The sequence below is a fragment of the Anastrepha ludens genome, chromosome 2, assembly GCF_028408465.1.
Source record: "Anastrepha ludens isolate Willacy chromosome 2, idAnaLude1.1, whole genome shotgun sequence".
NCBI classification, from domain to species: Eukaryota; Metazoa; Arthropoda; class Insecta; order Diptera; family Tephritidae; genus Anastrepha; species Anastrepha ludens.
Genome location: NC_071498.1, coordinates 113,720,196 through 113,781,143, shown reverse-complemented (window position 1 = coordinate 113,781,143; position 60,948 = coordinate 113,720,196). Strand labels below are relative to the sequence as shown.

Here is a 60,948-nt window from a genome sequence, read left to right as displayed (position 1 = left end):
TTTTTCATAAGCAATAGCAATAAATTCACACTCTTTTACTAATGCATTCACAATTCTCTCATACCATATGTCACATTTTTTTTTTATTTTGACAGTTCATACGTATTTGTCATTGCCTTTAGAGCATTGTGTCAACTCAAGGTTAATGCGCTTTTGGTAGAATGCTATCTTTTCTAAATTTTGTTGCTTTGCGAAATTCAAAAGTGGCAGCATTGTTGTCAGCTGTTATACTTTTGTCCTTTGACATTTCAGTGGTGATTGTGTAAACGCCTTTCTTGTAAATTTCAACTTGTGTTCTTGATTTTTTTTTAAAAGATCCCAGAATTAGCCACTTTATCTGTAATAATTGAATATGTACACAGTTTTACATAGATGTCGGCTAATAAGCGCAGCAAAGCAAAGCCAATATATCACTCATCGAAATGCCGGTTACATAGTCTTGTGAGCTAACTTTTGTTTAGATTTTAGGATCTCTTTTCACGTGTTTGTTCTAATTTAATGCAGAGTACCTGAAATCGGAGAGGATACGCACTCATCTGATGAGATATTGAAGCCAGATGGACTGCCAGCATTTAATGATATTACAATTGAAAACTGTCTGGGCGCTATTGGGCAACAGGCAGGCTTGATGGAGAAAACTGTGAAGAATATTGAAAATGAAATCGTAGCTCAGAACGCTCCTGTATGTGCTCTACAAAACATTTTCACAGAATTGGATAAAGTGGCTGGACCTCTTGATACGACGTGGGGCATTGCTAAAGCTCTCTATCTGGGCAATAGTACCCTTATACCCACTAAGTCGTATTTGAATATCCACGAGCGCGCACGAATTGCACGAGCTTCCAAATATAACAGCAAAATATTATATGATGAACTTGCGCAACAAATGGAAAATGCTAGAAGTGACGAGGCTCCTTTGTTGCACCGTTTTGTATTGGAAGGCAAATTGAATGGCCTAACACAGTCGCCAGATAAACGCGAGAACCTCAAAACCGTTCTCGTGCAGTTGGGCAAAGAACGTGCCAGTTTCAAAAACAAAGTAAACATGGCTGTGCACACGTTTAGACATGCCATTAAAGATTATAATCTAGTTCGCGATTTTCCTGCCAGTCTTTTGGAGGCAATGGCTACTGATTCAACTTCACCAACTCAGGGGCCATGGAAAATAACATTGCAGCCACAAATTGTTGAGGGATTCCTAAAATACTGCCCAGACCGAGTACAGCGCTGGAATGTGTGGCAAGCAAATGTTCGTAAAGCGTCTGGACAACAGGAGCGCAGTCTAGAGAACAGTACACATTTGGAGGGTATCAGATCTCTGCGAAAACGTCAAGCTAATATATTGGGTACGTAACATTTTCAAATATACCTTTCGAAACATACCAAAATAAATTACTATAAGATAAAAGATATTTAGATTTAGAAGTTTTATCTAACATTTATTTTTTTGTAGGTTTCCCTAACTATGCGACAATGTCGATGCAAACCAAGATGGTTAAAAGTGTCGACAACCTAAAACAGATCTTTGCGAGTATTTTGAAGTTTGCAGGACCTGCACAGTCAAGTGAAATAGATCAGTTGCAAAATTTTGCAACCAATAGTGGATTCCAGCACAACTTGGATTTGTACGATGTCGCTTATTGGCAACGAAAACAATTACATGCCATACATCAGTTACACGAAGAAAAGCTGCGCGAGTATTTTCCTTTGCCAAACGTATTTGCAGGTCTCATAAAACTGAGCGAAAATCTGTTTAATATCCGTATAGTAGAACGATTAAATGTAGAGGTTTGGCAACCGGGTGTAAAGTATTATGACGTATTCGATAATGATGCCGGTGTAGCACCAGTTGGTGGCTTTTATATTGATTGCTACTCTAAGGAGAATAAGTTTGGCAAAAACAATGGGTGGATGGTGAGCATACGAAATCGCAACCCAGCTGCCCAGCTAACACCCTTATGCGCTCTAATTTTTAATTTTACGGAACCGACCCAAGGTGTACCATATCTACTGAATTTTGATGATTTAAACATGGTCTTCAAAACCTTTGGCTCAGCTTTACAACATTTACTTACTAAAGCTCCGTACACTGACTTGGCGGGCCTTTCTAATATCGAATGGGATGCTTCACAAGTGGCGGGTAATGTGATGAGCAATTTTCTTGATAATACAGTGATACTAAAGAAACTGTCCAAGCACTACGCAAGCAATGAGGTCTTATCTGAAGATACATTGCAAAAAGTACATCTGTTAAAAACGAGTTTGGCAGGGCATAATTTGTGTAAAGAGCTTTACTTGGCAGATTTAGACATTGAATTGCATCAATCCGATGCATTTTGGCTTGATGTAGTTAAAAAGTTGTGGCCTGTGTATCATTGTATGCCGCTGGATAAAAAGGATGCACACCCTTGTTCGATGACTGAAATTTTCTCCGGCGACTGGGCTGCAGCGCAATTTAGTTATCTCTATTCGAAAGTGTTGGCCGCTGATATTAGTGCCGAATTTGAAGGGAAAACCGGAGATGAATTGACAACGACGGGAAAACGCTTTAAGGAAACTTTCCTAGCTTTGGGTGGTTCCGTACCAACGGCTGAGGTATTTCGCCGTTTTCGAGGACGAGATCCTTCAGTGGAGGCGCTACTTAAGTCTTTAAACATACTAATTAAAACACAGACAACTGGCGAATTGTAGATGACCTTTTATGCAGAATGATACATTTATTTTGTTCGCTGTCGCTTTTTTATTTATATTTTTGTGAATCTAGCGTTGTCTGAACAATAATAATGATTCTCTTTATTTATAGTTACATACATACATATGTACAAGTCATCGTAAAAAATATGTTACTTATAATGCGACTAGTTGTAGGGTACACGAATACAAGGGATTTGATGTGTGTTGCGTGAAAGCATCTACATATTTGCTTGATTGCAAAACAAAAAAAACCACCTGCTGCATTCAGCAACTGATGGCACTTTATCATACTAACAAAACAAATGAAGAATAATAAAATCGAAAACAAATTTGTGTTTGAGTACACTGTGATGCGAAGATAATAAAATTACTTCTAGTAAGCCACTTTTTTATTATTTGATTTTTTTAAGGAGAAAATAAAATCTGAGTAGATGAGGAATTATATGCAACCTATATATTATATGATTATTATAGTTGAAACTGATTATTAAAAAAAGATTTCATGGTTTAAAATCTGCAACAAAAGCTGTTATCCAACAAGGCAGTAGAGGGTGACCAATTCAGAGGTATCGGATTTTTTTTTGGAATTTGAGATGTGTTTGGCGGGATTTTACATCCACAAAAAGCCAGGGTGTTCAACGTTTGGTATTGAAAAATACCTATTTTCGGTATGCAAAACTAAGTGCTCTGGCGCATCAAAGTTTTGAGAGTGACATTTAAAAGGAAAGGTTGGCAGCACTAAGAAATGAAATAAAAGACTTCATTGTTTTTAAATATGGAAACGAGGTCCGTGTATGAATCAAAAAAGCTGTAATTTGTTCTGATGTGATTAAGGAGTGGACAGTTAAAGATTCTGTGAACGTAAGAGTTAATTTCACCGCACTTACAAAGATCAGTGTTATTTCCCCCTATTTTGTGCAAATATACGCTGTCATAAGTACATCCTACTAGTATTCTATTTACCATTTTGATAATTTTGACATCAAAGGAAGCTTTATGAAACCAAGGTTTTGTCGGCAAGCAATCATGCAGTTTGGCAAAAAGGTTTGGTTTTTCTTCTGAGAAAGAACGAAAGCCGTCATACCAATCCTTGAATATTAAATTTCTTATAATTCTGAGTGCCTCTTCAAAAGTGAATTCTACGCTCAATATTGAGCCGTAGCAAACAGCTTTTTTTGCAATAGCATCGGCTCTTTCATTTATTGGAATACCAACATGTCCAGGCGTCCAAATCACCCGAACACTGTCAAAACCGTATTCATTTACGTTTTGTTTAAAAAGAGTAACACAGCAGTTGTTGGAGCTTGCTTTCTTGAGCAGCAGACATGAACTCAGACTATCAGTAAAAATACAGATCTTGCTCATTTTGCATTCTTTCGCAATATCTAAGGCTTTAAGCAAGGCCCACAACTCACCAAAAGTGGAGGAGGTTCGCATTTCTATTTTAAACAAATGCTCCGTGTTGTTCGTAACATTAAAAATGCCACACCCAACGGCATTAAGCTCAACAGACGCATCAGTTGCCAGGAGATCGACACCATTACGCTTGAGTTCATCGATTTTTTCAGAAAAAATAGCTTTAATTTCATGATTAGAAAATTTGCTTTTCGCTCTAGACAAGGAGTCATCTATCACCACCAAGTTTTCACAGTTTACGGTCATTAATTTTACATTGGTATTCACAAAAATCTCTTCAAATTTTTTGAAAACAAAGCTATAACTGGATTTAACCTCTGCAGAGTTTTCAATCATTTTGTAAATGCTAGAGTTTGTTTGTTTTAATTTCACGATTTCTTTGGCCGTAAGCCAAAGAGATCTTTCAGTGGGTGGTAACTCATAGGCGACAGCATACAACAAGGGAACTGGTGTAGCTGGAGGAACCCCTAAACTTCTCCTAAGGAAGCAATTCTGAAAGGTAGTAATCTTTCTGATCACAGTCTTATTTGCATGACCGGTGGTGGTGCTACAATACTCAATTTTTGATCTTATAAAGCTTCTATAGAACTTCATAGCAGTCTGAGGGTGTAACCCAGCCCTGACAGAAGTCAACATCTTGAAAAAATTTAAATTGAAGGTCGAGTCCTTGATTATCTGATCATAGTGCGTTCCTAGGGTTAGTGATGAGCTTATTACTCGACCAAGGAACTTGATACTTTTTGTCTGTTTAATCATCACACTGCCAAAATTATTGTTCAGAGTTTTACGGTTTCCCTTTGCAACATACATCAGGTTGCATTTCTCAAGGTTGAATGACAGATTTAACGTATTTGCCACAAGATTAAACTCTCGAACTTTACTGTGGAGATTGGCCTCAGCCAAATCAAAATCTCTATGATATGAGGCAATAATAAAATCATCCGCAAATTGATAGATAGCGGTACAATTATCGTGCAACTTAGCCGTATAGACATTAAAAAGTATAGGCGATAAACAGCTACCTTGGGGTAAGCCGTCACTTACAACAACCGAATCCGTACCAATTTTTAGGACTCTATTGGATAGGAAATTCGCAATCCAGGACGTATAATGACCCTCTATGCCTTTTTTTCTGAGTATATCAACTAACAGATTACCCCTTACACAGTTATAGGCATTTTCTATATCCAAAGTAAGGAGTATAACCTTAAGACCTCTATTTTTCCATATAGCAATTTCATGTTGTAATTGATTGATGCACATAGCAGCCGATCTATCCTTCCTGTACGCAAAAGAGTTCCTGGGGAGGGCGCGACTCCCATCAAAGGCATCGGTTATTCTTAGCTTGAGCATTTGGTTAATTAACTTTAACATGACTGAAATCAAGGAAATAGGTCTAAAATTTTTGAAGTCTGTGAGGTCTTTATCTTTTTTTGGAATGGGAACAATCTTAATACATCTCCACGATTCTCTAATGTTATTTGCAAGAAAAGCATCATTTAGAGCTGTTAGAAGGTTGCATAAGCTTTTGTCAGAGAGAGCGCGAATCATGTCGTAGGTTATTCCATCACAGCCTCCTGCTGAGCGCCATTTTTTGGCATTAAGCACCGTGACCACTTCATCATACTGAAAGGCTAGCCTGGATACAGGAGTTGTATTGGGTAATTCCTGCCAGACAGCAGAGTTGGGTGGTACCTGTGATTTTAAATGCTTAAGGTACACATCATTATTGTCTGAGTTCCACTTAGAGTCTGCAGAATATCCATTTACTCCTCTAAGGCATTTAACAAAATTCCACGCCTCTCTCGAATTTGAATTACAATTCAGCTCCGCTATTTTTTCCTCAAAATTTTCTTTTTTGGCCTCTTTTACTTCAGCTTGCCACACCTTCTTGCGTTGCAAAGCTACTTCCAAATTTTCCGGAGATGGGTAGTGTTTAGCTTTTTTGTAAGCAGCAACAAGTAGACGATAGGACTTGGCTAGTCCCTCATTCCACCAAGCCTTTGGTTTGCATTTCTCAGACTAACGGAAGGTGGCAGCAGATATTTCTTCTTGAAGTTTATTTTCAATCATTTCGAAACATGGATCAAAGGAAATATCCCCTAAGGCATTTAGAAGCTTCTTTTTGGCCAGAAATTTGGGATTGTTAATACTAACTTTGGAGAACTCTACTAGAATTGGGAAATGGTGGCTACCACCAAGCTGAAAAGGCAGAAGATTCCAAGTACAGTTGGTAGGAGCATTTGTGAAGGTTAGATCCAAAACCGACCCATCGGTCCTGTTTAGATCTCTTTTAAAAGTAAAACAAGAATTGTTCAGACACCAGAAATCGGATGAATTTACAAGTTCAACCAATTTCTTACCTCTGGGTGAATTTAAACTGTCACCCCATACAGTCGATCTGGCATTGAAATCCCCACAAATTAACACATTTCTAAAACCGTTTAGAAACTGAAACAACCTTTTGACTTCGGTCGCAAATTCATTTAAGTGTAGACTTGGAGGGAAGTAGACCGCACAAATTACAAAGTTTGGGTTTAAATTAACCGTCTTTGCAACAATTATATCCAGATTAGAAGCAAAAGTTATGCTCCTGAATTGAATCTGTTTTTTCAGGGCTATGGCAACACCCCCATAGCCATCTGGTCTGTTTTTTCTAATGATATTAAAATTGATAAATTTTCTACATTTATTTTCATTATACTCAAATATTTCACTAAGACAAACCACATCAACACGATTATTATTAATATAATAATCAATATTGTCTATATTTGTCTTTAAGGATTGGCAATTATATTGCAGACATTTCATCTAATGAATCTACTGATGCCGAACCGCACTTAAAAAGTGCTACGTCTCGATTAGCCAAAATCTGATCCCTCATACCGCTCAGTTTGGTGACCTGGGCAAGGGTCTCAGTATCATTAAGTCTTACACAAGTAGCTTTAGCTATCTTCACTAGCTCCCATAACACCTTTTCTAGCTGGGAAGTAATTTGATAGTCTTGTCTTTCAAAGACTGGAACCACACGAGGCTTGGTATTTTTGTTCAAGACCTTATCAGGCTTGACAGAAGACTGTTTGGGAATTGCACCCTTCTTGACAACTGAGCTATATTTCTTTTTTGTCAAGGAACGATTTATGACTTCATTAGAGTCGATCATGTTGTCGTTCTCAACCAGTACCGGAAAATCCGTATCTTCAACATCTAAGACATCGAAGCGGTTGTTGCTTCTCGGAAAGAAAGTATTTAGCACTTCTTTACGCGATAACTTTTTTACTGTTTTCAATTTATTAATTTCATTCTCCTTCTTCCATACTGGACACTTCTCCCTATCTGAATATTTATGGTCGTTACCTTTGCATAGAATGCATTGAGTTATTTTGCAGGGCGGTATACAAACTTCCGTACTTCCACAGAGCAAGCAGCGTTTACTACTTTTACAGCCTTTTTGTGTGTGTCCTAATCTTCCACAGTTGTAGCATTGTCTAACAGATGGATAGTAATGTTCTACTTGAAAATTTGTATACTCAAGCTTCACATCCTTAGGTAGGCTGTTGCCCAAAAATCCCAGCTTAACTGAGAAGGTTGGGAGAAATTTGCTTGAATCCTCCGGATCACGTCTCAGAAAACGTTGCACGAAGTTTACTTTGCTAGCAGACTTTATATCTCTCATGATTTCTTCATTTGAAAGGTAAAGAGCAACTCCTCGAATTACGCCATATGTTTCAAAAGCCGTTCTGGGAATGAAAGGCTTTAGCTTCATTTTTAAAATGTCACTATTGGTGACGAAATTGTTTGCCGATTTGGGATTGCAGAAGAATACCTTATATAAGGTGACACCAACTGCTTCAATTATATCAATATCCTGTATTTTTAAGTGACGGATATGCTGATATAGACTCATGCCATTTCTAATTTTGATATTTTTGAATAGGTCACACTCTGAGGTGTCTACCAAAACAAAAGGTTTGCCTATAAAATTGGATGGATAGTAAACGGAGCTATCAGAATTATTTGTATTCTGGATTTTTTTGGCAGTTGCATTTTTTTCAACTGTACCAGTTTCAGCATTACAAATATTTTGCATTTTTTCGGAGTCTTTCGAAGATTTTACAACCTCACACTCCATCATCTCCTCACTCTCATTTCCATCTGACTGAAATCCACTCTTCTCAACCGAAGCATGTGGCTTGGTCGGATCAAGAATATGTCTTACTCTTTTTTTCTTAAATATATCGCTTTGACCTTTATTTTTGGTCTTTCGCAGATTTGTATCCACTTTTTCACTAGCAGGTTTATGGATCAGAGATTCATTGCTAGCGCAAAATTCCTCAAAATCCTCTGCTGAGCATGATGCCGAAGGCGTTGAGGACGCCATCGCATCACCTTTTTTGCGGCTTACCGCAGGCACTTTGCAGTAAGAAAACTCTATACGTTAGCCTTTCAGGTAGAAATTCCAGGAAGTAATAAAAAAAAAACACGTGGTTTTCACAAACAGAACTATTACAGCGCTATACACCGAATTCCGCGAAAAAAATGTCACTATCTATTGTATTTTCTATTTCACTACGCCTTTTCTTTTTTGCTAAATGAAACCAGAGCACTGAGAAAAAACACACCGATCACAGCTGTGTCACGAATGCGACTGGTATCGGATTTTAAATTAAAATAAAACAACGAAAACTCAAATTGATTGGACAATCTTGATTATTTCTATGTAGAACCATTCATGGTATTCTTTTTTTAAAGATAATCCCTTTCAAATGTTGGCCGCAACTGCACTGAAATTCGACCATCCGTTAATACTAATTTCGAATGACTCGCTGAAGGACTTCGGCCTGCACCTGAATAACTTTACTCATCTAGGCTTCCAACGCCTCAATCGAAGCTGGTTCCTCCACAAAGCATTTAGACTTTACATTCCCTCACTAATAAAAGTCCAAATGAGTGATATGACACGATCTTGATGGGCAATCCACTGGTCCGAGACGAGAGGTAAATCGCTCACCAAAACAACGACGCAGTAAATCCATTGTTTTACAGGCTGTTCTTGAATGCTTTGCACGGTACGGTACACTAGACGGAGCTAGTTTACTGAGGCGGCAGCCCTTTGTCGGGGAAAAAGCCGAGTCATTCCGGTAACGTAGAACTGGCTGCTATGGGGAGGGCAGGAATGGCGAATCAGCCCAAATACGGCAATCACAGAGCATCGATTTTCGTTATACCCTTTGTAATCCGTCATGGTAACCCGGGACCATGCGCCTTTCGTGGGGAAAAAATTTCAACGGTATAGTAATTTCCAAGATATTTTTTCCTCTACAAAGATACTCATAAGAAAAAAATATACAATAGTATATGCGTTTTGAATATATAAAAAACCTTCCGAAAATTAGCAGTTGCCTTTTTCGACATCAACGCCATAAAAAGAAGTATTAGTGACGAGAATCGGAAAAATTGTGCATTTAAGCAAATTGAAAGTTAGACGAACTCTTCTCAGGGCTATGACTTTTGAAAATGATTTCAACGATACTTATACATTTAGATGCGTGCAATTATTTTGAATTAAAACATTTGGCTTCCCCCGTATGGGGAATGCTTATGCGGGTATAACAACAATAACTGCTGCCGCCAATATTCTCATTGCTTGTGAGTTTGTTTGATTTCGAAAAATAACAGTCAGCCCGAATCAAATTTTTCCACAATTTTGCTTTAAAAACTAAATATTTGAATGAGATAAGGCTAAGGACATTAACCCAATGCCAGTGGCTACCTTGACTGGATCAAAGTTAAATAATAATGTCGGTAGTGGCATTCACTCAGAAGTGCTGCAGTTGAACCTGAGCTTACGAAAGTCATTAAATCTTTCTCCAAAGTAGAGCTATTCTGAATGGCCTGCCTAAGCGATATGGCACGACTGTTGCCGGGGTCACAGAGACATTCCTGGATCGCGGATGAGCTAGCTGGGAGAGGTACTAATCTTAATACAAGTAACTCCCGATGAATCTCGTTTAGTGTTTGTCTGTATACTGTCGGGCCCAGTAGTTGTAATTATGTTTTGTGATGGATCTCGTCAGAGTAGTTGAAGAGATGCCTCCTGACGTGCCTAGGAGGTGGCTCAGGTTCTAGTAAGTGTCTGCAGGGGTGATAACTTCGGTAGCACCCAAGGAGAAACTGCTTGCTGAGAATTAAAATGTGCTCCTTGTCAAGGAGCATTGATGCCACATTGTGTAGGTCTTGCAGGGGGATATCCGGAGGCATCCCGTAGCTGTCCTGATTGCAGTATTTTGACATGTCTGTAGCTTGACCCACATCATTTGCGCCAGGCGACTAGAGAAGCGCAGCATAAATAGCGGGCTTAACCAAAACCGCCCCTGCGAGAGGACTGTCCTAGTAGCGTTGGACCTAAAGAAGGCTTTCGATACAGTCAGCCATTCCACGCTACTAGATGATATTTATCAGTCGACGCTCTCGCCAGGGCTAAAGAGATGGTCCGCGAACTACCTGAGCGGTCGGCACTCGTCAGTGATTTTTCGAGATCAAATATCAAAGCAGAGGAAGATTAAGCAAGGCGTACCGCAGGGTGGTGTCCTTTCTCCCTTGCTTTTTAACTTCTACATCTCGAAGCTCCCCCAACCACCAGCGGGAGTTTCCCTGACCTCATACGCTGACGACTGCACGATAATGGCGTCGGGCAATGACATCGATGGCCTGTGTTCCAAAGTGAACAACTATCTCACCGACCTTTCTCGCTTTTTCACTGCGAGGAATCTCCAACTCTCCCCCACCAAGTCCACGGCGACCCTTTTCACCACCTGGACAAAGGAGGTCAAGCTGTCCCTTAAGGTAAAAGTCGACGACACACCAATTCCGACGGTAAATAACCCCAAAATTTTGGGTGTAACCTTTGACAGCTTGCTCTCCTTCTCTGCGCATACAACCGCAATTGCCACAAAAGTCCAAAATCGCAACAAGGTCCTCAAATCGCTGGCCGGCAGCACTTGGGGCAAACACAAAGAACTGTTGCTTTCGACATTTAAGGCAATTGGCCGGCCGGTTCTAAACTATGCTGCGCCTGTCTGGTCGCCTGGAACTAGTGATTCGCAGTGGACAAAGCTACAGACATGTCAAAATACCGCCATTCGGACAGCGACCGGGTGCCTCCTGATGTCTCCCATCCAACATCTTCACAACGAGGCACAAATGCTCCCAGTAGCGGAGCACAACAAACTGCTCAGCAAGCAGTTCGTGCTGGGATGTTACCGCAGGTTTCACCCCTGTAGACACTTGCTTGAGGCTGAGCCGCCTCCCAGGCACGTCAGGAGACACCTCTTAGACTACGCTGACGAAATCCAGGACAAAACTGACCGAAACCTACTGGACCGGACAGTATTTAGACAGTCAATAAACGACATTCACCGGGAGACCGTTACCACCTTCATGAACTCCCGTCCTGTGAATGCCGTAATCGGAATCCAACCACCACCTATCGCAGATGAAGAGCTCCAGCTTCCCAGTGAGACTCGTGTAACACTGGCACAATTGCGTTCTGGATACTGTAGCAGGTTAAACTCCTACATATCCAGAATCGACCCCGACATACCAAACACATGTCCGGCATGTGAAGGCACCCCGCACGACACTAACCACCTCTTCACATGCCCCCTCAAACCGACTCATCTAACCCCCCTCTCCCTCTGGACCCAACCTGTCGAAACAGTATGTTTCCTGGGCCTACCCCTAGATGAGCTAGACGAAGACGACCGATGATATGCCTACACTGACAGGGCTACCTATGCTGTTAAAACAACAACAAGAAGCGCAGCATAATAATTCAGATCCGGTCGGCCAATTGCTTTAAATGTCGCCAGCAACGTTTCTTTGTTCTGCCGGTAAGCGATTTGAGGACTTTGTTGCGATTTTGGACATTAGTAGCAAATGCGTTAGTGGTCGCAAACTATGAAAGGTGACGCCCAAAATTTTGAGATTGTGATCACATGTTTGCTATTGGCTTATTATTCCCAAACGTCTTCATATACAATATTTTTGATGTTCAACGCTGTCAGAAAACATACTATATTTGCTGGCTATTGCAAATGTTTAGGTTATGTTCTGTTTAGTGTGTTTCCATGTAATTTTAGATAGTTCTCTGTAATCGCAAAGACCCCTTTCTAATTTCCACTTTACGAGCGTGTCGCTGCGAAACCAACAAATTTTTCTACATGGTACATACGCACTCACATACATATGTATGTGCCTACATATATGTATACAGCCTTCGATAAATGAGAGCAAAATATTTCGACCAGTTTTGAATATTTTTCTTTGTTTTGGATTTTGGAAATTTTATACAAAAATTGAAAAAAATTGAGTTGTTTCAATGGTTTTTAATTATAGTTTATAGGAACATTTTTGGTGTACAATTATAGCTAATTGAATTTTATAATATACAAAAATAATAAACATTTAAAAAACAAAAAATAGTCAAAACTAGACAATGAACAACAATTTTATACAAAAACAATAAAGAGTCACAAAAAACAAGGAAAATAGTCCAAAGTGGTCATGTGTTGTTGTGCTACCATTTTGTCGCGAGGTGTATACATATACATACATATGTATGCATGATTTATTACGGATTAGCATTGAACTTTGTTATCGGATTACTAATAGTAGCGAACTAGAAGTGTTCAAATGATCAGTCATAAAAAGTAATAGCAGTAATAAGTCCGCAGCTGAAAATTAATCACAAGGCGTGGAGTGGCCTGTGGTTACACATGAGAAATTGTACTTTAGTAAGTTCTTCGCAACGCTTGGCAACATTTGTAATAAACATAGTATCAGAACAGATGTGTTTCTCCACTTGCAAATACGTTCTAAATATTTGTAGGTGTACGTTTATTTAACCATGAATTTTTATTTTTATATATTTTTTTATTTCAATAATACTATAATATAATAATTTTAGTAATAATAAATGTTTCTGATTTAACATGTAACATATGCATTTCCAAGCTTGTATTTGCATTTATTTACATTAAAAGAAGGAAAAGGAAAACATTTACAATACAAACTAGGCAATATGTAATAATACGAGTGGGAAGTAAAGTAGAGTAGTGTTTACGGAGAGTTGGCATTTTTATCAAGAAAAATACATACAATATATACATTCATATATTGCTGCGCATACATAGATACATATATATGTACATACTAAGTATGCAAGTTTGGACTTGTATTTATGACGGCGTATTGTTCGCTGCCGTCGTCATATCGCATTTTTTCTACAGCAATATATTGCAAAACGCCAGCAGCTATTCGCAGATATTCGCTAAAACTAACAAACAGCGAGATTATTGTTTATTGTAGGGAATTGTGTAATTTTTCACTTTCGAATTGCAGACGTGCATACATACACACACACATAATATCTTTGTGTTTCTTTACAATTTTGTGTCCTCTTTGCCAATATTTTTAGGCGCATTGTTAATAATAACCCATACGAAAATGCTTAAAGTTCTTTGTAAGAAATTTAATATTTTTGTTTTAATTAAGTAGTTTTTATATTTTCATATTTTTTTCACAAATTTATTTCATGTGAAAGGACAATAATTTCACTGTTTTAGGATTATTGGTAGTATAATTCCGCTTTTCTATTTTATCTTTGTTATTCATGTAAAAGTGTTCGTGTGAGTGCATTTTCGTATTTTCATATTGTTCTACGTGTTTTTGAGGAAATATTTTGTTTCGTTTCGCTATACTTTTGTTGTAACTATATTTTAACTTAACTTTCGCAATTAAACTTTTAGTTTTTGAATTATTTGATAGTTGGTTTGTTTTTTCTGTTTTGCTTTTGGGAAAAACATCAATTACGTTTAGAATATGTCAGGACATTTAGACCAGTCTTGGTCTCGCTTGTGCTGCCAATAGGTTTCGTTGAAAACATGCACCAAATTATCGCTGCCTTCTTCCTTTTCGCGTCTAAACCAAATCGGTTCATAAGGCGGATATGGACGACCTCCAATCGCTGCGGTTTCGGCTTCAGCCTCACGCTCTCGTCGCTTTCTGCGTTGTTTCTCCTCTAGACGCAGTTTCTCACGATTACTCTCATCCCAACGCCCCTCTTCCATCAAACGCTGATCGGGCCGCAGACGAGAGTCCGTAGGTGCTACACCTTCTTCTGGTTCATTTAATTGAGCTGCCAATGTAGTAAAATTATAGTATTTTTCACTATCTGATGGCAGCTCTCGGCGCGTCCAGACTGTTTTGTAGCCATTGGTTTGGTAGACTGGACTGTCAACTGAACCTGAAGTGGAAAGCACCGGCGCAATTTCGATGGAAGAATCCCAAGTGCCGCGAAGCACCCATTTCACTTCTTTATTACGGTTCATGATCACACCCTTAACGCGACGCTGCTGTTCGCGTGAAAAGTATGAATAGGCGATGTACTTGAGGTGGCATACAAGCCCCGAAGCCGTATTGAGTCCTCTGATCTCCATGTCACCATGTTGGTCGACCCACAACTTCCCCACGATAATATTATTTACAGTCGTCGTCACTTTACGCCATGTGTACTTATGACCAGTTGCGGGGAAATTTACGAATGCGCTCCCCAGGGGAATAACCTGAAAATGGCGGAAAGTTCATTTCAATTTAGCGGATTTTTATTAATAATTAATTAAACTTTCGACCAAAGGTCACAAATAAATATGCGGACGCAAGTTACATATGTATGTATGTAAGTCAATAGATTGAGTTTACCCTGCAGTAAATCGAACCATAGCAATTTACCTCGGAACTAGCCATTTTAGAATGGAACCTGTTCGCGCTTAAATAAATCCATTAGAACTCTACTTCTAGGAACGATGTTGTTGTTCTAACATGATAAAATCTATTTTAAAAAATTTTACGAAATTTTTCAGGCTGGAATTCTGACATCCTTGGCCGTAGCAGTATATTTTAAATTTTTAATTGTTTATTTAAGATTTCCTGCGGGATTCACCGGATACAACACATAATATTGGTTGTAAGAAGTTCATTGATTTTTCCGATCAAGTCATACATGAAACGAAACTAGCAAAAAGCGATGAATTTCCCTGCAGGGACACTATTGACCGTATATGTGCACATAAAATCAGACCAGAGAACGGTTAAATCAACAAATATTGAGAAGAATTTCAAATGAATTGAAAAAAGCATGAACACGCCGAAAGTCAATTGCGTGTTATAAGTTACAACGATATTTAATTGAGGCAATTTTGCAATCTATATATACATAAAATATGCATTTATGCACGAGTATATGTACATGTATTACGGTTTGTTTTACTACAGGTGGGCGATGCAAGATTCTATAGTAGTGAAAAATGTTATTTTATTATGCACGATATAGTATATATGTATTTATCTTACCTGCAAATATTTGCCACGAAATTTGCTTGTCATGGTGAATTCCTGCCAGCAGGTCCACTCGTGGCCCTCACAATGTAAAGCAGCCATGGGCGGATGATGCGAAACTTGTTCGGCCAACACACGCCATCCAAGATCATCCATTCGATCGCACTCATACGTCTCACCCAAAAGTGGATTAAAAGGTTTGCCAGTGCGATTTGCTGTTGTTGCATAGCTGGTAATAGTGAATGCTGCTACGTATGCTAACTGTTCACATTCGTCAGTGCAGCGTGCAGCTATATCCAACAAGTTTGCATATTCGTAATCTTCTGTAAGTCGTTGCAACATTGATAATGGTTCATTGAAATTAACTGGCATTGGAATTTTTGACAATTCTTTGCCTATGCAATTTTTCATTATGGACCATAGATTGAGCGGATAGTTTGGTTTATCTGGCACACGTGTACGCCGTTGCCTAGTTTTTTTAGAAACTTCTATGCTCTTTTGAATTTGTTGATTTTCATTTTGGCGGCTTGAACTACTTAGCTCAAAAGATGTGTTATTGTTTTTGCTAATTACAACCACTTGCTGAGGCTCGGTTTCTGTAAGTTTTTGCTCTTCATTTTCTGATGAACTGCTATGGTGGGCTTGTTCTTCTGAGTTAGAGCGCGTTTTTTGCAGTTTCATAATAAACGAACCATCCTCGACATCATCTTTATGATTGCTAATATTCGAAGCCAATGTCATTACAAATTCGCAAGCTTCTTTCGGCGAGTTTTCTCCAAATATTCCGTTGTTCTCTTCTGCGTCAAAAAATTCGTTTTCATCATCTGATGTAACTGCATTCAGCGATGCAGAACCTTCGTTCGCTATTGTCAACGGTTTGTTTTGTTGCGCGGCTGTGTGTGCGGCTTGCTCGAGCCGTGTTTGCTGTTTGGCTAACATCTCTACCATTTCTTCCAGCCGTTGTCGTTGCTCTCGTTCGTGTTCAACCATTTTTGACCATTTGTGGCCTTGCGACTCAGCACTGCGCAGGTAATCGTTGCATGCATTAATCATTGCATTGCATGTAATGCGAAAAAGCGTAGCACGCTCATTCACAATTTTTGTGCGACTGGCCAGTGATTCTTCGTCGTTCGCTTCTAGCTCGCTGAGCGCTCTCTGCAAGGCAACTCCATGTTTAGTGATTAAATCATAACAGGTGCGCAAGCTTTCCAAACGACCAGTGAGTTCGGCCATCACTGTGTTGATTTCTTGGCTGGGTACAACATGGGCTGTCTGAACTTCCTCCTCCTCTTCGGTTTCCATAGTGCGTATGGCCTTAGCCTTGGCCAGCTCCAGTGCCGTCACCCAAGACTGTCGCTCTACCTCATTGGCTGCTTTTATGTGAAAGGTTTGTGTACCGCCATTCGAGATAACAAATGTGCACGAATCAACTGTGTGTATGAGAGCACCATGAAGCGATATAGTTCCACGACATGTATGATTCATTTCGGCTTGACTTCGATAATAGCTCAAAACACCTCTAGACAGAACAAACCATCGACGTTGATAACCTTTAATATAATTTGTCCACTTCATAAGCCAACCCTTAATTTCGGGGTCCTTACTGACCGTGGTACTCCGTTCGGGAGTAGGTTTATTCAGAACTATGTCCGACATTGTTAAGGTTGTCGTTTCCCTTGCCCCTTCGACCGATCCGGCTACACCTTGCACCTTTCGCTTCCTGTTGCTCCCGCAAATTTTTAATTGAACAAATACCGTTGACACCGTCGCCACCACCACCACCACCATCGACACCGCCAGCAACAAAACACAAATCACACAAATCAATGTGTAAAGTTCGCCACACAATCAAACATACACGCAGTGCAATATATGAAAATCAAGAAAAGTAGAAAGATAGGAACAAGAAATTAGCACAGTATTACAGCCACGTACTATAGAACTTTATCGCTCTTTTTACACAATGAATTCAAATTTACCCCGTTTCCCTTGTTATTTTGATAACTTGATTATTGCATTGGAACTTCACGGCACACGTTTTTACGCTTCAAAATTGCAAAAAATGTCCAATTTTTCAACGCGAAAACTGAAAAATCCCACTACAGTCACAGATGAAAACGAGAATTTGACACAAGGTGACGTCGTTTGGTGGGGGGCCAGTGATGCCAATAACATAGTGCACATCTGTGTTGCCAGCGCTATATTTACGGGACGAATTTGCATATGAATCAAAATAAGTTTTTTTCTTAGATTTTATCTGTTAAAAATATATTTTAATATAGACTTGTAATTAATTCACGAGGTATAAAAAGTTGGAAAACAAATTAAATATTAAAAGACGGTTAAATAATTTAAATTAACTAAGATTAACAAAAGTTATGTATATTGTCAGGAAAAACTGAGTAATTTCGGTACATAAAAAAATTGTTATTAATATACAAAAGTATAATCTTAAAATGTATATTAAAGTTTGTCATTGAGTGATTTGGCTATTTAATGCTGAACATCCACTTCAAGTATTATTCAAATCGAGTAACGGAACAATTTCATTTCAGAAATGCTTTTGGAAATATTTTTCTATTTGATATGTTAAATTTTGATATCCAATAAGATGTGATGGAGCAGTCACTATGTAACTTAATATTTTCCAATTATTAATCCTTAGCGTAATAGAGCAGTTGCAATCAAGTATGTATCATATTTCTTACCTCAATGAATTGGAACAGGATCAATAGGTGTTTCGAGACCTGTACCCACTTCAGTTTTAGCGCGTAAGCTCCGAAATTAGACTTTCTCCTCTATATTTAGATTAGATTTATAAATATAAACTCTCAAGAACTTCAAACAGTTAACACTGTTTACTTAACTGCTTATTAATTTCTTCAAACCCATTGTTTTCCGATTATGTAATCCTTAGCGTTATGGAGCAGCTGCCTCAAGTATGTATTTATTACCTCAATGAATTTTCTGATCAGGATATTGGGTGTTTCGAGATCTGTATCCACTTCAGTTTTAGCGTGTAAGCTGTTTCTGTAGCAGTTAGCTCCAAAATTTGACTTGCAGCTCCCTATTTAGCGCTGATTTGTAAATATAAACTCTCGAGAATTCCCATACCCATTTACTTGAAGTATTCCATAACTTCTTCAAAATAAATCTACATTCAAATATATTTCGTATTCAATATGAGCTTTAATAGGTATTTTAAAAACCATTTGTTCATACAAACATAAAAATAGAAAAAATCTTACAATATTTACAAAATATTTGCTTCCTTGTTGCTGGCTAAATAGTTAATGTTATGATTTGTGATTTTTTCTTGATGATTTTTTAATATATTTTATGCTTTATTTTGTATGCTGTTTTGTTTAAAATTTTTATATTTTTTGCAATGTTTTTGTTTTTCATTCTCAAAAGATTATTGCGGTGTTGTGGGTGACTGCTTGTGTTCCTGTGTAAGTGTAAGTGTGGGATATGAGATAATATAGGTGTTTATTGTTAGGTCGTGTCGATTTTTTTGCAAATGCTTATAATTAAAATACAAATACCGTACGGCAATGGTAATGGTAAAAAGCGCTACGGAGTAGTACATACATATAAACTGCTTCTTACATCTTCTAATGCGATCATTAAGTTTATAAATAATTAAGATTTAATTAAAATCAGCGCGTAGTAATAATAAAGAGGAAATAGGCATATGGGTAGGATAGGGAAAGGTACGGAAAAGGTGATACTCGTGAAAAGTTTTGCGAATATATGGGTGCTGGCATATGAGTAAAAAATATGCGAGCGATTAATCGAAAATAAGGCCAATAATGAACATAAATGAAAAGCAACATCCATTGCGTCGTAAGCGATTATTATTAAAAGGTCACAAATCGTATGGCCATGCCGTAGCAAGAACTTTAAACAAAAAATCTAGCTTGCTTAGAGGGGAGTTGAGGACGTGCGTAATATGGAGTCGCGAGAAACCCTTCCCCCCTCCCACACACACACACAGGCGAAGTATCCTGTTCAACTATATCGACTGGTTACAATTACATATGTACATACATGAAAGCTAATCAGACGCGAACTAAATATATGTACCTAAGTAGAAAATGTAGAATTTTTGAACTTAAACCGCATATTCTCGCACGAGTTTACTTCTACGCGATTTTAAAGCGACCAAGTTTTTATATTCGCGCTGGCAGTGGACAATAATAAATTAAATAAAAAAGGAATAATTGTAGAAAAATGCAGGCAAGCAACTAAACGCTTATAGAAAAATACTTTTTTTGATAGTACATATAATTAAAATGCATGAATCGAAAGCGCGAGGATTAAAGCAAGAAGTCGTTTGCACGAGTGTACTGGTTATAGAAATTGGTAGGAGTTTGCTGTAAGCTAAGTAAATCACGGTAAGTTGTCACGCATGAATCTTTCATTGCTGTTTCTATTTCTATTTTTAAGAATGCACCAGAAACCTTGTGCGTGTGTATGGGTTTTCCGCTTTTCGGGTGCCATTGCGAAAAAGTGCGTTTACATTATTCATATGTATGAGTACACCTAACACAGAATTGGGCAAAGGGGACGGTGCGGCATCGCTGATATTTTATAATCTACATGGTATTATAAGCGGCTGCATTGAAGCTTTGTTTTGGTAGCGTTAGCCTACTTAGTGGATGAGTACGGCCGTGCTGCTGCAAGCGACGTTGTTGGTGGTGCGGTTGTTGTGCATTGTCTGCCACTGACGACTGAGTGGTGTTTCCATGTGATGCCAGTGTGGATTTAGCTGGAGCAGGTGGTGGCCTGCTCTCGTTATATTCATGCGATAAACGCCCGCTAGCGGCGGAGTTTCTGCCAACACACATTAGTGTGGTTTTGTGCGACGCATGACCACCACTTTCATAATAAGAATGGCGCCGCGGCTTACTGCGGCTCGTAGTCATAGCAACAGGCACAACCGTTGTTGGTACTGAAGACGAAGAGGATGTTGAAGCGGATGACGACGACGTATATGAAGATATCGGGACAGTGCCAATGGGACTGTCACTCTTGGTTGCGAACGTGACCGAAGTAGGCGTTTGGTATTTATGCACCAGAACCTTGACGTTGCGGTCAACATACGGCTCACACATACTCGATGAAGAAGAGGTGGACGACGACGACGTAGACGATGTAGATGAAGCTGTCGTTGATGAAGTCGAAGCAGGTGTGGATATAATCTGCGGTGCATTGGTAATGGTTGCGACAGTGGAGGCTGAGTGTGAAATTGTGTGAAATATTTCAGCAGGTATTTCATCTTCGCACAGATTCGTTGCAGTCAAACTTTGTGTTGCAGAGCTTATTGCTAAAATGGGTGTAGCCAAAGTAACGCCGTGTAGATTCTGTTGATGAAGATGATGTGGATCTACATGTTGTGCTACTGGCGAAGAAGGCAGTGAATAATGACCTTTCTTCGTAGGCATAGTCGCAGTTTGAATTTGTAAAACATTACCACTACTGCTTGCAGTTGCACTTCCACTGCTCCCTGCTTTGGCCTCAAAATTCTTTTTGAGTATTTGTACACTGCCGGATATGCGTTGGTCGGCATTGCTATCGCTGCCCACATTGCCGCGCAGCACCACTGACTCCTCATCTTCTACGTCTACGCCACCAACCATGGCTGTTGCTGCCTCAGCTTCTGGTAGCATATTTTTGTTCTCAATATCTGAAATTGTATATGACTCTGGAGCTGAGGAAGCGGAAAAAAATTCATTGTGCAACGGACGGCTGCCATCGCTGTGACGCATAGCCATGTGGCACGTCAATATGTCGGCGTTATTGCCGCCGACTGCACTGGTGGCAGCACCAGGCACAATTTCTACACTGTTGCAGCGGTAGGGGGAACACCGGATGCGCGTCGTACTAGCTGCTGAAGCACTTCGAAACAGATTTGTTGTGCCTTTAGAGCTGCGTTTTCCGCTGCTGGCGACTGTGGTTTCATCAGTCAAACGTTCGCCATTTTCTGAACACAGTTTCTTCAAAGTATGGCTGCTGATAGCGCTACCACATTGTTCCAATTTCTGCTTCGTGCGCTTCACCGTACCCACATGGTGTCGATGTTGATACTGCGGTAAGCCGGAGGCGCTCTGATAGATGGGAGTGACAGTCTTGTTGCTCTTATTGATGTTAAGTTCATGTATTTGACCCTCGAGTATGGCTTCGCCGCCATATTGGCAGGAGTTGCGATTGCTGTCGTACGCTGCCCAGGAACTGTTTCGTACTGGTGCAGCAGACCGCGTGTCTCCTGAACCCCATGACGCGTGTCGTGAGGGCAAATCTCGGTGTCGGTGCGTCCGTGTTACCACATGTTCCTCAAATGCGGTTGTCGTCGAAGACGCGGCACTCGATGAGATCGAATCAATACTGCTGTTGGAGCCCAATTTGCTGTTGCCGCTGCTGCTAGCACACGTACCTGCGCCCAGCACACTGAGACGATCTAAAACTATACCACCGCTCCTGCTGGTACCACCCAAGTCGCTTGCACTGCTGCTAGCGGCAGTCCATGAATGAGTTTTGCGACTGTGACGTCTTGCGCCCGTAGCGAATTGCTGCTCCTCTTTACGTTCAGACGACGACGCGTCCATTGGCTCACTGCTAATATCATTGGCGACATTGTGATTGGATACACCTTCACCTCCACCACCATCGGCTGGCACTACAGTTTTCAAGTTGGAAGTCTGAGTAATTAGTTTGGCCGATGATGTCCACACGGGACTGTGCTCACTTTGTAACGTACCGTCACCGCCGTAGCAAGGCAACATTTCCACACGCGTAGCTGTTGTGCCCGTGTCGTGTGACACTGAGCGACCAAATTGCAAGTTAAGCGATCTGCGATCGTCTGCCGTCTTGCGCGTATTTGTGTGTGTTTCTAGATCCTGTACACGTGTACGTACGGATGCAATCTGTTGCTTTTGCTTTTTTTGCTGTGGCTTTTGCTGTGCAGTGGATGCTGGTGGTGGCGGCGGCGGTGGGGGTGGCGGCTGAACGTTCTTTTGTATGTGCCGCACCTGATTTTGTGTAACACTATAGTTCTCACCATTGCTTCCGGGGAAGCGCATATTTTTCGGCTCCTCTGCTACGCTTCTTTCGGGAGTAAGGTTTTCTAGAGATTGGCTCTGTTGTTTCACTACGACTGTCATATGTGGCACGTGTGGCACCGCCTGCGGTGATGTGCTACTGGACCGACGTACCAAGCGACGTTGCTTGGCTTCGTTAGCTCCGCCACTGTTATTGCCAGTTGGCGCCTTAGAACGTCCGACGCCTTTACCACTTATAATGCTACCATCGGTACATGCCACCGCGTTATCACCACATCGCACGTCTTCATGGCCTCCGGTTGATTTCGATTTAGACTGGTTGAGAGCCTGAATGAGTGGTGTTGGCTCACTGCCCGGCAACAGACGCGCGTCCTTTGTGCTCTTCAAATTCGTTTCACTTTTACTGCGCTGCAGTTTTTCCTTATTTTTCATTGCGTCCAACATGCCGCGGTAAGTCTCCAATTGATTGAGGAAATTCTTATTGGGCTTTATGCAACTTCGGCGTTCTTTAACGTGTTGAAGCGCATACTTGAACTCCCAATTATATGCTTTCATCGCATAGGCAATTACCACCGACGCCGATCGGCTGACGCCCATTTTACAGTGAACGAGTACTTTGGAACCCTCCGATTTGGCGCGCGTTATGTAACGAAACGTGTTGTCCCAATGCTTCAATAGATTCGTTTTTTCATCATCATAAACTCGCACATTAAAGTAATCAAAGACACCCGGGAAGAAATTGTCGATCTCTCGTGTAACATTAAGAATATGGCGTATTCTAAGGGAAGATAAATAACATGAATATCTGATGCGCACAAAAACGAAACCGTTTATAATATACCCATTCTTCTGCAGTTCCTCCAAATTACTAGCATTCCATTCTGAACCAAGATACACGTGATCGAATATTTCGGTTGGCGCATCCATTTGGCCTAGTATTGTCAACATTTCAGCGTCGATAAACGACTTGAACTCGCCTAGGTCCATATCCAGAAGTTCTTCAAGCCGTCCACGTATGTATTTGGAAGTCACTTCATCTAAATCTACTGACATCATTATTTCCTTCAATTTCATTTTGATAACGCTCTCCGTTTCCTCCTTTGCGGTAGGTCTATATTTAATTAAACCCATGGTGAACAAAAATATAAATAATTGAGGTGAATGCACACGTACTTGTTTCTTATGGCATCTGGTGATGGAGGACGTCGACTTTCTAGTGAATCCATTGCATTCCACTCATTTAGGCAAGACTGTTCCGATGCGATGTGACTATCGTAATAAGAGGCCCATTCGTGCGAAGGACCGCGCGGATAAAAATTATTCTCACGAGCCTTTTGCGATACTTTATGTAGTGTTTGTAATGCAGACCTAAAAACAAATGAAACTGAACTTTTTGTCCGTTATGAATACTTTGTAATGGTCAACCTACCACATGGCTTGCACAGAGACTGGCTTAAAAATATGTGTTTTACCGTATACCGAAACGCTAAAACCACTAGCAAGTAAGAAGAAAATATTCAGTTAATAATATATTATATTACAAAGTATTTAGTAAATTTACCCATCGCCATCAAGATGTATTGTCGTATCAGCAAGTATTGGCAAAACCAGTCCAATAGTGGTGCGCTCATTGCAGTCAATGCCCAGCAGACAGGATTCTTCGACGCCATCCTCCAACGCTTTGCTATCGCCTGAGGCACTGATTTTCTCAGTGTCACTTTTAGTAGTATGTTGTTGAGTCGCTTTTGCCGGTAGGGATATGGTAGATAAACGCTTCTCTTGAGCATCCGTAGACTCTTCGCCGCCACTGCTTGACTCAGTTTGTGACTGCTGTTGTTGTGGCGTTCGCTGAATACTATCAGATGATGATTGACGCATAGTTATGGTATTTGCCGATGCTATAGCGTTACTTGCCTTAGTCGAATTGTGTCGCATTATTTTATTTTTTCGATCGGTGGTTGTGGGGCGGTAACAACAACGTGATACAATCACTAAATACCTTGTGCGATTCGGTCGTTGAGACTCCAATTTAACAGCCTGATTTATAAGAAACATATATTTAAGAGTTGCATAAATATTTAGTTACAATAACTGGTTTCTAGATAGTTACCATCTTCAAGGTTTCCTCGGGGTAAAGTAGATCAATCATCGATTGCAAATGTTGTTGTATGTCAGAATTATTACTTTGTGTGCTATTCGTTGATTTTGCCGAGTCTGTGCTTGGTCGACGTTCGTTCGTTTTTATTGGAACATCTTTGAGTGTAAGACCCAATGCAGTGGCTTTTCCTGCAAAAAAGCATTCGCTGCAAAGTTGATAGGTAAGAATTTGTTGATATATATAAAATTTGAAGAAATTAACTCATTACCTTTTCTCTGATCGGTTGCCATCGTCGTCTTCAGCCTCCCCTTCCTGGGAAAATGAGATCTGGTTAATCACTAGTTTACTTTTGAGCAGAGGGCTAACATAAACTAATAATATGAATATGTATGTACATGTATAATAATGCTGCCTGCATCCCCAGATGACATTGATTCTACTTTACCGGATTTGCCCGGATTTATATTCGCCACATACCTTAAATGCAAATGAATCACAAAATGTGGGTTTGTCCCCGATAAAAACATCGACATTTTTTTTATTACTTTTTTTTTAATTAAAAAAGTAGTATTGTCCCAGAAAACACAAGAGCGAATTCAAGCACCCTATGGACTCATTTAAATTTCCTTTAATTTGCCAAATGATTCTTAACTGAGTTGTATCTTCTATGAGCAGATCATCAGATCATCAAGCCACCATAATCAAAATAAATATAGCTAATTGCCAAAACAAGCTCGTCATAGTTCTGACATTTATTTACCATTTCACTATTTATTTTGCCTTTACATTGCAACAAATCTGGTATTTGAGACATCGAACGCACTTCCCGTATATGTGCTAAATACTGAAAGGATGCCATTGAATCGAAGGGAAATCCAACCGGAATTACATGTAGATACCATTCCGCCGTCTCAAATGGATTGGAGCGTTACTACCATTCGGGAGTGCGTAGGTTTGAATCTCCGTGCAAAATGGTAGACATTATTTTCTACTAGCGGTCGCTCTTCGGCAGGCTATGGCAAACCTCCGAGTGTTTTTCTGCCATGAAAAAGCTCCACATAAAAAGCATTTGCTGTTTGGAAAGGGACGCACACTACAAAGAGGAGAAGGAGCTCGGACAAACACCTAACAGAAGTGTACGCGCCAATTATTTATTTATTTTTTATCATCAAACTCTTATAAGTTTTCGGAAGCATAGTGGATACATATAGGTTATATACATAAATGAAAAGTTCTGCTGAGCGTCTCATGAGGGGTGGACAGTTAACATATTTCCCCTTACTTGGGAGAGATAAACGCACAAAATAAAAAAACAATTTTTGTTTCCCAAATGAAGTTGATAACGGGCGTTTTCTTAATCACTTAATCAATACCATTCCCACGACAAATTGTGAGGCAATAAAAAGAATGACTCATAATATACCCCTGCTATAATCAAGACTTAAAACGAAAAGTTTTGATAGCAATCGACGCTTCCATAACAACCAAACAATTGCAACCAAACAAGGAAGCCTATTTTATAAAATGAAAAATAACAAAACAAAAAAAAACTCACATTAACATACTATTTAATTCAACTATTGAATGCATGTATACATATGTATATGTGCACGTACAAACGCAATAAATATTTTATACGAATAAAAACAAAGAGTTCATTCATGGAAATAACCAAAATATTTGCGGCATTGATATTCGCCTATCTGGTATCTGCATACATAATATACGCATACGTACATATGTATACAAATATGTACGTTATATGTATGCATATATGTTGATTAGCATTGATGTCCCCGTCTGCATGTTTTAGAGCAAGGTCAAGAAAATTGTATGATGAAAATTTATTTTTATGGGCGTTATTATGATACATACATATATATGCACATGTGAAAGCCACTAAATACTATCTAATACGTTTTTTTTTTGTACAAAAATAGAGTAGTACTGCGGCGTTCATATTTTATTATTGCCTATCGTCCTCGTGAAGGCATCTTTCTTCATCTGTAGGTCTTTTATCGTGCAACAGAGCAATAACAGTGGCTGACTAATCAACGGTCGACTTCCGGAAGCACTAATATCATTAAAAGTAAACATTACAATCGGTTCCATTGATAAATAATCATGCAAGCCAAAAATAAATATAATCAAGCTTGAGCGCTTTCTGCTCCAAGTACCCTGCACCACACCTAGCACAAAATTGAAAACCATCATAAATTAGTATTAACGATTCGCGCGTATTACTTTAAAATGAAAGCACAGAAATAAAAGCAAAACAAAAGCCAAAATAAAGTATATCCCAAAGCAGAAACACAAATGTTTGGATGGATGATCACGACGTTGAAGGCGACGTCAGCGACTACAGCGGTGGCAACAAATGAAAGAAGTGAATAATTTGGTATTTGCGCAACGCACTTTTCCTTTTTTGCACATTTCAATATGACTATAGCGACGATGAAATGGCAAAGGGGAATATGTGTAAGAAATAAAACAACAGCAAATAAACTAACACATAGTGATCACACTAGTAAAAGCGAGCAACCTATGAACAAGTATCACCATCATCGAAAGTACTTAGAAGTTTCTTCTTTTCGCTTCCATAGTTACTTCTTATTATTATTGTTTTCACATATCCATTACGAATGAATTTTTTAATGGGAGGTGGAATTGCTGTAACCTTTTATCCAGCACACACAAATATTGTTACGTCTCCACCCCTTTACATCTTAGACATTTACAAATAAATTTCAATTATTACACTTCACACATTTTCACATTTGAATACTTTTACGCGCTATATTTTTGTAATAATCATAACTTTGCACTGATTTCTGCTAAAAAGAATGGAAAGGAAAAAAATATTTTCCATCTACCAAAAGTCGCTCCCTTTGTGGGACACACAAACTCACCGAGCCACATTGTGGCGGCGAACCAGTAACACTAGGCGAACGCTGCACGGTCACCAATGCCATGCTCACTTGGCGGAGTTTCCTACGTTTTTCGCCAACAGAATTTTTCATAAATTCATTTTTAAATACTTAATATTACTATTTCTATTTGCACAACGAACGACAATTGCAATAATTACGGCTGACTCCAAATATACAAAAAAATTATCTGTCAGTTTGTCTGTCACTAGTGCAGGGAGTATTGGTAGGTTGGTAATACTTGTTGAAGATATCGAAATAGGAAATATCGTTTTAGGAGCATAGCTTCGCTAAATTTACTCTCAAAAATTGAGGAGCTACATCGATTCGAATTTTTTATAATTGCAAGAAAAATAAAGAGCTCAAAAAATCCACGTTTTTACATCTCCCTCTCTTTCTGGGTAACTTGAACGTTACACTTTAAAGTTTTCATGCGATTTGTTTTTTTTTTTAAAGGTTTCGTACAGACTACATAGAACTAACAGCGTTTGTAAAAATTGTATATACATGTATATATATTTCGTAACAATTTTAAAAAAACTCATTAAGTGATAAATTGAAGTTCATTTTAGAAAGGCTTAAATTAAAAGCCACAGAGCTTGTGATATGGTTAAACTCATTCAATGTTCTAATTATAGGTGCTTTCGAGGCGTTAACAGTTTTATCCCGGTCTAGGAAGAATAAATCATTACGCCGAAGAATTTTTCGAGTTATGTGAAAATAAATGCGCTCTAAGAGTAAATGCGAGTCAACTGGCTCATTATAAATTGAAAAAAAAAAAAAAAACAGTGAAAGTATACATCATCTACTTGGTAAGGATTTTAAGTTTAGTAACGCTCACCTTGTTTTATATGAAGGAATCGGATCAATTAAGTTCAAGGATCTGAGTGCAAAACGAAGAAATTTCTTTTGAATGCGTTCAAGTCTATTGGTGTGGCACTGATGACAAATAAAGTGTACGATGATAAATAAAATGTACGAGTGAAGAAAATAGTGACTTTCCCAATAGTCACACTTTCGAAAATGGAATAACAAGTGTATTCAATTCCTCAATTTAAGACATGCTTAAACTTGCCGGATAATTTAAATAGCAGAACATAATTCTTCTAAATAAATTTTCGCCTTGCAAAGATTCTGCTGCAATTAAATTTTTTTTTCACTCAACATTTTTCTACTCCTTCCGTTTTTTTTTTTTTTCTTTTTTTGTAGAATTTTATTACTAGCAGCTCTTTTAGAAAGGCGAAAATTTTAATTTGCTTTCTTGACGACCGTATCTTAACTAAGTATTATGCTGAAAACAGTGACCGACGTAAACGCAGTCCCCTGTCAGCTGTTACGATCAAACTAATGAGAACCCCATGTAAATGAAAAATTACTTCCTTCCGTATCGTAGTATCGTAGATTTTATTTCACGATTTTTGAAAAACCCCTGTCAGCTGATTGCTCTCTCACCACACAGTGTTGCCAAGCAGTACATTTCAAAATCATTTACAAAATAAACTTAGAAAAATTATAATTTTTGTTAAAATAACTTAAAAACACTTTTGAATAATGTTATTATAGATAAATGGACTACTTGCATTTGGTGGTTTTTGGCTTTGGTTTATTAAACAATGAAAAATTGTAACTGATTGACGCGGATGTGTGAAAAAGTGTGTAAAATATCAATAGCAACATTGTGTAGATATATACAAAGTGTGTAAAATATCAATAGCAACATTGTGTAGATATATACAACCAAACACATACACACACAAACCGAAACCAACCTTTGTAAATATGTAACTACAAGAAGGCAGTTGTTCCCCACGGGATGAGTTTTGCTCAGTTCTGGGGCTGCGGTAAGGGATTACGTACGTCGGTCACTGTTTTCAGCATTAGCTACAATGATTTTGACAAGCAGTTGTGTGCACAACTTAAAAGAAACATTTTTTACGTGTAGCCTAGATGTAATGTGACAACTAATTTTTTTATAAAAAAATAAAACAAATATATTATAATAAACTAAATTTTCTACTCATAAGTAGATTGTATGAATTTTAATATGAAACAACCGATGTAATGCCGAATTGGGCTGTAACGTTACCATTTTCGCCCGTAACTCGGAATTAGTTTTTTTGGAGTTCGCGATATTTTACATATATTTATAACTTTACCGAGCTTGGCCTGAATATCTCTTTTGTATATTCATACTTAATATGTATGTCATTTGACTTATTAAATACTTAATATGTATGTCATTTGACTAATATCTTGCTTAGTTTAGGAATTAGTGGAAATAAAATTAATTTCTCTAGCTGTTTAATGCTAAATTTTAATTCTACTCAAAGTAGGTTATTTATGGGAATGGAATGGAAAATTTAAAATAATATTTTAAACTATTGCTCTAAATATTAAAAAAAAAATCGTACTTCGATAAAATAACACTAGCGCGTTACCTAAATAGAAAATAGGATACTTGCAGAAAAAGTATTTAACAAAAAGACTCTACGCGACCACTTCAATCTTTACTTTTTTTTTACTTGGTGTTCCCAATCAGTTCAATTATTCTTACAAAAAAGTTTAATACGTTTTAAATTGACTCACATCATGGCATCAGTCGAAATCAAAATTATTGTGAATTCAATAATTTAAATTGAAGTAAATACTAACCGACCGGTTTCTTGGAAACAGGCGAATCTATTAAAGGTGGTGTCGGTAAATCAGTTGATTTATTTTCTTTCTTTGGACACGGCCATGTAGCTGAAAAAGACGAATTAATTCTTTGTTTTCTACTTTTCCAATACTTTTCTTTGACAATCAAAAGTACCAACTATTGTTAAATCTATAAAATTCACTCGGAAGTGAATTAAAGTATATTCACATATGCAGTAATTAGCAATAAATCCACAAAATTAATCCACCCATTCACATATGGCAGATTAGCTCCAAAATTGACAATCAGCTGTCAATACTGCTTTGAAAGGGTTTTCTTCATAGAAATTACTTTGATGGAATATTTTGGAGTTTTTGGCTTGTTTAATTATTATTAACGATAAGATAAGACAAGACAAAGAGAAGGAATAGCTGATTTAATTGCGCAATTGGCTAATAGTAATAAACAGTTGGAGGAAATCCGTAAATGACGTTTACTGAGGTTTCAAAAAATGATGGCAGCAATATGCATTTATATTACATTTTGTAATAAGTAATAAGAGGATATACGTTTATGGACACAGGCTTTTTTCTGTTATATGAATGCATAGTTAGTAATAATTAACAAACATTTTATTAGAATTATGTCTACAAACCTGTTTTCTGTGCCGGCATATATTTTATTTAGTTTTTACCATGACGTGTTTCTTTACACGTGTAAAAATAATGATCTATTACACAGAATACACAGGGTTGCATGACAAAAAGTATGGTTATTATCTAGGATTAATCTAATCTCAGATTTCGGGAGAGAAATATTGTATACTATTCACTAGACAGGGCTAGTTTACTGGGGCGGCAGCCCTTGGTCGGGAAAAACCCGAGTCATTCCGGTAACGTAGCACCGGCTGCCATGGGAATGAGAAATTTTGTATTGGTATAGCTTTTTAATTACGGATTGGGAGTTAAGCACAAAGATGTAGATAATCTACTTATATATGAACGAATTATTACACAGCCTGCCTGATAATATTGGGTTCAACTTTTTTCTTGCTGTTGTATTTTCCAATTTTACCATAAATACAAGCGTTTTGATTTAACTTCAACATGAGTGCTAGAAAATCCAAACATTTTAATTTTTCATCAAATAAGCGTCAAACAGTTTGTCAAACACGAAAATACCCCATACACTACGCAAATAGTTTGTTCAAACCGGAATTGTTGCATAGTATGGCAGGCCGATTGTTTGGTGTATTTCGCGCTTTAGAGTAATCTTACTTATCCAGCAACTCCTCTTCGCTACTTAGTTGTACATGCTCCGCACCAGCAGGTGTCGCCTGGGCATTCCTCTTTTTTCTTTCACATATTTTCGTAAATATTGAATTATTTCGGCCGCAGTGGGACGATACTAAAATAAAAATTTAGTTTATCTTTGATACATTAAATAATATTTTAGAGCAGTTAAAACAGTAAGTATTAGTTGGTAATTTTTAGTTTCATTGGAAGAACGAACATATCAATCTTTTAAACATCAATACTGCTGATGCAATTTTATTTGTTTATTTTGCGAGTGTCAAATTGTACTTATTAAACATACATACTTTTAGTTTTTATTTTCTTTTCTAAGGATTACATAAAAATACATAATGTCGACACTAATTGAAGACGAACAAATGAACAATCAGCGACTTTTGCCACGGATAGCCTTAATAGCTTGTGGGTCCTTCAGTCCGCCGACACCAATGCATTTTCGCATGTTCGGTAAGATCGCCAAGTTGTGAAATTCAATAAAATAATAGCAGAGTACAGTATATATACGTATATTATTGATTTATCAATAATTGCGTTTTGTAGAAATTGCGCGTGATTATTTCACTACCCAACGTACACATCATGTGGTTGGCGGCATCGTATCTCCCACTCATGATTCGTATCAGAAAAAAGGACTTGTTCCGGGCACACATCGATTTGCTATGCTGAAGTTGGCGTTACAATCATCAACATGGATAAGGGTAAAAATATTATTTTGAAAAATACTACGGTACGTCTACAGTTGTTTGTTTATTTTATAAGGCATCAAACTGGGAAATTGAACAATCGGAGTGGTCGCGCACGCTCTCCGTTTTGCAGTATCATCAAAACTATATGAATAACTATGTCAACTCACCGCCAGATAATGAAATTAATGGTGCATTACCTGGTTGGTTGCCGCCGAATTTACGTGAGCGGCAGGACGGTGTGCAACTGAAACTGTTGTGCGGTGCGGACTTGTTGGAATCGTTTGCAGTGCCAGGGCTGTGGGCAGATAAAGATGTAAATAAATTATATAAACTGCATAGAATTAAACAAAATCGATGTAAAGTCTTAAATATAAACTCTATTTCTAGATTGAAGACATTGTGGGCAATCATGGTCTTGTGGTGATCACACGCTATGGCGCTAATCCCGAAAAATTCATTTTCGAATCAGATTTGTTGACCAAATATCAAGTAAATCTTAACCAATTGCATGCTTTTATTTTTTCTGAATATTTGCTATTTATTTGTCCTTTAAAGAAAAATATAACATTGATCACGAATTGGGTGCCGAACGAAGTCAGTTCTACAATGATACGCCGCCTTATATCACGCGGACAGTCTGTAAAATATTTGCTCGATGATAGGATTATCGATTACATTCAAATGCAAGGGCTATTCAACTGTAAAACGTAAGATATGAGTACTATGATTTACTAAGCGTTAAGTGCATGGCGTTGTAGTTAAGTATTTACGAATTTAAGAAGTGGCTGCAGTAAACGTACGCAATTAATTAATTTAATCGATGCAAACCAACAATGTGTAAAATTTTTCAAGCTTTATGTGTTAACCAAAATTTGATGGCTAACTCGTAATTCGTTAATGGCTTGATATTTTAAATATTAAGCAATTAAGGGGTTTGGGGTAATCAGAGGCCCGAAAAAATGATGATTTTCAAAAATTTTTTGCAAGTCAATTACTTTATTTTACAAAAATAAAAACATACCATTAATACAACATGCTTCCACTTGACTTTAGTAAAATTTCAAAAAAAAAAAATAATTGCAAAAGTGATCGCTCTTTGTGTGGAGCCCATTTCTTCAAAAGTCACTTGCGGTGAACATCAAAAGTCCTTGGAGATTCAACTAAAATCACTTGGACAAAAGAAATTAGTTTTATTACTAGATAATCTGGTGCCTGATTGAACCTTCTTTTTCAAATTTAACAATAAGGCGGCCTCAAGAAATATTTTTTCTGATTTTCGAGAAAAAAAACCGACAATTAATTATTTAAAAAAATCGAAATATTTGAAAAAAAAGTTTCGATCAGGCACGAGTTTTTTATGTTTTTCAAAAGCAGTATAAATTTTATTAAAATCTACCAAGCGGTTTTTAAGTTACAGTGATCACCAGTTCAAAAAACATACAATAGTTTTGAGAAAAACGCATTTCAAGTTTTGCTATCGATTTATGTAGCGCCCTTTGTTAATTGCTGAATAACTCGAAAAGTATTTGTCGGATTCGCTTCAAATTTCCACACAATATTTTTAAGATATAATACTTTAAGAAAATGCAAAAAAAAAAAATTATGTTTTGAGAATTCTGACTACCCTAACCCCTTAATTTGATTTATTATCTTAGTCAATTGCGTACGGTACTGGAAACCATAAATCACTTACTTTATTTGCAATATCCTTAAGGTAATTAAAGAAATTTTTCGCATGAGCCTCGTGGATACGTACAGTGATTTTATCATAATTTTCCATCACGAAAAACTCTACATTAGCGAAAAATATCACAAAGAACTGTTTAGGTTTTGATAAAATAGAAAAATTGTATAGTATTTTGATGTAATTTTGTAAAATATTTCAAAACTATCTTAATTTTCGCGAATAAGCCCGTTAAGCTTTAAAATCATTGCATCAAAACATATTAACAAAAAAATAGTTCCAAATTTATAAATAATTTGAGCTAATTTTAAACGGTAATAATCACTCATTACATTCAATTCTGTCTACTTACCTTTTCTTGCGCTAACTGAGCTTTAGGTGACCTAGCACAGCCACAAATAGTGGTCACACTTATAAAAGTCACAGTTCTAAACATTATTGTATGCGCGTAAAATCAGCAGGGCCAACACAGCAACACGTGAAAATTGAATGGAAACTTTTCATGGAGTGTGAGTTGCAATTATTTAAGATAATGTTCCACATTCTTTAAATTATATGTACTAATATCCGTATAAACGTACTAATTTAAATGCATGGTAATGATAAATCGTTAGCATTTATAAAATCATTGTGCGCCTCCATATATCTGCATGCAAAACTAATGTTTCGTTTATTATATATTATAAAATATGTACTTAATATTTAAAATTTGCAATGAGGTAGTGGTAATCAGTTTTTAGGTACTACTTTATAAAGTGATATTAGGTGAAGTAAAAAGTTCTGAGTGTTTACCCCTAGATGCCCTAAGTGAGCTACATATCATGATGTATTCGCTGGATGGGATCACACTATACAATATTTTATAGGTGACACTACCCTTCACTCAAAGTTCTTTCACAGTTTTGTGTTTGGTGAAACCAGCTGCGTGTTACAACGTTCCAAAATAAAAGGAAACAAGTAAGAAAGTGCTAAACTCGGTGCGAACCGAACTATGTACATATATATGCATGATGGAAAGAATAATGAGATGGCGCCTATCGTGGTCCCGTTACTTTGCTCTCAGCGAATTTGACAATGAGTTACGTGATTTTAGCTGCAGTATGGCCAGATTACCATATTCGAAACTTGATTTAGCATTTTTTTTTTGTTATTTAGTCTCGGAGTTTTAGTTCTTTCGTCATGACAGTTTTCTAGCCTGTTCTAATTAAAATGTAATGTTTATAATTTTGTAAAATATAAATTTTTTAATAATTATTTAAATAATTCACTCAGTTTTATTTAGCTTTCCTTTTTTTTAACATCTGGTGGCATAGTCCGCGATTGCAGGTGTTGTTGTGGTTCTTCTGCTTTCGGCAGTCAAATCTCTCTCTCGCTACTGCCTGTTGCCTAGCTTTGGATATAAAAACGCACTAAAATGCCCATTTAAAGAAAATAAAACACCACATTTTTATTGAATCACTTAAAGAACTTTGTTTGCGTGACAAATTGCCCTTAGAATGTGCGTTTTTTTAAATATGTTCTATGCTTATGTACAATTTAATTTATGGGTTTTTTTTGCTAAGCAAACCTCTTTTGTTAAGGGAACGACTTATTTGCTATATTTGAGGTTATGTAATTAGATAAGGTACTCTTTTTGTAAAAATGTCAGTATGGTTTCTTTAGTATTTTCTGGTATTTTGTGGCTTATTTTTACAATGAATACACCTCTTGATGCCCTATGTCCCACTAAGGATTGATGGCCGGAGGAAACGATTACACCTCTATGGTTTTAATCCGCATTTAGTAAATTCAAACGCCTTTTAAAATGTGTAAAAAGGTTTTCAATCTTAAGAAGAGTTGAGAGAGGGACATTTAATATTCTTGCATAACCTTAAAAGGAGCAAAAAATTAAATTCACACCTTCAAAATATCAAATTTTATAAGAACCAACTAATTTTCATTAGCACTACAATCTTCTCAGAGTGGCCTTTTTTAACAATCCTTTGTAAATAATACAGTTTTTTTTTACTTAAAGTTTCCGTAGCTTTAAATTAAAAAAAAAGAAACAAACACGAAACTTCAAAATTTTCGCTTTCGGTATAAAAAAGCACTAAATTTATTGCGAAGAACAAATGGTTGGCAATACTGAATAACTCTGAAAAACGTGACGTCACGCACTCTCTGATGGGCGCAATCTTCTTTCTATCATTCTTAGTATATATGTATACGCCCGCCCATTTTAATAAGACCTAATTGGGACTCAATATTACGGACGGACGGAAATTTAGTCTTAATATGAATAAGTGGACTGGGATTTATCCGATTATCATAGCATTAGTTTGGAGAAAGAGAAATACATTATTTTTTGCGTAGATGGCTGTAGTGATTGATATCTCGTAAAGTATCGATCAAACAATTTAAAGTTAATGCTCGTTGGCAAGGTGACATTTGGCACTAAAAAATTCTTTTGCTATTTTTTTTGTTTGCTTCATTCAGTTGTGAGTTACAGAGTGTCAACAAAGCGAAAATTCAGTACATTTTACAGCTTTTCTTTGATAAAGACGAAAATGCAAGACAGGCTGCTGAATGAGTGAATTGTGAATGGTGTTTATGGTGCCAATATTCTAATAGTTAATTACGTGCAATTTTGGTTTCGTCGATTCCGTTCAGACATTTTTGATGTTAAGGGGTTACATACGTCCAGCAGCGCCAAAAGCGTTAAAAGAAAAACTTTTTTTAGAAGGGATAACAGTAGAAATAAATATAAAACATATTTGTACATTGTTTATTAGTATTTAAATTTGATAAAAAAAAATATTTTACTTTTTCTTTACAAAAATTAGTATATAAAAAATCACGTGACCCAAAGTAACACCTTAATTATGTTAAAAAATTTTTTTTTTAATAAAAATATCAGAAATCCGGCTCGACAGACTATAGAGAAAAACCGCATTAAAAAATGTAAAAAACTGTATGAGTTATCATGCAGACTGTGCCGGAAAAAGGTAGTTTCGAGAAAAATGAGTTTAAACTTTCAAGTGCATTTTGTAACGGCCAGCTGCAACAAACGAAGGACAGCTACTTATGCGCATCAAACTCTCGTCGGGCACTTACATTTTCTACCATAACTTTGTATATATGGGGAATTTTTACAATCGACTTCCACAAATCGATTTTTTGAAATTCTGGACGTATATAACCCCTTAAAGAAAATGACGACAAAATCACAGATATAATCCAAGTTGACCGGCATGTTAGTAGTCTTAGCATCGCTAAGGAGCTAAAGATCGTCCATAAGACAGACTTAAACTATTTGCGCAAAAATTTTACGCAAAAATAATGAATTTCTTTTTCCCCAAACTAATATTTATGTCACATTTAAATGAGGTGTATACCAAGTGTGCGCAAGTTTTTTTTTAAATCTTTATCGAGATACACGCATTTACCCAAAAGTGGGCGTGGCATCGCCCATTTTACTAAATTTTATTTAGATCCAGGACAGAGCACAACTACAATCACTTCACCAGACAGTTTTTAGACAAGCACTAAACGACATTCCTCGGAAATCTCTTATAACCTTCCTAAACTCACAACCCCCGAATACCGTTATCGGAATCCAACCACCACCCATCGCAGACGAAAAGCAGGGTGGTGTCCTTTCCCCCCTTGCTTTTTAACTTGTATATCTCCAAACTCCCCCAGCCACCAGAGGGAGTCTCCCTGGTCTTCCACGTCGATAATGGCGTGGGGCAATGACATTCATGGCTTGTGCGCCATGGTAAACGACTACCTTGCCTCCCTTTCTCGCTTCTTCACTGCGAGGAACCTACAACTTTTCCCCACCAAGTCCACGCTGACCCTCTTCACCACCTGGACAAAGGAAGTCAAACTGCAACTTAACGTAAAAGCCGACGACACATCAATTCCGACTGTTAATGACCCCAAAAGTTGGGGACTTACCTTCGACAGTTTGCTCTCCTTCTCAGCGCATACAACCGCTATTGCCACTAATGTCCAAAATCGCAACAAGGTCCTCAATTCGCTTGCCGGCAGCACTTGGGACAAAGACAAAGAAATGTTGCTATCGACATTTAAGGTAATAGGCCGGTTGGTTTTAACTATGCTGCGCCTGTCTGGTCGCCTGGAACCAGTGACTCGCAATAGACGAAGCTACAGATTTCAGTTTGCAGTTCCTGTTAGGGTGTTGCCGCAGGTCCCACCCGTGCAGACAATTGCTTGAGCTTGAGCCGCCTATCAGGCACGCCAGGAGGCACTTCCTCCATTACGCGGACGAGATAGAGGACAAAACAGACCGACAAGTACTGGATCGGACAGTGTACATACAGACAATTAACGACATTCATCGGGGGACATTTGCCACCTTCTTAAGCTCCCGCCCCCGAATGCCGTCATCGGAGTCCAACCACCACCCATTGCAGACGAAGAGCTCCAGTTTTCCCGAAAGTCCCGCGTGATACTCAACATATAAGTATGTCTGGCATATGAATGTACTCCACACGATACTAATCAGCTATTCATATGCCCCCTTGAACCCACTTACCTCCCACAATTCGTCAAACCTTTGACCCAATCCATCGAAACAACTTCTTTCCTGGGCATACCGTTAGATGATGACGATCGGTGACTACACCGTACTGGCAGGGCTTGATGAACTGCTACAACAACAACAACGATCGCATGAACAGACGTTTCTCATAATTCTGAGCATTTTTGTATATTTGTGACTATATTTATCTTGATTATCTCGATTCCTTTATGCCGAATCCACACAACCGTTACGCTACCAAAATTATAATAGCTGTGGGTACAGGTGCGCGGGTATATAAACTGTTCGGAATCATTTGCATTAGAATAATTATAACTATAGGCCTCTGCTATTCGCCACTTCTCTGCTCGCTATTTCACTGCTCGGCTTACTTGACCAAAAATTTGCATGTGAAAGCAATAATAAAGTTATTGAGTTAGATTCGGCGCTAGCGAGTATGATTACACCTCATAAAACTAGTAGAACCCGCTATTTTACAAAAAAATGTAATTTTAGGCTAGTTCTATTCTAGCGTTGTCAAGATATGTTTATTTATACCACTTGCTAACGCTTGGCGAAAAGAAGAGGCCTTATATTAATTTTATCGTCGAAATAAAGTGACAAAATTTTGAGACATTTTTACTTTACCTAATATAATAAGCCTTAACAAATGTAGCAGTGTTTATAAAATATAAAATTACTTTTTCGCTTTTTCCATGTTGAATACAACTAATTTTTTTAAACTTTAACATGCCCTTTGAAAACTAAACGAATTATCATAATATTTCTTTGCTTTTGGCACCTTATTGGATTTAGTAAGTATATGATTGGACAAATTCGTTTACCAACATTCCCACAAAAATATAATAACTTATACTTAAATCGAGTTCATACTAACCCCAGCTCATCCGTCAATAATTCGCCGTCTGATGAGGAAGACGACGAAGACGACAAGACGGAAAGGGCTGAACATATGGATGAGAGCGATTATTCCATTAAAAATATTTTGAATAGTTTCAATTTAGATAATCGTAAGCCGCCAAGTTTGAATGTCTTTTGTTGCGGCGACAGTGAGGCCAACGCCGCCGCAAAGAAGTTACTACCGAGTCGCAATGGGCCAGGGCAAGTAGTGCAAGTGATAACGACTGAATCGGGTACCAAAATATCAACGGAGGTGGTGGACTATACAAGTGGCGGAAGTGACGAGGTAAATTTCAAAGAAATATTATATATAAATATTATTAACTTAATTTCATAAAAGATATGAGGGTTGATGAATATCGGAAGCGATTAATGGAAGCTGCTTAACCCCTTCCGGTATGATTTAATAATGAAGAAAAGTACATGAAATAACCATTTTACTTATTTAACTTGTTTCACTTTTTTTATTACATTTAACTTGTTTCACTTTGTAAGTCTTACATATTCTTAATTAATATTCAGTTTTATATATTGCTAAATGACATTAAAAACGGTAAAATTAAGCAAAACTTTAATAAGGTACATATATGGGCCATATAGCGTTTGCTTTTTGAACCACCTATTTTTTTGAGAATGGTAACACAAATGACATGTCAAATGTGTTCATAATTTACTTAAAGGATTGACATTTACGAAATGGGACGCTATACGCTTGAACAAAATTGGGAAATATTGAAAACCTATTTCCAAAGTGGCGAGTCTTCTTCTTCTTTTCGGATTTTCACATCGGTGGCTACGTCAATAAGCAAAATTGTCGAATTTGGGTCTCACAAAATCCACACGTTACTGTAGAGAAGCAAATGCATCCACAAAGAGGAGCCGCGGTTACAGTACAGTACAGAGCTTTTTCATGGCGAGCGTTACCGTGACATGCTCAACGAGTTTTTGTTTCCAAAAATTGAAGAGGATGACATGGACGATATTTGGTTTCAACAGGACGGTGCAACTTGTCACACTGCCAAAGTTACACTTGAACTTTTGGCTACCGTTTTTGAATTCCGATATCAATTGGCCGCCTCGGAGCTGTGATTTAAGCCCGTTGGACTATTTTTTGTGAGGAGCCGTTAAGGACAAATGCTATGCGAACCATCCAGAGACGATTGATGCTTTAAAACACGAAATCGAAGTTGGCATTCATGAAATTGAAGCCCAAACAATCGAAAATGTGCTTAAAAATTGGGTTGATCGAATGGCCTACTGTAAAGCCAGTCGGGCAGTCATTTGAACGATATTATTTTTCATTCATAAATGACAATGTTCAATCTTCAAAATCTTCAAAAAATTTGAAAAAATATTGATTAGTTTTTTTTTTTATAGCCGATTCAAAAAGCAAATTTTACATGGCCCACCCTATGTGTAGTTAATAGTCTTCAAGTGTGTCGTACTTTTAAGACCACTCTGGAAAGTGCCAGTCACTTCTAATTTTATTCTTGTAACACACACGGCATCTCTTAGTAGGCTTTTTTTTATTCTGAGTTGATGGAATGTATTCTGGAAAATGTCCCATCGTTTGGCCCGTAGCCTAGCCGGGGTGTCCCTACATGAAGGACGTCCACGGGTATTATAATCCGGTAGTGTATCTTTGTGGGATTTGTTCTGCTATGCCCAGTCGAAAGCTTCCAATTCCGAATTTGTTGGTGTTATTGATTTTGTTATATAAAACATGTGAATTGTGCAATGTCAAACATGTAGAGAAATATTTTCTTATATTTTTTCATATATTTTCGCATAACCGGAAAACACGCCAACTGTTGATCATTTTTGTCGACGCCTCCCATTCCGTTACTGTACTCAATTACGCAACTTGGTTTTAAAACATTCACACCATCTCAAACTTGACTGGAGAGACTTCGAACTTCTTCTTTTCTCAGTTCTGATTTTGAAGGTTCCTTTGACATTTTTTTCCTGTTTTTTCGTACGGTTCCGACGGCGTTTGTATTGTTTTTCAACAAATTTAAGAACAAATTTGGAGATGAATACCAATTATCCAAATATATAGTGTATACTTTTCCTAATACATGGTTTTTTTTTCGCTGGAGTCGTCGGGTTAGGCCTTCGGTGTTGAGATCTTTGAGAGCTTTCTCATTTTTAATAACATCTGAGACCGTGGGTATGTTGAGGTCGCGATGAATATCTGTATTCCGAACGTACCAAGGCGAGTTGACAATATTTTTCAGCATTTCGTTGGATTATGTTGATATTATTTTGACTAGCGCAGCTCCAAATTTGTGCGCCATAAGACCACACTGGGTTGATAATTTGATTGTATATCATTATTTTGTTATATTTGCAGAGTATTGAATCTCGTCGTTAAGTTAAGTTCGTTTCATTTTATTTGTAAATGCTCCTTCAAACGTAGCTCAGCATCGAGGGTTATACCAAGATAATTTGGCAGTGTTTGCATATAGAATTGGAGCGCCTAGTAGCATTATTGGGTGATGGTTTGCTTTTTTATTAGTAAAATTCACTTGAATTGATTTGTTACTGTTTAATTTGATTCGCCAAGTTTTCGTCCATTTTTCTACTGCGTCTATAGCGATTTGAAATTTAGCTGCTGCTAAAGGGATTTCTGTGTCATCAGCAAAGGTGGGTAGCGATCATAGTGCTTGAAGGTAATGGTATATCTTTCAAAAAAGATATACAGAAGGTAAAGAAAGGGCTCAAGGAAGCTCCCTTGCGACACACCAGCGTTTATTTTCTCTACTTTGGAATGCTCATTGCCTTGTTTTACGCGAAAATAGCGTTCAGTTATATAAGATTTCGTAAAGGCACTGCGATGAAGTGGAAGGCATGAGTTCAATTTATTGATAAGGCCTTAACCTTGCTGAATGCTTGCACCACGTCTAGGAAAACTGCCGAGCATACGTTTTTCTCTTCGAACGATTTTTGTATTTCATCTTTAGTTCTCTACACCTGGTCTATGGTGGCGTGTTTGTAACGAAATCCAAACTGGTGTGAAGGCGGTTTAGAACGAGCTTTTCCAGTAGATTTGAAATTTATGGCAACAAGAAGATTGGACGGTATGAAGAAACAATATGTGGATGCTTTCCCGTTTAGGCAATCAGAATCAGCTCCGCAACTTTTCACGGGCTTGGAACATATCGGAATCGGATTGACGAATTGATTAGATTGGCTAATTTTACTGGGCTTTTTTTGGGAAAGTTGTTTTAGTACTTCTGTTGTGATTATATACAGGTATATGTACATATATCAAATCCAGGTGCCTTTTTGTTTTTTAGTTGCTTGATTTCTCTTTTCAGTTCACTTAGAGTTACGTGTAGGATTAGAGATCATCCCATTGATTCTTTTTCGGTTGAAAGTTGTAGGATAGATGCTTTGTAAATGTTACCGCTTTATCCTTATCACTTCTCGTCTAGGTGTCATATGCATTCTTCACTGGTGAAACGTGACAGACAGTTTGGTGTTTTTAAATATTTTGTGCATTTGCAAAGCGAATAGTCGTTTTTTTTATCAGCTGTTAACTCAGGTATTGGTGCGTACACCCTTTTTTTTTGGGTGTTTGGCCGCGCTACTCCTCTTATTTGTGGTGTGCGTCTTGATGTTGTTCCAAAATGGAGCTACAGTTTCAAGCTGACTCCGAACAGCAAATCATTTTTTAATACACTCGGTGGTTTGCCATTGCTTTCCGAGGGGCGACCGCTATTAGAAAAATGTTTTTCTTAATTTTGGTGTTTCACCGAGACTCGAACCTGCGTTCTCTCCCATTCGGCTACGGCGGCCGCCGTATCGAGGTAAGTATTGATTAATTGGTTGGATATAAATACGGGCCGTTCCTGTAACATAGAACCGACTGTCATGGGAATGATTTAGGTATTTCTCGTCTTAGTTATATCCAGGTAAGCGTGTGTGTTGCCATTTTCGGCGAAGTTCTTTTTTCCTTGCTATGAGTTGGTTTATTTCTTTGGGATGGTTAGATCCGGTTACTTTATTTTTTAAAAAGCGTGTACCACGCCACTTGTTGGATTTCTTGTGTAAACTTGAAAACTTCTAGTTATTCTTCTGTTGCGTGTATTGCCTTGGAGGATTTTTTTAAACAATTTCTAATTTGTGTGTTGATTGTAAAGGATTGACGGTTGGTCTTTTTCGGCAACAGCTTCGCTGATTGTTTGTTATATTGGGGAATGATCTGAGTTGAGATCGGAGCTTTCACTGATTTGAACATAGTTTTGAGATATTTTTTTTATGATGAAAAAGTCGATCCAGTCTGGAGTTTTGCTGACATCTGTTAGTCATGTGATCTTCCATACTTCGATCAAAAAATGTTAATCAGAAAATAATTATTAAATTTCGATTTCATACTTATTTAAACGATAGCCTCATATAAGTTTCGTGTGTGGTGATTTCATTTTACGCTTTTTACACTCATAAATAATATATTTTTCAAAGATAATGTATACCAAATGTTAATGTATTCTGTTTATATTTTCTAGTCTGTTGCTAAAAAAAAAAAAACAGCTCCGGTGAATGTTTAAACTCGGCGATAGAAAGTCGTCCTTGACCCTAGGAAAATTCGTAGAAGTGGTGATGCTATCCAACAAAGGCTGTAACGAGTATATTTTGGACTTTGAGTACTTTCTGGAAATGAATTCAATACTTAAGAAAAACTTACTGTAGTAAAGTAATTTAGACTTGCTTACGCTTATCTGAAATCAATTTTCTGCTATTTGTGTGCGCTGCGATTGTTTTTAATTTATAAACACTGCAAAAATGCAAATTTGCTTAATTCTGTGTATGCATGTATATTAAAATGTTATAATGTTATAAGAGCGATTTAATGCACAAGTTATGTATGTATGTTTATGTGAAGCAATGCGCATAAACAGTTTGTAAGCTATTTTCCTTTTTATTGCAAATCTCTTTAAGCATAAACTAGTTTATTTGCAAAAGCGCACATACACCAGGTGCAATATTCCGAATTTATTTCTTGCTAAACTAACATTCTGCGATACAAACATAAATAATAAATATAAGCATATACAAATTGTAAAATAAAATATTTTGGCATTGGCAAATAAAAAAAAATAATAATAATAAAAAAAATCTTTATTCCTAAAGTCGTTTGTTACGCTTGGGAATTTAGCGCAAAGTGTTGTCTCAATGGGTTCGTTGCTTCGCCGATGTAAGCGGTGAAAAGCGCCAGAATAAACATTTAAACAATTGTTGCTTAATTGCTTTTTAACTATGCGCACAAAAGCGCACTTCTTTCGAGCACATCTCGGCGCACTTTTGGTAGCTTATGAGCGTTAGCGATCCCGCGTTAATGTCAAATCGATTTTTTGCTCCTCTTAAGTTTTGGTCGACTTTACATTCTCGCATTTGTTCCACATGAAATCAATAAATCGTCGAGTGGCAGAGATTTTTCGCATTTGCAAAATACAAACGTATATTAGAAAAAATACAATAAAATCTTAAAAATATAATCCAATTTTTTTAAACCTCTTTTTTTGTGTGAAAAAAAAACGAACGTGGTTTAGTGCCACACTTTTATTTAGCCTTTTCTTTCTCACTTTATAAATAAATTCGCGAAAGTTTTTGAAGGTCGCTTAAAATGTAGAACATTTTAAATTTTCTTTGCCAGCTTTAAAATGTAAAAAAGTAAAATTTTATTATATTTACAATGCGATGCTTATGTGCTCACACATATTTCTCGATTGTCATTGGGTAAAAGTGCAATGACATTGCAAATTTGTTTGGGAAAAGAATAGAGTGTTGAGTTCAGTTAAGTTGGCTTATCAAAGGCTTCAAGTGAGCTACGATTTTTTTGTCACTTATTTATAAATGTTTGTTGGTGTGATTTCGCAAACATTAACCTACATACATATGTATGTCTAAGAAAGTGCGTACGCAGGTAGGGGGTGGCGAGGCGCAGCCGATGTTGCCAGATTTTTTTAAGGGGTTGGAGGTAGTCAGAATTTGCAAAACATTGGATTTTTTTGCATTTTCTTAAAGTATAATATCTTAAAAATATTTCGTGAACATTTGTAGTGAATCCGACAAATCGAGTTATTCAACAGTTAACAAAGGGTGCTCGGGCACTCCGGAACTCGATAGCGAAACTTGAAATGCGTTTTTCTTAAAACTATGTTTTTTGAATTGGTGATCACTGTAACTTAAAAACCGCTTGGTATATTTCAATAAAATGTATACAGCTTTTGAAAAACATAAAAACTCGTGCCTGATCCAAGAATTTTTGTTTTTTAATTTCGATTTTTTTTTTTAAAACTAATTGTCGTTTTTTTCTCGAAAATCTGAAAAATATTTCCTGAGGCCGCCTTATTGTTAAATTTGAAAAAAAAGCTTCAATCAGGCACCAAATTATCTAGTAAAAAAACTAATTTCTCTTGTTCGATTGATTTTAGTTGAATCTCCAAGGACTTGTTATGATCACCGCAAGGGACTTCTGGAGAAACAGGATCCACACAAACAGCAAACTTTTACAATTATTATTATTTTTTTTTTTTTTTGATTTTGCTAAAGTAAAGTCGAAACATGATGTATTAATGGTATGTTTTTATTTTTGTAAAATAAAGCAATTGACTAGCAAAAAAAAATAAAAGTATTGAAAATCATAATTTTTTCGGGCCTTTGACTACCCTTAACCCATTAAATAACACTAGATAGGGTCTATAACTGTTAAACAAGTTGGTAACGAGGATGTGACAACATTCAAAGACAATAAATAAATAAATAAATAAATAAATAAATAAATAAAAAAAAATGGTGCGAAGGCGCTATTTGGATTCTGGATGAATCACCACTCTAACCAACCAGGTCTGGGCTGGCTGACACTCATATCCCTATGGTCATCAGTACCATTCACACACAAAGTATCATATCTAAACCTAGTGACACGCCACGCGTGTCAGTAACTGAGAAGATGTGTGACAGACTCTTCCTCTTCCCATTCTTCTGCAGTAGTCGAAACGAGGTCAGAAGTCAAACTTTGAGCATGTCAACCGAGGAGCCAGTGGCCTATCATTAAAGCAACTAACATTGTGACGTTTTTCCTGGACAGTCCCCATAACGAGAAAGAGAGGCGAGTAATAGTGAATTCTCTCGCTAATATGTCTGCCTAACAAATACGTGCTATGTCACTATGCTCAAATGGATGCATCTCGTTAAGAGATGCCCGGCATTTGCGAGCAATGATGGAATTAGTGAAAACCCCATCAAAGGATTTAATCACCGCTAGGCTATCAAAATAAATATACACTTCTCGTAAGACATTTTTACCTAACCAGACAGCTACCTCATTGATGGCTAGAATTTCAGCCTAAAAACACTACAGTGATTAGGAAGACGAGCCGAAATGTTTGCTTTTGGGCATTTGAGTCATCAGTAAAGAACAGTAGGCGGTTTTTCCGACCAGATATTTTGTCAACCCACTCATATTTAGCTGGAATTCTAGACCTAAATAACCTATTAAGTAGTGGTACATTCAAACAATAGTTGTTGTTGTTGTAGCAGTAATACAAGCCCTGTCAGTGAAGTGTATACCACTGGTCGTCTACATCTGGCTCATCTAAAGGTAGGCCAAGGAATCATGGGGTGTTAGATGAGTGGGTTTTAAGGGGTATGTGAAAAGGTGGTTAGTGTCGTGTTAGGGTGTCTTCACATGTAGGACATATGTTTGGTATATCGGGGTCAATTCTGGAGAAGTAGGAGCTTAACCTGCTGCAATATCCAGAACGTAATTGTGCCAGTATTACAGGGGTTTCACGGGGAGCTCTGCATCTGTTGTAGGTGGTGGTTGGATTCCGTTTAAGGCATTCGGGGGTGGTGACGGTCTCCCGATGAATGTCGTTTATTGTTTGTCTAAACACTGTCTGGTCCAGTAAAAGTCTGTTAGTTTTGTCCTGGACCTCGTCGTTTATCACCCGTTTCAAACAATAGCCAATAGGATTGGTTGGCCTCAGATCGAGTTTTATGATCGAATGTCCAACACTTAAATCGCGCCATTGATTACTTGGGGCAAACCGAACATCATTGTTACCTGCATTCTGTATACTAACTAAATCTAACGGAGGTAAGAAGAAAATACTTTTCAGAGAATCAGAGGGTGTGGTCCTCAGAGCGCCGCTGATATTTATAAACGCCATACGTTAAACCTTCTGAAACCTGTCTCTAATTGGAGTCTTGTCGAGAGCTCTCCACCAGATTATAATTTCGTAGAGAAGAAAAGGATTGATAACGGTCCTATATAGCCAGTGAGTGTTATTCGGAGAAAGACGCTACCTGCGTCCTATTGGATTTTTGCATGAAAATAGAGCTACAGTAGCTTTCCTTATTCTGCTCTCTACACTATGGCCCAATTTAGTTTCTTGTCGGGAACTACACCTAAATATTTGGCGCTATCTCTTACGTCTAGCCTTACACCATTTAATGTTGGCTTCAGCCTGTTTTCCTAGCGACCATCGCCATGTGATCGTTGCAACAATTCTAAATATGTCTATTCTATGAAGAGTTGGGCTTTCTTCGCATGCAGAAGATTACTGTAGCCCTTTGAAAAACGATTAACCCACCGTTGAACACCTTTGTGAAACCTTCGATTGGGCACCCGGGTCTGGCTCTTTTTCGTCCTGTTCAAAGGTTATTTAAAAAAAAATACCAGTCTAAGTGAAACCTTCCGCGATAGAAGTGAAACCTTCCGTAAAACAAACTGAGAGAGAATGAGACGAAAGCAGCATTAGGAGCGGGATAATTATAGGTTCATTATAATAATGCTATAAAGTTCATATTTTATTTTCTTCATTTTATTATTATTCATCCTCAATGTTTTCAATTTCAACAAATGATACGAGTGGCTTATGATAGCTAAAATATGATACAAATGCTTTGGTTTCGATGTTGTCAACATATCTTTGAAATACCGCGTCAATTGTTGTTTTTGATCGTGTTGTCGATTCAGTGCGATTGTTACACATTTTTAAGGAACATTGTTAAAGGAACCGCTGTGTCCAATGCAAAATTTACGTTAAAATCGCCACTTAAAATCATTGGAACTTTATCGTAATCTTTTCTAAGTATCCGCGATACTTCTGGTGTATACTTTATTCAATTTTCGTGAATGAATTCCGTGATGCTATTTATTGACTGATTCGGTGAAATATAAATTGCCACAATTAAAACTGTTTTTCCATTGCTCAATGTGGTTTCGCATGCACATATTTCTCCCACTTTAGAGAGCTGAACAGACAGTGATTCTAGTTGCTGTGCATTCAGATCTATCTGTGGAGTTACAATACGAGCACCGTCATTTTGATTGTGGTATATTGCAACACCACCTGCAATTGCGGTAAATATTTAAAAATGAAAATATTTACGAATATAAAAATACGGACGCAATACAGCACACGCGGTTGCTATTATGAGCGTCGTAACGCGTATATTACACAGACGTACTAACAAACACTCACACATACTTACTAGCAAACAAAAAAAACATCGAGCGGATCCAGCACAGCTGACTAACCGAAGGACTGTACGGGAGCGAAGCATCCGTACTTGGCAGGAGGAATGGAGGAACTCCATAAACGGACGATGGACATATCGATTGATCCCGAATATCACAAGATGGATAAATCGAAAGCCTGGTCAGATAGATTTCTACCTGACCCAAGTACTTAGTGGGCATGGATGCTTTAAGGCTTATCTGCATAGATTTAAGCACGAAGATGACCCGTACTGCACCTTTTGCGACAGTCTAGTTGAAGATACAGAACATGTTTTCTTTGTCTGCCCTCGTTTCGAGCTGGAAAGAGTAGAATTGAGTGATGGGGAAGCCAAGGTGGGGAAGCCAATAATGGTTAGCAACCTAGTAGATATCATGATTGACTCAGAAGAACATTAGTCCGCTGTCAGTAACATGGCAAGGATAGTAAGTACCAAGCTGCGTCGCAATGAACAACAGCGCAGATTGTTACGCAGAGGCAATAGGCCGCTCCCCCTCCCGTGAAGTATTACCTAACGGTCGTCCCGCGGAAGGGAAACGGAGCTGGGGTGGGGTTTTTAGTGGGTGAGTCGAAAGACAAGTCTTACACTTTTCGGCTTTCAAATGCTTTTTGCCACCTCCATAAAAAAAAAAAACATACTTACTAGCATACATACAAACATACATACGTATGACGTTTGAACTAAACACCTATACATACTACAATACTCACTACACTAGCGTGGCTCAGCAGTACGCAGCCACACACATATACGTATATCAACATACATAGGTATAACGCTTCGTAGTGTCGCTTTTTCGTTTCATCGAATCTCAAATCACTCCCAACGATTCTAAAGAAGTTTTCACTTCAAAAATTCCATAAATCGACAGAAAATTTAATTTTAAAAAGTTACCCGGAAGCTCAAGTCGTTAGCTATAATAGAACCATGTTAAATTCACGTTCAAAGTCAAACAAGTCTGGCTAGACGAGGATAACCGTCGGAGGGTTAAGTTCAGTGTAGGAACAAGAGCAATGCGAGGTGACTTCGGTATTGCAGCTATTGGTGGTAGCAGCGATTTTGTGGTTTGAATGTTACTGGCCTTGGACACTTCTAGCGTTATCAAGTGTCATCTGATTTTGCCACTGGTAAGTTTTTTTACCATAAACTCACTTATAACGTTTTGGTGTGTGAGCTATATTAGTGTTGTTTACAGTTGCTTTAAAAATCCAGTTCGGCAGAAAAATGGAATTAAATCGCGAACATTTTCGATGTGGATTGACTAGACAAGAACGCGTTGATCAAATAAAAACATTACGTGGTGATTAGGCGCCGTCTTTAAGTACCGTAAAAAATTGATACAGTGAATTTTCTCATGGTCGCTGCCCGCTATTCGTTAATCGACGAATTCCGGAAAATGCCCTCCAGCTTAAGTTGTTGCGCCAGAAAATATCGATACTGTGCGCGAAATGATTGAATAAGATTTTCAGGCGACTGGACAAAGTGCTTGAAGGTAATGAAAAAGCGGATGAACTGGCAAGAAGGAGATCTGCCATGAATAACGCTCTTGCAGAATCGGTATTCACACCACTAGGTGCAGTCAAGAGTGCTACACATACTGTCACAGTTGTAAACAATCGGAGAAAAAGGAAACAGTCTTGCATTTCCTCTGCAAATGCCAGCCCTATGGAAGGACAGAATGTTAACCCTGGGTACAGGGAGAGTTTGGAACAGCTGTCTGGCTTAGATGTCAACAACCCAATAAAGTTCCTGAACCACACAGACTGGATATAGTCATGCTGTAAACATAAACAAGTTGGTAACGAGGATGTGGCTACAAAATGGTGCGGAAGCGCTATTTGGATTCTGGAAGAATCACCACTTAAACCAACCAACAAAGTGCTTTGAATTATTTTTAATTTTTCTAGTTTTAGGCCAGAAATACAAATGACAACCCGCGTATAAGTGAAGTAGAGGAAGTCATCGTCGGTGTGTCAAATTTGCGCCGGTTGGCGTGAGGAAGAAACGACTGAAGTGTTTTGTTACCTACCATAAACATGGTAAAAATCACTTAAACGGCTATAGCGGCATCTCAATATATTGAACAGGGTTCAACATGCAGTATGCATAACCCAGGCGAATGACCACATGAAAACCGTACTCAATTTTATAAAGACATACAAGGTTATCTTCCCGTCTAGGAAAGAGTGGAAGACTAACTCAACATGGATAAATGATGTCTCAAAAAATGAAACACAGATGGTTCCAAAACGTTCCAAGGAGTAGAAGTAGGAATAGTGGGGCCTAGAGCATATAAATCCCTAACACTAAGTACAGATACCAACATTTTCCATGCAGAGCTTTTCATCACAATGGAAACAGTGGAAATCATATCCAAAAGAGGGTTCGAGAAAGAAATAATTAAAATACTTTCGGACAGCCAATCGGACCTCAAAGCCTTGAATAGCTTCACATTCAAGTCAAAAGTCGTAATAGAGTCCAATGCACTCAACAAACTTCTTCTTCTTCTTAATTGGCGCTATAACCGCTTACGCGATTTTGGCCGAGTTTAGCAAAGCGCGCCAGTCGTTTCTTTCTCGTGCTAACCGGCGCCAGTTGGACACACCAAGTGAAGCCAAGTCCTTCTCCACCTGATCTTTCCAACGCAGAGGAGGCCGCCCCCTTCCTCTGCTACCACCAGCTGGTACCGCATCGAATACTTTCAAAGCCGGAGCGTTTGTATCCATTCGGACGACATGACCCAGCCAACGTAGCCGCTGGATCTTTATTCGCTGCGCTATGTCTATGTCGTCGTAAAGCTCATACAGCTCATCGTTCCATCGTCTGCGATATTCGCCATTGCCAACGTGCAAAGGTCCAAAAATCTTACGCAGAATCTTTCTCTCGAACACTCCAAGCGTCGCTTCATCGGATGTTGTCATCGTCCACGCTTCTGCGCCATACGTTAGGACGGGCATGATGAGAGTCTTGTAGAGTGTTAGTTTTGTTCGTCGAGAGAGGACTTTACTGCTCAGTTGCCTACTTAGTCCAAAGTAGCACTTGTTGGCAAGAGAGATTCTACGTTGAATTTCAAGGCTGACATTGTTATCGGTGTTAATGCTGGTTCCTAAATAGACGAAGTCTTTTACAACCTCGAAATTATAACTGTCTACAGTGCCATGGGTGCCGATGCGCGAGTGCGCCGACTGTTTGTTTGAAGACAGGAGGTACTTCGTTTTGTCCTCGTTCACCACCAAACCCATTCGCTTTGCCTCTTTGTCCAGTTTGGAGAAGGCAGAACTAACAGCGCGGTTGTTAAGGCCGATGATGTCAATATCATCGGCATACGCCAACAATTGTACGCTCTTATAAAAAATTGTGCCTGAGCGATTAAGTTCTGCGGCTCGTACGATGCTCTCCAACATCAGGTTAAAGAAGTCACACGACAGCGAGTCACCCTGTCTGAAACCTCGTTTGGTATCAAACGGCTCGGAGAGGTCCTTCCCAATTCTGACGGGGCTGCTGGTGTTGAGCAACGTCATCTTACATAGCCGTATTAGTTTTGCGGGGATACCAAATTCAGACATCGCGGCATATAGGTAACTCCTTTCCGTACTGTCGAATGCAGCTTTGAAGTCGACGAAAAGATGGTGTGTGTCGATTCTCCTTTCATGGGTCTTTTCCAAGATCTGGCGTATTGAGAATATTTGGTCGATGGTAGACCTTCCAGGTCTGAAGCCACACTGATAAGGCCCAATCAGTTGGTTGACGGTGGGCTTCAGCCTTTCACACAATACGCTCGCTAGAACCTTATAGGCGATATTTAGAAGACTAATCCCGCGGTAATTGGCACAAATTGCAGGATCGCCCTTCTTATGGATTGGGCAGAGTATACTTAAATTCCAATCGGCAGGCATGCTTTCATCCGACCATATTTTGCATAGAAGCTGATGCATGCACCTTACCAGCTCCTCGCCACCATGTTTGAATAGCTCACCCGGCAGTCCGTCGGCGCCCGCGGCTTTGTTGTTCTTTAGCCGCGTTATCGCTATTCTCACCTCGTCATGATCGGGCAGCGGAACGACAATTCCGTCGTCAACGATTGGGGTATCGGGATCTTCACTTTCTCGGTGACATGCGCAGCTGTCAATGTTTAATAAGTTCGAGAAGTGTTCCCTCCATAATTTAAGATTGCTCTGTACGTCAGTCACCAGTTCGCCGTCAGTGTTCTTACAGGAAAACGCCCCGGTCTTAAAACCTTCTGTAAGCCGCCGAACTTTCTGGTAGAATTTTCGGGCGTTGTTCCTGTATTTCGGACGTTGTCACGTATTTCGGCCTCTCGTTTCTTCTTTCGGATAATACGTCTCTCTTCCTTTTTCAGCTCTCTGTAGCGATCCCACATGGCTCGCGTTACGCCCGATCGCAGCGTGGCTCTATAGGCGGCATCCTTTCTTTCTGCGGCAGCATGACATTCCTCGTCGTACCAATTGTTTTTTCGGGCTCGCCGGAATCCGATTTCTTCTTCGGCGGCGGTACGTAGAGAACGAGAAATGTTGCTCCATTGTTCGAGGATGCCGGTTTGTTGGGCAGTACTCTCTGAGAGCAGGAGTGAGAGTCGAGTAGCGAATCTTCTGACTGTCTGTTGTGATTGCAGCTTTTCGATGTCGAACATTCTTTGCGTAGGTAGATGCACGTTTTTTGCTGCACAGAGGCGTGTGCGCAGTTTGGCTGCAGCAAGGTAGTGATCCGAGTCGATGTCGGGTCCTCGGATCGTACGTACATCTAATACACTAGAAGCGTGTCTTCCATCTATCACAACATGATCGATCTGGTTTCGTGTTTTTCGATCAGGAGACAGCCAGGTGGCTTGGTGAATCTTCTTATGCTGGAATCTGGTGCTGCAGACTACCATGTTTCGGGCCCCGGCGAAGTCGATCAGCCTCTGTCCGTTACCGGATGTTTCGTTGTGCAGGCTGAATTTTCCGACTGTGGGACCAAAAATTCCCTCCTTGCCCACCCTGGCGTTGAAGTCGCCAAGCACGATTTTTATGTCGTGGCGGGGGCAGCGCTCATAGGAGCGTTCCAGGCGCTCATAGAAAGAATCTTTGGTCGCATCGTCCTTCTCTTCCGTCGGGGCGTGGGCGCAAATTAGCGATATGTTGAAAAAACGGGCTTTGATGCGGATTGTTGCAAGACGCTCGTCCACCGGAGTGAACGACAGTACTTGGCGACGAAGTCTCTTTCCCACAACAAATCCGACAACGCACTCAACAAACTGGCCACTCATAATCAGGTCTCACAGATTTGGGTACCTGGATATGAGGGACACGAAGGAAACGAGAAGGCAGACTTGTATGCCTAAAAAGGGGCAGCAGGGCTATTTATTGAACCAACCCCATTTTTCGGCTTTAACAAAAATAATATATAAAAAACAGGAAACCAAAAAATGGATCTAAACTAAAATCAGTAAACACAGGAACGGCACAAGCGACCTTAATCACTCCAAAAAGTTTCTGAATTTCAATGCCAACAGACCCCAATCTGCTCTAACCCTAGATAAAAAGAGCCTCAGATTACAGGTCACTTCGCCTGTAATAAACTCTTTAACACAACAGGACTATCTGGCACTAGTTTATGTAAATTCTGCTGAGATGAAGAGGAGTCTATGGAACACTTAATCACCAACTGTGAGGCATTAGGCCCCCGGAGTCACAAAATTCAGGGCTCGTACCTATTAAAGGAGGAAGACCTACAATTGCTCCCCCTTAAGGAACTGGTTGGATGCCTCGGTATACTAAATAATTATAACCAAGTTATTAGGGGCGCACGGGGATATACACGGGTCACTATCCGCGGTGTATACATGCCGTCAGACTCGGAATTACTTCGAGTCCTATTTGCGTCAGCTGTATTGAGGATGAGGTGGAATCATGTCAGCACCTGCTCCTTAGCTGCCCAGCTCTCGCGGGACTAAGATTCAATCATCTTGGCTCTCACTTCTTTTCTGCGCGTGCTGATATAGCAGGTATTGAAAACAAACATCTGATGAACTTCATCAGCAGCATAAAGAGGTTAACACAATCGCAGACTAGTCACCGTTCATAGTTCACTAATTGTCAACCCTCTCCACCCCTTTCCCTTTCCCTTTCGTCCTATCGTTTTTTTTTCCTTCACCTCTTTTTCCCCTCTTGCAATGGTATCACAAAGGATGAACCAAACTTCTTTCGCCCAAGTGGTGCTAACATTTTGTTGAGCTTCCTTTACTCTCAGTTCGACAATGAATCAATTAAATTTCGCAGTGTTGCTCCTGCACTTCTGTTATATAAAACCTCCTCCATTAATCGATTAAACTTCTGCAAAGCCTTGAGTCCTCCTTTTATTAAATGCGCGTTCAAAATTATCCGAAGGTTCTGTATGGGTTTGGGACCGCTCATTGTCCACATCCTTATTTATGACAAAAAAAAAAAAGACGATACTCGAAAAGAAAAAAGTTAATTAATAACATTTTGTTGTATTTTCTAGATTAGTTTAGGTTAAACTGGTTGATTGGCAGTTACGAATAGACCGGTTCGGTCCATAGCGATACAAGATGGAGTTCATTACTTATGTGTTTTGAAATAGTCTTCCCGCATGGTGCCTGTTTTTATTGTTAATTTGAGCAGACATTTCCTGCCCACTACTGAGATTTCTTCGAACCCATCAAACGGTGATGCCCTCGGATATTATAAGTGTGTTTTGAATAACGCGAACATCTGCAAAGGAGATGCCCTACAGTTTCCTTTGAGCCCTGCTCCCTCCATTTCCAGCATTCTTCGCTGTCCAAGATTCCTATCTTATATGCATACGCTGCTAGTGGGCTATGTATTCATAGTTCTACAATCTCTTCGTGTTATGGATAGTATAAATCGAGTATGACTGTGGTCAACATATAGGTATACACATCATCTGAACATTCCTGCAAGTGGACAGACTTTCCCATTTTGTCCTGAATTTTCTGATCATGTTTTCGTATAGTTTGTTTTATAATATTCGTATTGACTTTGGCATTTCGTCGACGAAATCCGAGGATAGATGGATATTTTCTGCAACAAAAAATAATAAAATTCTTCAGACAGGTCATGGTTGAAAGGACTTTTCAATTCCGTATTGAAGTTGATCTTCCATAAGAAAAGAAAAGTTTTTTTGCAGGAAAAATAGTTCGTGCAACATACTAAGTTATTTGCATAGTTGGCAATTGATCTCGTCTACTGCTTGGATATCGTCCTCGCCACACTTTGAAGTATCTTCACCAGATACATTACAATCTTTATATTCCGAATCAGTATCGGAATAAGTGCCAGCGTTTTGTGGCCAACTATCTTCAAAGAAAATATTTTCCAAATGAATTTCAAACTTGAACGCATTCTGTTCCACATTTTCTAATAACTACTTTTTGTGCTATACATACCTGTGGGTGTTATTGACCTTTGCGTGGAGTAAGTTCTACTTATATAAGCCGCTATAGCTTTCATTTACTTTGATGTATATACATTAATATCTACATACTTAAAAAGGGTCCTTCAAGAGTGACGCCTGGGTGTCGAGTATGCCATCTTTGACATTTGTCAAGTAGACAGATGTACAATTTTATATGATAGAACAACGCGTTAAAACTGTTAAAACTTGTTATGAAAATGGTCGATTTTTAAGAACAACATCTCGCTAAATTCGTGATTTTTTTGGTGGAAATAATCGTCCGAATGAGTGGGCAATTTAAAAATTGGTGAACAATTTCAAGAAACTGGTTCTATCGAGGATAGACTTAGAAGACTGTAGCCCTAAAAGTAGAGGTTTTGCTGAGACTATTGCTGCTGTAGCGGAATATGTCGCTGGACAACCTTCAACATCGATACCGTGACGTCGTCCACAATTAGACATCCATGAACCGATTGTTTAGCGGATTTTGCCTTGACGTAGTGCTCATGGTGGACATTTAAATGATGTAATTTCTCACATATAATTGTCAAAAGACGTATTTTGAAAAAAAAAAAAATGAAATCTAAATTTTTACATGTTTTATATGAAAATAACATCTCGGTGCGTCTCTTGAAATACCCTTTATTTATTTTGCTGCAGGCTTATACTATAGTGCAAAAGCGTACATCGCTGCTGGAGGATCAAATTACTATCAACTGCTTTGAGTACACACAGTAACATTTCTAGTTGCCACATCTCAGTGCGTGCTAGCCGAGCACACTCACCACATTTGTACATACAAACATACCAGTAAATACAGGTACATATACATAGATAGGTGTATTTAACGGTAATGCTACATACAATGCACGAGAATGAAGACTTACGGCAATTTTCTAACACAAAATGGGCTTCAGTTGCCTCTTTCAAGTTGAATCGTCCAGTCGCATTGCCAACTGGCTGCATATTGTGTCAATTCGCTATGACAGAAATATTATCAAATTCAATTCATTTATAAACGTTAATTTAATTTAAAACGTCGTACGCCATGTTTTTTAAGCGCCGTCATAAGCCTGCCTTACGTCCTTCGAAGGCATATTATCACTCCAATGATCCACCATCATTGCCACCTTCTACGCAGCCACACAATGATCAACTACCATTTCTGTCGCGTGCGCGTTTTAGTGCTCTCCCACATTTGCAAACTATCGGCGAAGAAAAAGAGAATTTAACACTCTTCATTGCTGTGCTATATGTCGTCGACTTATTTGGTGTACTCCCCTTTATAACGCTGCCAGCATTGTTGGTGCAATTGGGTTTCCTCGGTATACCCTTAGTTCTGTCGGTTATTGTGCTTCAAATCTACACTTCATTTTTACTCAGTCAGTGTTGGATTATGGCTGAGTCTTTCGATCCATCCATACTACAGAAGAGTAGGTGAGTTTTGGGGAAGAGGGTCTGTGAAGTCGGGTGCGAAATGAAAAACCGTACTGTGTGTTGTAGGAAATTCACTAAAATCTGTCAATTTATAATTATATTAAAGCTTGTATTTAACTTAAAACCCGATCAATATGCAGTAACTTACTCCTTTCAGAAAAAATAAAAAATGTTCGCGGAACTCTGCTTCCATTTGCTCACAATTGACAATTGAATGAGTGGAACAGTTACAGAAATGAATTGTGTGAGAGCGTAACTATTTTGATAGTGAAGGGGAATATAGGTGGATCGAAGGGGAATATACATAGGTAGAGTGAAGAACGGCAGTGCTCTGTTACTGTTTTCAAAGCAGCGCAACAGGGTCTGTGTAAAATTATGAATTGACTGCATGCACTTTTAAAACTAAATGTTGTGAAGCGAAATTATCCTGTTAATGTCGCTTGAAATAAAAGAAGTAAATTAATCGGCATAGAAAATTATAGTGAACTTCCAATGCCCAAAAAATAAATGTATATGCAAAACAAATAATGTGCATGTTAAGTGGTAGTGTTGGAGCAACAATTAGTGAACAGGTGTCGTATGAGTAACTTCACGATTGCTCGAAGTATGTAAATACTTATTTATTTATTATATCAAATTCTTATAGGCTAAGTAGACATATTTTAAAGTTAATAGAATAAATATTCAAAAATTTTAATAGGTGATCTTTTGAATATGATCAACAAATTTAGAGATTTTATTAAAATCAATTAAGGTTTAAAGAGATTTTGAGAGACCAAGATAGAAAAACTCCGAACTATGAAGAGCTCTGGCCGGAATATCAAAGAAAATCCTTTAAAGAAGCACCGGACAGTTAACAGCACCACGGCTAAAATGAAAAATGAAAGACAAAGATAAAATTATTCTCCTGTTCTGCAATGATTTTAAGTTAATCAATAAGCATTGCACTTCATACGTAGAAAAGGGTAAATTACGCAACGCGAAATATAAGAATACTTTCTGGATTCGTTCAAATGTGACTTGCAGGTATTTTGACCCACTCACGGACAATGGCTTTTTTCTGCGCCTCGAGACTGGTGAGTCTTTTGGTTCGGACATTGCTCTCCAAAATGGCAACTTCATTGTGAGTAAGCTATGAAGTTCGGACCGTTGTTTTTAGCCATTCTTGGTTCACTCGAGCTTTGTGAGACGGTGTCGAGTCCTGTTGAAACGAAAATGGTCTGCCACCGAAATGTTTGTCGGCTTACGGCTTCAAAGTAACCTCCATAATACTTTCCCGATAATATTTCGCATTTGTCTTGACGCTAGGCTCGATAAAAACGATTGGAGAGCGCCCAAACCATTACCTGTGGCGGATGCTGCCTTTTGGCGGCTAATCAATGACCCAAATTCTCGTATGAACGGTCAGTGCAATAAACCCTATCGTTTTGAAAGTTTACGAATCGCTCAATTTGAAAAATTGTCTCGTCAGAAAACACAATGCTCGGAAATTAACCGCTTTTGGCCAAGCGAAGCAACTCTTTCGCTCTCTCAAGTCTGACTTGTTGCTGCTTTTGTGTGATATGATGCGCCTTTTGGATCTTGTGAGGCTTGACTTTGAGATAATTTTTCAGTATGCGGCGAATGCTAAGTCAGGATATTTTCAGTTCTCTCGCCATTTGATTGGCACTTCGTCGGGGATTTCGCTCAAGTATCATTGTAACGAGTAATGGTGCGATAAACAGAAACTTTATTTACTCTTAGGTGCTCGAACTCACGAACAATCATTGGTTGCGATTGTCCAACCAATATTTCGTTTGAAATCCATTACGGATTTTCTTTTTTCTTGTAAATAATACCCTGGACTGTCATTTAGCCAACTAACAGACAGCTGATGGCCGTGCACCAGCTGCGCGAGAGGTCTGAAATTGGTTACATTTCGAGTGCTGGACCCTGTAGTATTCTTCTAAAACATATGACCTACTGACTTTTGAGAATTTTTTAAGAATGCCGAACGAAAGATGGCGTAACGAACCCACCTGCAGAATCGCCTCACAATTGTGGCCGTCTCTCAATGCATTGCTAAGTGCACAACATTTCTGCTAAGCCAACGAAGCACTGTCTTATCGGCAGACATGCTCAGAGGTTAGGCGTGCAGACACATGACTTCTGCACAAGCCTGTCTAAGCGAAGAAGGTTGAAATGGTTGTCCAGAGAGAGGGCATATTTGGACGAAAACCAAATTCGTTGATCGATGATTCCGCACTCCAGATGAAGATTCATCACTTTAAGTAGACACTTTTTAACCGTAATGAGCTGCTCGTTGTTCATTTTCTCACTAGCAAAAAAATAGCGCAAAAGAATAAGTGGATTTTGTTTTCATTTTACTTATTTTATAGTCAGCGTAAAATATAATGAAAATAACCGACCTAACAAATAAAAAGCCACAAAGCCGCTGGCTAAGTTAAATTTATTTAACACTTAAAGTTTTAGCATCTACTGTAATTGTGAAATAATTTGTAAACCAGTGAATCTTCTGAGCCACTTTTTCCGAACTACACATTTTTAAACAGTACTTCCTTGAAATATATTTTTACTTAAGAGTGCAAAGAATAAAAATGGTGCAACTGGGAATGCCTTCTTCAAACCGTCCGGCAAACAACCTTTTCGATCGTGATTTGCAACGAGAAACACACTTTCTGACGACGAACTGGGGGCATTCGTTATAACAAATCTTCCGCAGTTGATTCCAGAGCAACGGATTGAGTTTGACAGAATTATGCGTACAATCACAGAACAAAGCGGTGGACTGTTCTTCATAGATGCGTCGGTACCAAGACTTTTATTCTTTCACTAATTTTGGCAACCATACGATCTCGAAAAAAAAATTGCACTGGCTATTGCATCATCTGGAATTGCGGCAACTCTTTTGGATGGTGACCGAACAGCTCATTCAGCATTGAAACTGCATAGCAAAACACTGAGGCCCCAACATGCAACATCAACAAAAACTCTGGAATGGGAAAAGTACTCCAAACATGTCAAATTATCATATGGGACGAATGTACAATGTCCCACAGAAATCATGGGAAGCGTTTGATCGTACACTGCGAGATTTGAGAGGAAACAGACGGATCTTCGGTGGCGCACTCATTTTATTGTCTGGTGATTTTCGATTAACGCTGCCCATTATACCACGTTCAA

General features: G+C 38.5%; 5 protein-coding genes across 8 annotated transcripts in view; 3 read left to right on the top strand and 2 right to left on the bottom strand.

Moving 5' to 3' along the window:
• Window positions 1-229: 229 nt before the first annotated feature.
• LOC128855118 (uncharacterized) lies at window positions 230-3,082 on the top strand. Its single transcript, XM_054089762.1, has 3 exons — window positions 230-441; window positions 505-1,346; window positions 1,454-3,082. The coding sequence occupies exons 1-3, from the start codon at window positions 353-355 to the stop codon at window positions 2,689-2,691; spliced, it is 2,169 nt and encodes a 722-aa protein (XP_053945737.1). The 5' UTR covers window positions 230-352; the 3' UTR covers window positions 2,692-3,082.
• A 9,496-nt stretch (window positions 3,083-12,578) lies between these two features.
• Window positions 12,579-17,656, bottom strand: LOC128855117 (oxysterol-binding protein 1). 2 transcript variants are annotated; one of them, XM_054089761.1, is made up of 3 exons: window positions 17,490-17,656; window positions 15,526-17,230; window positions 12,579-14,738 (listed from the first exon to the last, which is right to left on the bottom strand). In XM_054089761.1, the coding sequence occupies exons 2-3, from the start codon at window positions 17,164-17,166 to the stop codon at window positions 13,989-13,991; spliced, it is 2,391 nt and encodes a 796-aa protein (XP_053945736.1). In that variant the 5' UTR covers window positions 17,167-17,230; window positions 17,490-17,656; the 3' UTR covers window positions 12,579-13,988. The 2 variants fall into 2 exon arrangements, with proteins under 2 accessions (XP_053945736.1, XP_053945735.1); XM_054089760.1 differs by having other exon boundaries at window positions 15,526-17,656.
• A 1,019-nt stretch (window positions 17,657-18,675) lies between these two features.
• LOC128855116 (protein phosphatase Slingshot) lies at window positions 18,676-27,791 on the bottom strand. Its single transcript, XM_054089759.1, has 8 exons — window positions 27,579-27,791; window positions 24,938-24,981; window positions 24,682-24,874; window positions 24,133-24,608; window positions 24,001-24,066; window positions 23,745-23,939; window positions 23,413-23,682; window positions 18,676-23,349 (listed from the first exon to the last, which is right to left on the bottom strand). Exons 1-8 carry the CDS (start codon window positions 27,687-27,689, stop codon window positions 20,109-20,111), a joined length of 4,596 nt encoding a protein of 1,531 aa, XP_053945734.1. The 5' UTR covers window positions 27,690-27,791; the 3' UTR covers window positions 18,676-20,108.
• A 3,788-nt stretch (window positions 27,792-31,579) lies between these two features.
• LOC128855115 (nicotinamide/nicotinic acid mononucleotide adenylyltransferase 3) lies at window positions 31,580-44,469 on the top strand. Of its 3 annotated transcripts, none has more exons than XR_008453692.1 (8): window positions 31,580-31,699; window positions 31,838-31,991; window positions 32,085-32,242; window positions 32,304-32,543; window positions 32,618-32,719; window positions 32,786-32,937; window positions 34,293-34,423; window positions 39,454-39,545. XR_008453692.1 is itself a non-coding variant. In XM_054089758.1 (8 exons), exons 2-8 carry the CDS (start codon window positions 31,877-31,879, stop codon window positions 43,911-43,913), a joined length of 1,002 nt encoding a protein of 333 aa, XP_053945733.1. In that variant the 5' UTR covers window positions 31,582-31,699; window positions 31,858-31,876; the 3' UTR covers window positions 43,914-44,469. The 3 variants fall into 3 exon arrangements, 2 of the variants coding, with proteins under 2 accessions (XP_053945733.1, XP_053945732.1); XM_054089758.1 differs by lacking the exon at window positions 34,293-34,423 and adding an exon at window positions 43,872-44,469 and having other exon boundaries at window positions 31,582-31,699; window positions 31,858-31,991; window positions 39,454-39,646; XM_054089757.1 differs by lacking the exon at window positions 34,293-34,423 and adding an exon at window positions 43,872-44,469 and having other exon boundaries at window positions 31,583-31,699; window positions 39,454-39,646.
• Window positions 44,470-57,264: 12,795 nt separating this feature from the next.
• Window positions 57,265-60,948, top strand: part of LOC128855114 (uncharacterized) — a 15,084-nt gene continuing 11,400 nt past the window's right edge. Inside the window, exon 1 of the mRNA XM_054089756.1 lies at window positions 57,265-57,765. Within this exon, the coding sequence (XP_053945731.1) occupies window positions 57,377-57,765 (389 nt within the window). The 5' untranslated portion in view covers window positions 57,265-57,376. The remainder of the gene's footprint in view (window positions 57,766-60,948) is intronic.

Bases quoted from the DNA above. Each gene is read 5' to 3' on its own strand.
- LOC128855118 (XM_054089762.1), top strand. From the start codon at position 353: ATGTACACAGTTTTACATAGATGTCGGCTAATAAGCGCAGCAAAGCAA. The intron at 442-504 runs GTGAGCTAACTT...AATTTAATGCAG, and splicing joins AATGCCGGTTACATAGTCTT to AGTACCTGAAATCGGAGAGG. The intron at 1,347-1,453 runs GTACGTAACATT...ATTTTTTTGTAG, and splicing joins ACGTCAAGCTAATATATTGG to GTTTCCCTAACTATGCGACA.
- LOC128855117 (XM_054089760.1), bottom strand. From the start codon at position 17,298: ATGGTGGTGGTGGTGGTGGCGACGGTGTCAACGGTATTTGTTCAATTA. The intron at 14,739-15,525 runs GTAAGATAAATA...CGCCATTTTCAG, and splicing joins TTCGTGGCAAATATTTGCAG to GTTATTCCCCTGGGGAGCGC.
- LOC128855116 (XM_054089759.1), bottom strand. From the start codon at position 27,689: ATGAAAAATTCTGTTGGCGAAAAACGTAGGAAACTCCGCCAAGTGAGC. The intron at 24,609-24,681 runs GTAACTATCTAG...CTTATAAATCAG, and splicing joins CCGAGGAAACCTTGAAGATG to GCTGTTAAATTGGAGTCTCA. The intron at 24,067-24,132 runs GTAAATTTACTA...CTTACTTGCTAG, and splicing joins ATACATCTTGATGGCGATGG to TGGTTTTAGCGTTTCGGTAT.
- LOC128855115 (XM_054089758.1), top strand. From the start codon at position 31,877: ATGTCGACACTAATTGAAGACGAACAAATGAACAATCAGCGACTTTTG. The intron at 32,938-39,453 runs GTAAGATATGAG...TATTTTGAATAG, and splicing joins GGGCTATTCAACTGTAAAAC to TTTCAATTTAGATAATCGTA. The intron at 39,647-43,871 runs GTAAATTTCAAA...TATATTTTCTAG, and splicing joins CAAGTGGCGGAAGTGACGAG to TCTGTTGCTAAAAAAAAAAA.